At 42.5% G+C, this 72089-nt stretch overlaps 1 protein-coding gene and 2 pseudogenes across 1 annotated transcript; all 3 read right to left on the bottom strand.

Moving 5' to 3' along the window:
• Positions 1-2557: 2557 nt before the first annotated feature.
• On the bottom strand, positions 2558-19922 carry LOC116884943 (apoptosis inhibitor 5-like). The gene is given in 6 exon segments (XM_032886151.1): positions 2558-2599; positions 2967-3064; positions 3067-3151; positions 3710-4084; positions 18547-18843; positions 19818-19922. Coding segments are annotated over 6 exon segments (1002 nt in total).
• Positions 19923-29221: 9299 nt separating this feature from the next.
• Positions 29222-30414, bottom strand: LOC116884616 (annotated as a pseudogene).
• A 23603-nt stretch (positions 30415-54017) lies between these two features.
• On the bottom strand, positions 54018-55106 carry LOC116884944 (annotated as a pseudogene).
• Between the last annotated feature and the right edge of the window lie 16983 nt (positions 55107-72089).

Below are 72089 nucleotides of genomic sequence, written 5' to 3' on the forward strand. Positions count from 1 at the left end.
GGAGTCCCCAATGGAGGAGTTAGGGGAAGGACTGAAGGAGCTGAAGTGGTTTGCAACCCCATAGGAAGATCACCAATATCAACCAACCAGACCTCCCCCCCCAGGGCTCCCAGGGACTAAACCACCATCCCAAGAGAACACAGGGATGGACCTATGGCTCCATCTGCATATGTAGCAGAGCGTGGCCTTGTCTGGCATCAATGGGAGGAGAGGTCCTTAGTCCTGTCAAGGCTCGATGATCCAGTGTAGGGGAATGCCAGGGCAGGGAGGTGGGAGGGAATGGGTGGTGTGTGGGGGAGCACCCTCATAGAAGCAGGGGGAGTAGTGGGTTTCTGGAGGGGAAAGGAGGAAAGGGGATAACATTTGAAATGTAAATAAAAAATCTAATAAAAAACAAAACAAAACCAAACACAAAAACCACAGTGTCTCCTCCAGCCCAGACTAGCATCAAGCCCACTCTGTGACCTCTGCCGCCCAGTCCTAGGATTATAGGCTTATGTCATCACTTTGTAAAAAACACTAAAAAAGCCTTGAATTCTGCAGTGAACCTACTATACTATTGTTTAGTTCTAACAGAGAGAAGATGTGATTTGACCTTCACACGTAGAGGATCCTGTGCGTAAAATAGATTCTAGAGCAGTGGTTCTCAACCTTCCTAATGCCGAGACCCTTCAATACAGTTCTTCATGTTGTGGTGACCCCCAACCATGAAATTATTTTCATTGATACTTTTTATTTTTCAGAGCTGGGGACCGAACCCAGGGTCTTGTGCTTGTTAGGCAAGCTCTCTACCATTGAGCTAAATCCCCAATCCCTCATTGTTACTTTATAACTGCAATTTTGCTACTGTTGTTTTTTTAATCTTTATATTTAAGGTCTAACACGGTTTGCCATAAGAGAAGCAATCAATAAATGCTGACATCTAAGAATCAAGAATCCTAAGTTATAACACATTAAGACACAAAACAAAATTACAGAAGGAAATTTATTTCAAAAGCATAAGGGAACATTTACATTTAAATAAGGGGATACACAGGTGTCCTTGTGAAAGAAAAAGACTCATGGCATGAAGATTTTCTTTCCAATTTCTGACTAGGCAAGGGAAAGGAAGCAGAAGGATGAGGAGGGGATGAGTAGACATGAGGTCAAGTTACTTCTGCTGAGTTACAAATACCCTCAGACAAGAGAGGAAACATGATTGCGTTCAAACTTACATTGCTATAGTCCAGTTCAGTTTTGTTCTTGAAATGGCTTTAGGCCATGGCTGACCTATCTCTGAGGTCCATAACTAGATGGTCAGAGTATTCAACTGGCGATCCCATGTGACTGTGTTCAGATTCCAAGGGAGCCTAGGTTCAGCTCAGTCCCATGGAACGCTCAGAGTTTATTGCCAGCACTCCTTAGTCAAGCTGACCAACTTCCTGTGTTCACGTGCATCATTCTAGACTTTCAGAAATATTTTCACTATAAATACGTGCAGTGATTCTCAGAAAGGAGATTGGTTTTTCCCCCAGGGTAGAACTGATGCTAGTGAAGACAACTATGTAGGAATCGAAACCTTAAAAAACAAAACAAAACAAAACAAAACGAAAAAACCCAACAAAACAACAAACCACCAGAAATGTCATCTGAATTTCTGATTTTAATAGTAAACTTGGAGAAGGAAGATTAACTGTGGAACAAAAACGTATGAAACATTTAAATGAATAACAGAAGGGTTGGGGATTTAGCTCAGTGGTAGAGCGCTTGCCTAGGAAGCGCAAGGCCCTGGGTTCGGTCCCCAGCTCCGGAAAAAAAAAAAAAAAAGAATAACAGAGCCCGGGCTACTAAAAATGCCCAACACAAGACACTCAGCAAACCTCCCTCATCTGTTGTCTTAATCTAAAGACTATTGTTTAACATATTAATAATATTATTATATTAATATTAATTTCTGATTAATAACCTGAGAAGTTAAATTTTGAAACTGGCAAAAGCCAGCTGAGTGAGCAACTCTTTCCTGGGTAGCCCTGGTTATTAAGTCTCCAAATCCTATTCTATCCTGTGGGAACCTGTATTTACACCAGATCTGGCTGTATTTCACCAACAGACTTGTCTCTGCAAAAACAGCTTTTGTTTTTAGTTTTAAACAATAATAACCATGTGAGTTCAACTGACTGAAACTCCTCCCTACTGGAGTAAAAACCTAGATACCAAGTCAGTAATGGATTCAGCCTCAAAGGGATAATCACTATGTCAGATGACCCATCCTGAGAATTTAAAGTATTGATTTGTCGTACACTCAGGTTCTATAGCATGCATATACACACACAACATATGCTTATGTCTGTATGTATATTATGCACATGTACTCCTATTCAAATAATAAGACCCTGCATTCAAAGCTGTATCCCAAATTATGGAGAAGAGCGAACGGAGCAATGCAAAGCAGCTTCGTTCTAAAAGGCCCTTGACACTTGTACATTGTGAGAAGCTGGTGTTTAATTTCTATGACCCTTGGCAGGAATGTTACAAAACTGCCTAGCAACTTCATATAGAAAACAATGAAAGCAAAAGGTTAAGACTGATTATTACTCTTCTCCATGTACTGGGCAAAAAACTGTAACAGAATGGGGAGGAAAATAAGTAACATTTCAAAAAGTGATGATCTTTACCAGATCACAAGCTAGACTGAGTTTCCCACTCGAGTCAGTTCTTTGTAACAAATCATCAAGATGTGCAAAAGCAAGATTCACAAGATGAAGTGTGGATAATGAGGGTATTGAGAAAACAGGTCCAGGCTGCAGACAAAGCATCCAAAAATATTGTTCTCGTTTTACCTCAGACACAGCCATGGTCTTTCACAAAAGTAGATCATACTATAAAGGTAGAAAGAACATTACATTTTCAGCTGAAGGCAGCAGTCCTTTTAGGGACATTCCCAGCAACCCAATGAGTAGCAGTAGATTTAAGTGTAACAATCTCACAACAATGCTGGAAGTTTCCAGCCCAGCTTGATGAAAACTGTACAGTAAGCTCTCCACGCAAGTGAACTGCAGCTTGGCCTCTGCATTCCCAGCTTCACTCCATCTCCTGCTGCTTCGGGAGGGAGAGGCATATACTCCAGTAACGTAACGAACTGTTTCCTTAAATTTGTTTCTAGCTTTTCCATGTCACCACAAAATGAGCTCCTCTCTGCCAACGACTTTAATACTTCCAACTGTATATCGAGACCCTCCACTGGGGTCGTCGGGGTACTGAGATCAGGGAGATCCTGCTCGAGAGAAGTGTGTCACAAATTTTGTGGGATAGAGAGTTTTAGAGACGAGGGGCACAGCCTGCCGGGTGCACTGCAGTACCCTGTCCACGCAGTTAGGGTGTGAGGTGCTGACGGTCTGTTCCAGGTCAGCCTGTCCTGCCTACCGAACCCAGGGCCTTGCGCTTCCTAGGTAAGCGCTCTACCACTGAGCTAAATCCCCAGCCCCGACTTCAAGCTTTTTAACCCAGCCAGTGTCTTCAGGAACAAAACAAAGTCTTCACCAGTCACGTGTTCTAGGTCCTTCCTGGATTCAATCGGGGAGGGGTGGGGAGGGGGCAGGTACTCCTCTACTTCCTCTGGGAGTGTCTTGAGTTTGGTGGACAGGAATTTAATTGCTCGTTCTCTAACAACAATGTCTTCTCCTTGAAGAATCTGGCTAAACAAACCACCTAATGTTCCTTTTACAGTCATCTTAAATATACTTAACAGAGCACTGTTCACCAAATTAAATTCTACAGAGTCATGTCTCCGCAGAAGCTGGGTCAGTATATCTGCTACTCTCGGAAGGTTTTCTCCTGTGGCAAACTGAGGCAGCTCTTTAATTGTTTGGTGTCGTATCTGGGCTGACACATCTTCATCCTCACAGAGGTCTAACTGGGTATTGAAAGCAGAATGAGCCAGCTCTGGAAAATTCTTAAAGAATTTTGGTATAAACTGAGCTCGTAATCGCTTTGCCTCGGTGCTGCCTTTCACACCATTCGGTATCACTTGGTGGGCACCTTTATGCTGGCCCACTTGCTCCATGGCATCGGAGAGATGAGCTAGTTCTGGGCCGCTCCCACTACCCTACACATCTTCAGTGTCAGTGTCACTACCAGCTCCACGGGACTTATCCAAGCTGTCGACCACACTATTACGCCCCTGGTTACTGTTATGAATTGTAATGTAAATATCTGATATGCAGGATACCTGATATATGACCCCCAAAGTGGGCATGACACACAGGTTGAGAACTGCTGTGGTAGAGCGTAGAAAGAGTATCAGACGCAGGAGCTGTGAGGCTAGTAAAGTGATTCAGGAGAGCCATCTCAGTTGGGACAGTATTGGAGCCATGCGGGGGCGGGAGTCAACTGTGCAGAATGGCTACCGGAAGTGGGGCCGGGAGGATATGGGCGTGGGAAGAAAGGAGCATCTATAACACTGCCCCTGTTTGTCTGAGCACCTGGAGAGATGGAGTTATAAATAAAGATTATCTCAACAGTGAACAGCTATTGATACCGTAGTTTGATGTCAAATGAGTGCATATGTAAAGAATTCAGTTGAAAATGTTAAGCCTGATATTCTGATGAAGTTTCTAAGAGAAGATGTTTAGTTAGAGTTTGAATAAATCTATATGAGTTCAGAAAAGAAGACTGGGCTGGATATAAAACGCCAGTAGTCGCCGTTGTCTACATAATTTTTCAGACCGTGAGAGGAGAAAGTCAATAGGGTGGAGGGAGAAAGATGAGCAACAGTGCTGGATCTGGGGAGTGAAACACACAAACAAAAAACCCTGAGCCTTTAGGAAGGGGACTCAGAGCTGGCCAGTGAGTGTAGGGATGGGTGAGCAGGGAGGCAGAACAGGAAGTGTGCACGCGGGGCCTCAACGCTTTCTACACTGAGTGCAATCACATTATACTGAGCACACGACATTGACTATTAGTTGGTTCCAATTTCTGAGAAACTGAGGCATGGGAAAGCAGGAGGGAGGGGTCTAGGGAAGAGAGGAGTGAATGCAGAGAACTAATTCATCCAGCAGCTTTGCCTAAACAGAGAGATAACGGAGAGAGAGGCCGAGGGTGTAGCTCGGCCAGAGCAAGGCTGAACACAGCATGAACACAGCCCTGTGCTCCATCCTTAGCAACAGCATAAACCGTGGTGTGTACTCATGCTCTCTGAACTGGGGGGCGGGAGGGTGGAGGCAGGAGATTAGGAGTTCAAGGTTACCCTCAGTTACATGGCTGAGCTTGAGGCCAGCCTGGGCTACACACACATGCAGCCCTGTGCCCGCCACTACTAAAACAAAGCCAAGCAAAGGAAGATAATAAATAAATAAAAACAAAAGAAATTGAGCTAAAATAAACATTCTCCAAGGCATGAAAATAAACAAGTTTGGATTTGGGAAAGGAACATTGTATGTTCAGGAGAATTATTCAATCCAGGGAATATGTTTTTTTAAAAAAAATTTTTTTAAATTTTTTTTATAGGTATAAGTGTTTGCCTTCATGTTTATATGTACCATGTGTATGAAGTGGCCTTGGAGGCCAGAAGATGGCATTAGATCCCCTGGAACTGGAACGAGCCACCATATAGATGCCGGGAACTGAACTCCAGTCTTCTGCAAATGCTCTTAACCACCTCTCCAGCCGTGTGTATAGTCGTCTCGTAAGACTAAGTCTGTGACAAAGCCTCTCCATCACATAGAGGGAGATTCAAGATAAATATTAGAAACGGCCTCCTGGCCATCTGGCAGTGAGACCAGGATATAACATCACAGGAAATTACCTGAAGTTATCCACCAACATTCGAGAGATAAGATCATAACACAACAGATGGCTTCGAATGCTTCCAGTGCCGAATGAGCTCCCGGAAGCACAACGGTCAGATGCACTCGCTCTTTTGTTTGCAGACTTTCTTCAGAGTGGGTTGGCTGAGAGTCTGGACCCCAGGCTGGCTGGTGTGTCAGCTGTCTCTGTTATAGTGGTTACGAGCCATGTGGCCTACAGCAGGCTACCTCAACTTTCTCTTTCCAAGTTTACACATTTGCAGAAAGATAATAAAGTAAGACTTTCCCCTGTCAGCTCTGAGAACTAAATAGAACGACACAGCTTAACAGTGAGTGCTAGACCTTTGTGAACAGTGACGACTCTTGTCTTATATATGCTCATTTAATTCAGGTAAGCCAAGAGCACCGAGGGAGGGCTGCTTATTTACTTAGTACTTCAAACATTTTTATTACATGTAGTTATTCTCTGTGTGTGTATTATGTGTATATATGTGTGCATGCCCTGATGGGCATATGAAGGTCAGACTTTTAAGAATTGGGTAGTAAGGGTGGGTGGATGGGGAGGGGAACATCCTTATACAAGGGGAGGGGGAGGGGTTAGAGAACTGGTGGACAGGAAATGGGGAAAGGGAATAACATTTGAAATGTAAATAAGAAATACTCAATTTTTTAAAAAATGGGGGAAAAAAAAAGAATTGGCTCTCTGCACTGTGTGGGTCCCAGGGATCAAAGTCAGGTCATCAGGCTTGGCTACAAGGGCCTTTACTCATTCAGTCATCTCAGAGGCCCAAGAACTGTTTATTTTATATTAGAATTATCAGGAATTGCAGGGTGCTTGTCACAGAAGCTGTATTTAAAGGGACCCATAGAAAGCTTCTGCCTTGGCCAGATGAAGCTGGATTGAGACTCTGTAAGGGCTTTGAAATTACACCATGGTGACCTTCCAACCAGGGAGCTGGAGTTGTCTGGACTGTGAATTGGTGGCTGGAGACAGTCCTGCTTTGGAGTTCACACTTTCTCTTTCTACACAGAGCTGTCCCTGAGTTCAAACTCAGACCAGAAAGCTGTAAAACCTGAGGGAGGCCTCACAGCTACCATCACAGCAGGAAGCTGACTCTGTCCCTCACTTCAGTGAGGCCCTCCGTTCTAACTCTATTTTCTCTAGTCTCTTGGTCACGCCTGTCAATCGTCCTCAGACTCTCACTTTCCACAGGGCTTCTTACCTTTGTCACTCCTGGCTTTACCTCAGGGCCAGCTTGAGCCAAGTTCGGAAACCATCCTTCATTTTGATGGGCAGACGGCAGGCACAGCGTTCGCAGATCCTTAAGTGAAGAGCACTTCTCCAGCTTCCTTTGTTTTTTAACATACAAAGCAAAGAACCCCCACGACACCAGGAACGCTTGCGAAATGTCTTATTTCGAAATTCCCCACAATTACTGGAACACACCATCCTGTCACACATGCTGGAAATGATAAGTAGTGACAGTTTTTAGTTATTCAGAAAATAAGCCACCAACCCTGGTGTGGTGCCATATGCCTATGGTCCCAGCACTCGAGAAGTGGAGGCAGGGAGAACGGAAGTTCATGATTATGGATTGGAATGAGCGCCACTTCCAGCTCCCTCCCCAAAGGGGAACATTAAAAAGTTACACATCTGTTAAGGCTCAGGCTGATTGATTAAAATGTCAATAATCACAGAGGGGTAGAACATTTGGGGCCCAGGGTTATTTATCTTGCCTTACTTATCTTTAGCTTACAAAATAGATATTTATTAACCACCTTTGTGTTTGACCTAATGTCCTTGTGAATTAAAGCTGAAAATCCCCTTTTCTGGAATGCATAAACAGAGCCCATCACTTCCAGCAATACAAAGGCAAGAATGTTGTTGTGTAACATCTGAGGCTGTAACAGAAAACTTTCTGCTCTGCCTTCTCCCTGCTACCCAGTCTTACCAGCACTGTACTTTAACTCTACTAATGCCTTGACTTATAACTGTCTTTGTTCTCTTACTATGAAAACCTTTGAAATTGTTTATTGCATTGGAACATGGCATTTGGAGCAACCTGAACCTATCTACGTTCCTGGGCCGTTGCCACTTGTATCTGTCTCCAGGATAAATGTCTCACTGGACACGGAAGCTGTGTTTTTGCATCAGCAAAGGCCTGCCAGGCTGTTGTTGACCCTGTTTCATTAAACTCATTAAAGAAAGGAAAAAGAAAAGTGGTCAGAAAGTCAGGGGAATCATACTGAAAAAAAAAATCTGTAAATGGGTCTCAGAACTCACCAAATTGTCAGTTCTTGTGAGGTGATCATATGCTTTCTAGATTCATCATTAGCAAGTTTTACTTCCATTCATTTTTTTATTGTATTTACTGATTAAATAGATTTTCACATGAAAATGAAGCCTCAGACTGAGACCCAGACACCATCATCCCAAGGTCTGAACTAAATGGTTTACTTCCACAAGAGAGTGGTCATTGAGAGGCTGAGTTCTTACCTAGAGACTCAATGATCTTACCTGAGACTGTGTGCATCTTACAAAGTGCAAGTTTCCACCTGACCATGGGGTGTGAGCACCAGAGTCAACCCTAGGAGACATCTAGTTCCTTCCATATAAAGACAGACAAGAGGCTGGACGTTTCCCTCACGGACAGTGGGCCCCATCCCGAACCCGAAGCTCAGCTCTCAGCTTCTACAGAGAGTGAGTCCTCTGCTCTGCCCATTACAGTGCCGCCAGGACTAACCCATGGGGAAGAGACGTTGCTTCCTTCGACATACCTCTTGGATATGTTCTTATAATCTTACAAACCATCTCCTCATTCCGACTTGAGTGGCAGTTGGTTATTGATGTCCATGGCCCTGCCTATTATGATCTGTTGCACACTCTACACACACACCTGACCCATCACTCCATACACACCCATTCTTACACTTGTACATGCCACACACCCTACACACTCACTCATACCCCACATTCACCCATACACTCACTCGTATCACACACCTACAGGTCCACACTCACTGATACCACACAACCCCTTGATACCCCACACGTGCACCCGCACCCCACACTCACATGCCTACACACCACCATTCCACACTCATACCCACCCATCAACCCACCCACACACCACACACTCAGTATACCCTCCTAGAAGGAAGAGGACACATCCTTTCTAGCTGTTACAGAAACTTCCCCACTATATTTACTCATCAAAGGAGGAAGAAACCCATTTGGGAGAGTAAATAAATGGAAAGTGCTATGTAGATGCTTCTTGACCATTTCTACATACGGAAGAGTTCTATTTAAAAAAGAAAGAAAGAAAATTGAAGTGAAAGAAGGGAAGAAGCCCGGAGGAATTAGGATACATTGTTTACTTGTATTGTAAGCTGCAATTAAGTGGCACCATTTCTAAAGCCTTTAATTGAGGTGTGAGTGAAGAATGCTTGTATGTCTCCGTTTAATAAAGCATTTACCTCAAGAAGGGCACAGAACAAAGGAAGACAGGGGAACGCGGTTAGCGAGTCTGTTCTGTGGTTTGACTGCCACAGCTGAGGTGCCTCCATAAACAGGGTGTGCAAGCGGGATACCTGGCAGGACACAAGCTCCGACTTGCTGAACTCTGTGAGAAATAAAATGTGGTTGAGATCTGGAGAAGTGCTACAGAGACCTAGCTTCTTTTTTACTATAACATTTTTATTGATTCTTTAGAATTTTATTCATATTTTGATCATGTTCTTCCCTGACTCCCCCCATATCCACGTTACCCCTCCCAATATGTCTTCTTTCTCTTATAACCCAAGGTGTACGTTTTGTGCACTGTGGGCCACCCAGTAGGGGTTGTTCAATCTACCAAGGGCCACACCCTTAAGGAAAAGCAACTATTCCGTCTTCCAGCCATCTACAGTCCGGGGCTCCTCAGTTAGGGATAGAAGCTGGTGAGCCCCTCCCTCCTTCAAGCTGCGGTGTTGACTCTCTTGATCTTATGCAGGAAGCCGCAGCTGTTGCTAGCATGTGAATAGCGCATTCCTGTCCTGCGCAGAAGACACTATTTAACCCTGTCCTCTTTAACTTCTTACAGTCTTCTCTGGACCTTCTCCCATCACAGGGCTGGGGTCTTGGTGGGACAAGAGTGTGATAAATGAGATGTGGACATCCCACTGGTGGCCAGCAGTCCACTGACATCTACCTGTCCTCCCTATTTGACCAATTGTAACATTCTGTATTAACTGCCTTCCATGGAACAACAAAACTTCCCTGATGAGGTCTGAGGTCTGCAAACAGCTGGCAGGTTTTTAACTGACCTTTCATAAAAGGTGGGGGATCCTCCGAAAATGGGGGCCGGGAGTTCCTTATTTTTCTGATCTAGACGTTGGCTGGTAGGTGCGAGCAGGCACTTAGGCAGCAGCATTGTGTGCATCCTCCGAGGGGATGTAAACAGCTCGCTCTGTGTCTTACGTTTTAGCTTACGTTTTAGCTTACGTCAGGTTTGCCGCCACGTCACAGGAAGTACCTACGGCCATTCCCTTTGAACTCTTACAGCCTTGCGGAAGACAGGGATGTTTTCAGACTCCCGCCTCTGATTAATTCCCTAAAGCCGTTTTCTTGGGATTGTTTGTTGAGGTTCTGCCTCTAAGCACTGGCTTGCTGGTCACTGGCAGGACACCCAGCACTTCCTTTGGTCCTCAGTACTGAACAAAGTAGACAGAATCCTGTGGCGGAGGAGCCGGAGAGATGGCTCAGTGCTTAAGAGCACTGGATGCTTTCCCAGAGGACCTGGGTTTAATTCCCAGCACCCACTTGGTGGCTCACAACCATCTGTAACTCCAGTCCCAAGGAATCTGACTTCTTGTGGCCATCTTAGGTACTGCATGCATGTGGTACACATACATGAATGCAGGCAGAACACCCATATGTATAAAATAAGGGGGAAAATGCAGTTAAAACCCTTCTTGCACAAGCCACATGACGAAATCTCTAGCCTCAGCAGTGACTATGGATCTTCGATGGGGTGTTCCTCAATTAGCCCTGTTGAGATCTCCCCTGAGATGAGTGGCATCCTGACTCACCACCAACAGCAGCATGGGGCTTCCTGGTGTTTATGATATGGGCGCTGTATGAAAAGCTCCCCATCTTACTCTACAGTATTGGCTTGCTTGTGAAAACATTCCATTTTCTTGTCATGAGGACCCAACCTATCCCATTCTTCTGAATCGAACAGATCTCCCACACAGAAGCTTCCTCCAGGCATTCGGGGAAGTTCAAGCCATCTTCCAGGCCAAAGACAATACCCAGTTCTAGGTCCAGAATGGCAATAAACTATGCAAGAAGTTTTATGCCGTGACATGAGAATTCTTTCTAAACTGTAGTATGAATATTTATCTACAAAAGAAAGAGCTAACACAAAGACCTGTGATGAAGAACAGTAAGAGTCTATAGGAAAAAATATATATTCATTTTGCAAGGGTAGGGATAAAAGAGACAGAAACAGGGAAAAAAAGAACTTCATGTAGGAAATAACACAAATTGGGATTTTAAAGCTTGCTAATGAGGGTCATAAATTCCAGTAAAGATGCTATCTGTGCAGACTAAAAAGCACAACGGCATCTGATATTTTACTGGGTGAAAACTGTGTTGACTTTAGTCAACAAACAGCTCTTCATCTAAAAACACACACTAAGCAAAAAGTCCTATTTGGTGATGCTGATCACCGAAAGAATTATTCTTTGACTCTGTGCTCAGTAGGGTGTGGAAGGACAATTTTCTCTGATGGCTGCATGTTTGGCCAAGAGCCACAGTGAACACCCATGAGCGCTCAAAACAATTAGAAAGGACTCATTCTGAATCAGCAGGTGTCCATGAATAGGGGGATTTATTAATTTGCCCTGATTGAAAAAATGCTTAAAACACAGGGTTGGAACTGGAAAAGCCAGTGAGCAAGAGAGAACACAACTATGTCAATTAAATGTCCAAGGACTCCAGAACATGTAGATATTCACAGGAAGTGTAGTTGATTAATACTGTGTGGACTTTTTAAAAGCCACTTTAAAAGTTTGATAAATTTTTACTTTATATTTAACTATTATTTTTTATAATTTTTCATGTACAACTTTTAAATCTCAAGTGAAGTCTTAAAATTTTAAGTAAAAATCTTTAAATTATAAGTAAAATCTAATTACATTTTTCCACTTCTCTTTCCTTCCTCCAGTCCCACCCATGTTTCCTCTGACTCCCTGTCAAATTGATGGCCTCCTTTTTCTTTGATTATAATTGCTCTATGTATCTTTATCTCTCTCTATGTAAGCACACATAAATTCAGCGTGGTGACTCCATTTGGAGTTGCTCGTTTGAATATGACTTCAGGACTGACCACATTGTATTGGAGATTCCGTTAGAGTGTTTATTCTAATAACCTAATTCTTTCTCTCTGCAGTCCTTAGTTGTCTGGAGTTCTTCGTCTGGAATTGAGAGCCCTGAGGTTTCCCCTCTGCTTGGTGTATCCATTGGTGTTGTCTTGGTTCAGGCAGCCATACCGTTGAGATATATTTTATCACACAAACTGGGCTTTGTAAAAGCATAGAAATACACAACTCAGAAATATTGGACCTGTTTGGTATTCATTCAGGATGCCTTTTCCTTGAGAGACTTTTATTTTTAAAGTTTTCAATTTGGACTAAAACACCACATGAATACCCAGAAAAGATGGCCTATTTTAAAATAAATAAATCTTGAGGGCTGGACTGATGGCTCAGCAGGTAAGAGCAGTGTAAGCTGCTCTTCAGTGGACCAGGGCTTGGTTTCCAGCACCCACATGGGAGTTCATAGTCATCTGTAATTCCAGTGTCAGGGGATCCAGTCATTAAACATGCACATGGTACATGTACAGGGGAACTCATACACATAAAATAAAATCATTGAAAAATTCAAAAGATATAGCTTTCTTACATAATTTTTATTAAGTTAAAAATTTCCATGGAAACACTGGAGTACATACTGACTGTCTTTTATACACTAGTACTCCCAAGTTGTGGTACTGCATGTAGCCATGTGACATAGATACGGGCCATTCATTCATTTTCAGAATTGTGATCAAGGGGTCAGGCCCTCTGCATCTCTTTGTGGGGAATAGTTACACATTGCTTTGAGGGAGAGGGAGGCGCAACCCAGGTGTTGCTATTTATTTCACAAGTGCGATTAGCAACAAGTGTTTCCACCCGCATCCATAGAGCCTCGGCCTATTGTTTCAACTAATAATCGTTTGGCCAATACTGGAAGCTGATGAGGTTACAGTGAATGGCTGAAAGCTATGTTTCTTGTAGTGACTTTGAGTTCCTTGATTTCGACAACATTTTAGGGGCAAATTTTGGAAATGAAAAACCTAGATTTTCTTTCTTTAAAAAAGTTTTACCGTCACTAATTTATTTCCAGAATTTGCCCTCTTTCCACGATGTAAAAGTATGTCTCGAAGTCGCTGAATGACATTATCGTGCTAGACACTAATGTCTGGAGGAAAAGTGTGTCGCATATCCAAAGTCTGGCAGACAAAGAGAAAGTTACTTGAAAAAGTTTGATTAGAGCTGTGGAGCACGCTGGAAATCATTGTTGACTGGACCATCTGCCCTTGTTTCCTGCAAACACACACACACACACACACACACACATCATTTAAATAATCACATATCTATTTTTCTCACCTAGAAAATAGGAGAAAGCCAGCAACCAACATCCACTCATTAGACAGGGATACTGTGCTTATAACGATCAGGAGGGAATTCTCTGACTACTCACTATGCATGTTAAACTTGTCTTCGGAGTCTGCAGTTAGATTTTACTTCAGGATTTAGGCATAATAAGTACAGTTTTGTCATTTGGAAATTTTCCTGAAATGTATGCTGCACATCTATTTATCTTTTTCCGACTCAGTTCACTTCTTACCCACCAGGCTCTCTGAGCGGTCACGTGATCCCAAGACCACGCCCCGACTTCCCACAATCACTCAGCAGCAGCTAGGTCTGGCCCTTCTCTCTCCTTTTCTACTCGTACAGACATCAAAAGCATACTTCCTCCCCCAGACTGAGGGCTTGTGTCATTCCTTCACTGACGTCCATTTCTTTTCCTCCTTTCTTCTTGAAAACTCTGCCTTACTGTAAAGCGTCTCTGTATACCATTTCTCTGAGGCCCCAGCTCCACATTCCAAGTCCATCACCAACTCATTTCCTACAAAAAACTGTCTTCTCCTGCTTTATTTTGTTATAATTGTGTGTTTGTGTATGAACAAACATGTGTATGAGGGTGACTGTGTATGTTTGTGTGTGCGCATGTGTGTGTATGTGTGTAGACCAGAGGTAAACCTCAAGTGTACTTATCAGTTACCATCAGCTAATTCTCACTCTCTCTCTCTCTCTCCCTCCCCCTTTCTGTCTGTCTCTTTCTTGCTCTGTTTTTCTGTCTTTGTCTTTCCCTCTCTCTCTTGTCCAGTGCTGAGGGAGAGACAGGTAGATTCCTAGGGCTGGTTAGCCAGCCTGGCTTGCCTACTTGCTAAATGAGGAGACCATGTCTCAAAAATGAAATAAAAAAATTAGAATCATACTAGAAGTTGACTTACAGGCACATTCATGTGCAGGTGTGCCTACATAGACAAAGCCACCAAACACATATATACACATGCACACACATGAATGGACATACAAACTTAGGGACAGACCTCACATAATTTGCTTTTATAAAGAATGTTTGGGGCCATCTTAGAACTGCTCAGAGAGTGGGCCAGCAAACATATTTTAGGGCTAATAAGCTCAAGACTGTGCCTACGAGTACCTGCGGGCCTCCTCTCTCTCCTGAAGAGTAATTCTAAGCATGGCTTCCTAGAGTGTGAAGAACACAGTCACGTTTGGTAGCCAGAAGTCACCGGAGAACCTGGTCGTAAGCACGTGCTTCCTGTCTCTGGCTGCTGGACTGACTGTGGGAGTGGAATTTCTTTGACAGCACAGGCTGACTCACCCAGGTCAAGTGTGGTGACATGCTTAAGACAACAGACCATTACCTACAAATGGTGGGAACTAAGTTTCCATTGTCCTCTTGCCCCACTTGTCCTGGAAGTGCACAGAGCTGAGTCATTCTAATGGGGAGCTTGAGACTGGGTAATGGAGGGGTGATACCTTTGGTGATCCCAGCTTGATAAACCTCTGGTCAACGAATAAGGAAAGCACGCTTGGGGCAGCTCTGCCTCTCCTCTCTCTCTTTTTCCATTGGAAAAGAACTGCGTGGATTCCTTTTGTTTCAAAGGAGGGGTCAGGACACACAGAAACCCAGCTTCAGTGCAAGCTTGAACATTTCCATGTGGCTGAACACACAATTCTGTGCTGTCAGGGGACGGCTGCTCAGTTCTGTGTTTGAGCACCGGGGACTCCTTTGCTGCTGGGCACGGGTCACTGATGATCATACCCTGCAAGACTGCGATGAGCTAAAAGAAGTGATGTTTGGAGATGAGCGCATCTCCGCGTCAGTGATGATTGAGTTTTGTGTTGTCCTTTCAGGCACACTGTGAAATGCGTTTGCTAGGGCTCATTGTTTACTTGACCTGGTTTGTGTCAGCGCCCGGATCCTCTCAGCAATCTGGGACTTCCTGTCTGTGGACTCTAAGGCTTCTCCACTTGGCAGATGATCTCAGACCAACCCTCCTGTCCAGCTAAACATTCTGCTTCTTTCTCGAGGTTACAGCCTCAGCGAACATTTTCCCTCTAGTTTTTAGGTCCTTCTCTTACCTTAGGGTTGTTTTCAACATTATAAACCCAATTCTCTCTCCTCTGCTTTCTCCCATTTGCCCACGTCACTCAGTTTTTCTCTGGGGCAGTAATTGATTACATAGGTCCTTCCAGTGTTTCTCAAACCCGAGCTTCCGGTTCCGCCATTCTTTTTGACTTTCCCACACCGTACCAGTCAGGCCTGCTTCTGTTTACGCTACCGTGTCCCATGTCTTTCACATCGTCGTCTTTTCCTTAAGCCTTCCATTCTTCACAGTCATCCTGCAGACTAGAACCTAGCAGGCGGCTTCCTTCCTACACACCCTTGTCTAAACCTATAATCCGCTTCCGTGATTGTGCTGATTTGTTTATATAAAAGGGAGGACTTTTTTTTTTAAAGTTTTAAATTTATAAGCCTCAAGTGTGAAAAATAAAAAATCAGATATTAGATGAGTGACTTGGTTAATTTCCGTTTTTAATGGATAAATCAATCACGCAGAACTTGTCTCTGTGTTCTGTTGTCTGCGTAGTTATTTGGGTGAATCGTGACTTCAGTGCCACACAGTCACGGCTACAGATGTCCAGATATGGGGTCTGGGTTACTGACGCTTCTGTGACTTCTCATCCAGTTATGGCGGAGCAGTTATAGTTCGCACCCAGGCTTGGGAACTACACCGGGAGAATCTCCAATATCTGCTAAGCTGACAGAGCAGACATGGCGAAAGCTGGAAAAATGGAAAGGAAAGGAAAAAAAGGAGAAGAGAAGGAAAGGAAGCAGGAAGGAGGGGAAGGAGGGGAGGGGGGAGGGGGAGGGGGAGGGGAGGAGGGAGGAGGGGAGGGGAGGAGGGAGGAGGGAGGGGAGGAGGGAGGAGGGAGGGAGGTAATATTTAGAAAAGGGAAGCAAAGAAATGGGATGAATGAAATGCAGTGGAGAAAAGAAAAATCCTTCCAGGGAAAAGCTTTAAAATATAATTCCAGAACGCTGCATGTGCTGCCTGCATCATGGAGCCTTTCTCTGAGCTGAGACGCATGGGCATTTGAGGGTTGGTTTTCTGGCTTCCAAGATGTGTGTGTATGAAGTGCCCTGTCTCTGAAGCTGTGTCACAAGCAGCTACAATGTCCTCCCAGGAAATGGAAGTCATATTTGTTACATACATGATGACAACTGGGTGTTAAAATTTAGTTTGGAGGTCATCAAAAAATTCCAGAATTTGGCTCTGTGCACTTTGGTTGTGGGATATGTGGTGAGGACCCATGAGCTGTGGGGCCACACACGTCAGCTCAGGGACAGCTGCTCAGCTGTGGACAACCTGGAAAAGGGGGCAGTGAGGCCCTGACGTCTGGGGTCTCAGAGAGCTGTGAGTGCAGGGATATTTAGACGGTTTGTTTGGACAACATGAAGTACCTGTTTCACTTGTCCCAGACATTCTGAATACACTTCCTTAAGAGGAATTTGATTTCAGGTAAGGTCTTGAATCAGGGATGACAATGATCGCTGTCACAGTAGTGAGTACACACTGTAGTCACCATCACAGTAGTGAGTACACTGTGGTCACCATCACAGTAGTGAGTACACACTGTGGTCACTGTAGTCACCATCACAGTAGTGAGTACACTGTGATCACCATCACAGTAGTGAGTACACTGTGGTCACCATCACAGTAGTGAGTACACACTGTGGTCACTGTAGTCACCATCACAGTAGTGAGTACACTGTGGTCACCATCACAGTAGTGAGTACACACTGTGGTCACTGTAGTCACCATCACAGTAGTGAGTACACTGTGGTCACCATCACAGTAGTGAGAACACACTGTGGTCACTGTAGTCACCATCACAGTAGTAAGTACACTGTGGTCACCATCACAGTAGTGAGTACACACTGTGGTCACCATCACAGTAGTGAGTACACTGTGGTCACCATTACAGTAGTGAGTACACTGTGGTCACTGTGGTCACCATCACAGTAGTGAGTACACTGTGGTCACCATCACAGTAGTGAGTACACACTGTGGTCACCATCACAGTAGTGAGTACACACTGTGGTCACCATCACAGTAGTGAGTACACACTGTGGTCACCATCACAGTAGTGAGTACACACTGTGGTCACCATCACAGTAGTGAGTACACACTGTGGTCACCATCACAGTAGTGAGTACACTGTGGTCACCATCATAGTAGTGAGTACACTGTGGTGACGATCACAGTAGTGAGTACACTGTGGTCACTGTGGTCACCATCACAGAAGTGAGTACACTGTGGTCACCATCACAGTAGTGAGTACACTGTGGTCACCATCATAGTAGTGAGTACACTGTGGTCACCATCACAGTACTGAGTACATACTGTGGTCACCATCACAGAAGTGAGTACACACACTGTGGTCACCATCACAGTAGTGAGTACACTGTGGTCACCATCATAGTAGTGAGTACACTGTGGTCACCATCACAGTACTGAGTACATACTGTGGTCACCATCACAGTAGTGAGTACACACACTGTGGTCACCATCACAGTAGTGAGTACACCATGATTAGGTCATTTCCCTTTGAGGTCAGTAATAGCAGCCACAACATGGGCTAGTGCATTGCGGTTTTAAAGGACATGAACATGCAGGACTTGATTGGCAGACTAGAAGACACCATGGCTTTATGGAAGCCATATTGTGAAGAGAACCAAATGCAGAAGAAGTGGGTGAGGGAAGAATGGAAGGATCGCTATTTAAATTTATTTAAATGTATTCAAGTTACAATTTGTTTCCTGATTCACAGGGCCACTCTTAGTTTTGGTGATCATGATCCTAGTATTTAGTACTAACTTTTAATCAGTATTGTGAAAAATTTATAGAAATAATTGACATTTAAATTATTTTCCTCTCATTAAATGTTTCTAAGAGGAAGTAGGGGTGGTGGGATGGACACCAGGCACATTATGACTTAACGTTTGCGTTTAGGAAAATGAGGGAGCCCACGGAAGTCCTCACAGGCATCAGGGGCCTAGACAAGAGTATCGTACTGAACTGCACATGTCTGTAAATATCTGCCGCAGCTTAGGAACCCCAGAAATTCTGCCATTGGGTGAGGCGCTGGGACACTTGACACTCAGTCGGTGGCGCTTGTCTTGTTGACAGTCGCTCTCGCCTGCTGTGAAATCAGACTTCATAAATGAGAGAAGCTGTCTGCAGAGACCGAGAACACCAGCTTGCAATGTGCTGCTGCCTTTAGGAGATTTCTGTGTGATTGTGTCTGTGATGCTGGGGACACACGTCTGCATAAAGGACTCTGAGGAAATACGGATCTGTTCTTTGCCTGCCTGTCAGAGCCGAATGTGCTGTGAATAATTACAGTTCTGTACTGGAGAAGCCCGTGAAAAGGGCTGTTATGCCATTAAGAAAAATGTTAATAAAACTGTGATGTGGATAGAATGTACTTTTAAACATCCTATCTGATACTGCTGATTACAAGTTCAGAAAAATTAACCGATTTATCTGCTCGGAAGGGATTAGATGATAAAAATCACTTACAATTTCTCGTATATCGCATAGCTGGTGTTATGTTGTGCTTTACTCCATAAAATGTGAAAACTTTGGTTTTATTTTGAAAAAAATCATTTTTCTTTAGCATTTGGTGGAAATATTGCTGATGATGCTGAGGCTGATTCAAGATCATGGCGATTACCAAGGTAAGTCTACCTAAAAGTAAAAATCAATGATTGATAATAGAATCCTCAAATTTCCTCAATTCCTACGACTTGAATACAACTTTAATAGTCATGTAATGATTAAAAAGCAGTTTCTCTGCAAAGATATGGCCATGTTTCCGCAGAAGCAGTATCCCTCTAAAATGCACACAGACTATATCAGCATTCTTCTAAAATGCACACACACACATACACACACACACACGCGCGCGCGCGCGCGCGCGCACACACACACACACAAACACACTCACACACACACACTATACCAGCAGATTTTATATGGGACACTTTATAAACCACACAGTAATTCTTTCCATGGACCTCTGACACCTAGGTCCAGCCCATGCAGCTCAGTGTCTTTCAGAGGAATAGAGGGGAATGTGCCTGCACCCACAGATCCTTCATACCACGAACCAAGGACAAATCCCCTTTTCTTATTAATTTGAGGGCAAAGCATTCTTTCGTCTTGTGTTTCAAATGGGAATTTCTCTGATTTCAGTGAAGTGGAGGCCTCAGAGGTTTTATTGGTCATTCGGGCTTTTCTGTGAGTGCACGCCTGGCTCCCAGGCCTCCTTGCTTCTACTCACCAGCAGCTGTTGGGCATGTTTTTCCTTCTCGGCCTGTGTGTACTCTGTTAAGAAGCTAGGGTACTCTCCCATGGGCTGTTGGGGTGCTTCTGTGAAAGTTAACATTACTGGATGCCAAGAGTTGTTAAGTAGAAAAATCATTTATTGTTTGTGATACCTGATGTTTACTGCAGTCACTGTGTCTGCTTTTGATAGGACTAAGGCTCCTGTCACACTGCTCTGACATGGTCTGACTATGTGATTCACAGCACCAGAGACGCTCAGGAACCCTCGTCTACATATGATAATGCACCTCCACACTGGTGAGATGGTCAGGGGAGAAATGGAGAATCCTGTCTTGTATTTGTGAAAATGGCATCTATTTCAGTGTGTGTGGGGATGGTTGAGGCTAAATGACATGAGGAATATTCCCTCTTCAGCATTCTGCGTAGTTGGAGGCCAAGCCTTTTGCCCCTGTAGCAACACTGCCATCTGCCAGGTTCCTGACTGAGAACCGTGCAGGAGAGCTCGAAGGACAACAGCACCTTCCTAATGTTTCAGTTTATGATTGTGTGTTTGGCTTCTTCATAGCTGTTCTTGGTCTCATGCAACCTGTGGGCCATGGGTTGGGCACACATGAGGTTCCATGGAAACACTCCAAAAATATGCTTAGAGTTGTTCGCATTCGTTTGTGCTATTGAGAAAAGCAAATGGTTTGGAAACCCTAACCTTTACCTGATTGCATTTGTTTAGGGCCTGCCTTTATTTCACGTGTGCAGTTATATGTGCTAATTCTTTCTAAAGACAGAGAACACGTGTGTGCCTGCACGCACATGCACACACACACCCTTCCCCTACGATGCAGCGCTAATTCATATCTATGACGCTGGCCTTCTATCTTATCTGTGCTATTAGTCATGGCTGTTGTTGAGGCGATCTAAGTGTTTTCATTTGATTCTTTACTCTTAAGACCAGCTCCTATTGAATGTAAGCATGCCCAATAAGTAAGTAGAAGAAGCATGAGCTACTGTAGTTAGACATTAAGAGTGCAAGGCACATAGCCCGATAAGGAGGAATGCAAGTCTGGCTTTCAGAGGGGTAATCGCTAAGGAGGTCTAGCTTGTTTTATGCGTAGCAAGTGGGATCAGTCCATGGACACAATGGCAGGCTCCGATGGCTTCTCAGAAGCTTCTATTTTTATTTTATTTACATTCAAATTTACATAATAAGAACCAGCTTTAAAGGAATAAATGGACAAACAGTCTTTTAAAGTGTAGTAGATAAATAAGGGTTTAAATATTCTCCAGAAACCGGATGTAGATCTCTCCTGAGAGACACAGCCAGAATACAGCAAATATATAGGTGAATGCCAGCAGCAAACCACTGAACTGAGAACGGGACCCTCGTTGAAGGAATCAGAGAAAGGACTGGAAGAGCTTGAAGGGGCTTGAGACCCCATATGAACAACAATGCCAACCAACCAGAGCTTCCAGGGACTAAGCCACTACCCAAAGACTATACATGGACTGACCCTGGGCTCCAACCTCATAGGTAGCAATGAATATCCTAGTAAGAGCACCAGTGGAAGGGGAAGCCCTTGGTCCTGCTAAGACTGAACCCCCAGTGAACGTGATTGTTGGGGGGAGGGCGGTAATGGGGGGAGGATGGGGAGGGGAACACCCATAAGGAAGGGGAGGGGGAGGGATTAGGGGGATGTTGGCCCAGAAACTGGGAAAGGGAATAACAATTGAAATGTAAATAAGAAATACTCAAGTTAATAAAGATGGAGGAAAAAAAATTCTCCAGAAAAGACCCTGAAGCTAACTGCATGGACTTGCTGCTAGACAACCCAAGTCACTTCCGCCGTTGCCCCCAGCCTGCTGGTTTCTGAGCATGAACAATTTTCCTTTTATTAGCCATGAGTGGGACAAAGCTCGTATGCTAAAACTTGACTCTTGGCTAGATCCAGAAGACCAAGAAGTCCACAGAAGACTTAGAAATTCCCAGTCTTACCTGAAGAATTTCCCAGGCGTATGCATCTATAGGACCTTCCTATTCCTGGCTCCCCACAGAGTTCATGTAACCCGAGCTTAACAGGGACAGGAGTCAGATCACGGATCTACTTCACTGCCCTTGGTTACAGCAGACAATATGGGGACCTTACAGAGGAGTCAGGAACTCGGCTTCTTAGTTCTGAAATCTTTCTGAAAACAATTCTGTGTTCCAAACATCTGCTGGAGGGAATATTAAAATCGACACTATCTGGAAACCATTCTGAGGCTTGAGGGGTATAGTGACAGGGACTCAGTAGACCTCCTCATCTGAATGGGTTTAAATCTAGATCTTCTGTGTTGGGAATATGGCCCATGGTTAAAATTCCATAAAGCCTCAGGTTTGTATCCTCACTGTCTATCTCAGAGTGAGGTAACTACCTTAGATCTGTGAGCTTCAGACTTGCCACAATTTAATTTGTCTAATATCCAAAGTCCATGCATAGTGAACATCTCTTCAAGATCTCTCTCTTTACATCTATCTATCTATCTATCTATCTATCTATCTATCTATCTATCTATCTATCTATCTATCTATCTATCTATCTCTCTATATATCTATATCTTCTTCCCCTATATCCATACCCAGGGACTTGTAGACTCTACCAAGGATCTACATCTCATTAGCTCATTCCTAAATACAAATGCCATAAACTTCACAGCAACTCTGAAAGGTATGAAAGGTAGAACACAGAAGAAGAATAATTTTAAATGCTCATGGTAAAATGACTGTGTACCCTGAGTTCTGCTCTTAAATAAACTTTCAATTCAGTATAAGGATGCCATGGTTAGATACTCGATGTCTTAACCATTTTTCCTGATGTCTTTTTTTAAGTTAGTAAAAGATTTCATTAAAATGAGAACTAACCTAAAAATGAGATGATATGGAGCTAGAAGTTAGGGAAGTCAGCATAAGAGAGGAACATGTGTGGGTTGCTGAGGAAAGGAAGACAGTCTACCCAGAGAGCCATGAAGATATCAGTACAGAGAAATATGGGAACTCCTCCCCAAGAAACATCTTAGGCTACTGATGCTTGAATTGTTTTCCCTTCTCCTTAAGACTTCAGGACGGCAAATCTATGAGTCCTGGCAGAGAAAAGTCTGAGCTATCAAACTCACTAGTATCTTAGTGTACCAAGAGTGTTCTGCTGACTGTGTGCTTTCTGTCTGATGGCACATAGCTTTAACTTGGAACACTGCAGCCTGGGGATGTACCTCATTGGCAGAGCCCTTGTATAGCATGTGTGAGGCCCTGGTACTAAATTAATATGTGTTTTCCAATATTATAGTTCAAAAATGTTTACATGAGCTGGACAGGATGGTGATATTTGAAGGGAAATAATTCAAGTCTATCTTCTGTCAACCATAATGTTGTATTCCTGATTTTTACCAACATGCTTGCCTCACTTTTTTAATCATTCAGGACTTTGCCTGAATATCATCAACACTTGGTTTAATCTGTAAAATATCAAAACAAAACCGTAAACCAAAACCCCAAACAAACAATAGACAAAAAACATGTCCACACTGATCACTTTATACTAACTTCCTTTCTTTATGACACATGAATTCCCAAAGTGACATGTACATGCTTTGTGGCTGGTTCTGCGCTTTGTCCAAGAACTTAGAGCATTCTCTGGTATGTGGGAGTATTCTATACGTACTATAGAAGGAAAGACCCAGCCAATGGTGAGTTTGGCTGGAGCAAAGCCCATCTCATACATCATTTCCCCTTCAGTCCTTCACCAATATCTGCAGGTCTAGCTATTCCAAAAGCACATGCTGGCTGAATAAATAGATAAATGAAATCTAGGACAAAAATCTCACAGGAAAAAATAAAATATAATTTTACAGTATTTGAGGACGTAACTAAAGAAGAGTGACTGACTCACTGAGGCTCAGGATGCATGGTTAGATGCATTTTTCTTCTCCATCAGGGAGTTTCAGAACCTGGGCTTCAGGTTCTGGAGACATGTGGTCCTTCCCTTGAGAGACTGGATAGAACCAGATGAGTGTAATTCTCTGACATGACTGAAAAGGTGAATGGACACACTCCATGGTCGAGGTCAACTCTGTCCCTGTGCAGTCCTATACAGCCTGGGTGCCCTGCTCCTTTTTTAAAAATAATTTATGAATACTCAAAAATAAAGGCAAATATATTTTCATCTTCTATACGAATAACACCTCCAAGATTCTATCAATTCTCCTTATAATAGTATAAAAAATGATGAGTATTCAGAAAAATGGGACCATCTGTGGCAAAAAAATTGTTAGGTATGGACAGGTCTTGGGAAGATAGACCTGGGAAGTTCAGCAATAGTGTGAAGTTGGGTAGAAGTTTTGACATTTTTACTTCTCTCTGCAGAAGTGTTGCACACTAATTACATATGTATGTATATGTTCCTATATAATTATATTTCTCCAGGGTGAGATTCTTGATCAAATCATACACATAAGATATCCATTAAAGAGGGAGAAAGAACCCAAATCAAGGTTTAAGAAAGCCCTGATGAAAATTAGATGTCAATGCTCATGCTAATGTTTTGAAGAGCCAAGGGTGTGCTCTGGGAGGTGTACTTTCAGTCAGCAGTCTTGGAAAAGCAAGGGATGTAGTTGCCCTTAGGCCGAGGGCAAGACCCAGCTCGCTGTTTATGTGAGCCTTAGTGTGGAGTCCCACTTGAATACTCAAATGAACTAGATGAGTAAAAACTTAAAATATGGTTCAGAATAGAAGTAAAATCCAAGTCTAGGATGGACACACACACACACACACACACACACACACACAGAGAGAGAGAGAGAGAGAGAGAGAGAGACAGACAGACAGACAGACAGACAGACAGACAGACAGACAGAAACACACACACACAAACACATACACAGAGAAAGAGAGAGACACACACACACATACACACACACAGAAAGGGAGAGACAGACAGATAGACAGACACACACACACAAATACACACACACACACAAAGAGAGAGAGACAGAGACAGAGGCAGAGAGACAGAGAGAGAGACAGAGAGAGACACACACACGATAGGGGATGCCAAGATAACGACAGGATAAAATGAGTATTTTATTTATATGAATACATTAGCTACTTTGGATTATTAATAAGCAATCACAAGTCTTTTTTGAAAACTTGACTGTTTTTATTCTAATTCTGGTATCTTGTTTGAAAAGGAACAAAGGATTACTCCTGGTCAACAGTAACTGCCCAATCTTAAATAATGGGCAGAAGATTTGGATAGATATTTCTTAAAAGAAGACATTTGAGCAGACAGTGATTATATGAAAAGGTCAAAACGGTCACCATCAGGACAGTGAGCATCACTGAGACGCCACCTCACATTTCTTAGAATGGCTATCATCAAAACACTAAATTAGTGTTGGTAAGACCACCTACATACTGTGAGTGGAAATATGGGTAGTTTTAGCCATACCGGAAGACAATGGAGGCCCTTACAGAATATAAAACAGACCTTGGTGATCTGGCTAAATGAATTCAGGCAGTTAGGACAAATTCTGATAGCTCAGGCAATATGCCTGGAACCCACATAGTAGAAAGAGAGAACCATCTCTCAAAAGTCGTCCTTTGTCCTCTCTATGTACACTTCCCCACCCAAATAAATAAACCTAATAAAATTTAAAAGATTAGAGCTCATGTGGTGGCATTTGGCTGGAATCCCAGCACTTGAGAGGCTGAGGTTGGAGGATTACCCAAGTTTAAAGCTAGACTGGGTTACCTAGTAAGATTTTGTCTGAAATAAACAAATGAATGAATGAAGAAATAAGTAGTAAAACTGCCAAGTGATCCAGCAGCGGTGTTGCTACTAAATATATATATGGATGAGACAGAATTGCAAAGAAATGTCTACACTTTCATGTTCGTTACTTTGTTATTTCTAACACGAGATATAGAAATGATATCTGCTAACAGATGAAAAGTAAATGAAGTGTGTGTGTGTGTCTGTGTGTGTCTATGTGTGTCTCTATGTGTGTGTGTCTGTGTGTCTGTGTCTGTGTGTGTGTGTGTGTGTGTGTGTGTGTGTGTGTGTGTGTGTATTCTTTAGCCGTTAAAAAAGAAGGGATTTTTTTTTCTACTTTTACAGCGTACATGAACCTGGGGGACACCTGGCTAAGTAAAATAAACCAGTCACAGGAAGGCAAACACTGCACAATGTCACTCACGTGTGAAACCTGAACTTTCAAAGTAGAGTAGTAGGTGTCATTTATTTGATCTCTGTTTTTCTTAATGGTTTTATTTCCTAGTTTTTATTTTTTTCTTATTTTAAATGAGTTATTTTAATTATAAATGTTTGTGGGCACACAATGTGGTAGTTTTTTTTTTCTAATGTAGTATACTGATCAGCCAGGGTGATTAATGTTTACATCTGCTCATTACTTTGTGTTCAAAATCTTAGAGCCTCTTCTAGTAATTTTTATGATTTTAGAGCAGGTTGTTATGAGCTGTGGCCAGCACACTGTGCTACAGAAAATGGTGACTCACACTTGAAATGTCGGTAAGTTGGAACTACTTTCTGTGATTTGTGTAATTATCTCTGAATCAAAGAATAAACACATTCTCCTACCATCATTTATAGGTAGGACTTGATTTTGGCCATTGGATACATGTTAAGAGGATTGTGGATACTAAAACCTTCAAGTGATTTAGCCTCAAAACAAATCAAACTTGACTTGCTTTTTATGTAAATGATCACTTTAAGGGAACAGAGGAAAATATGCTAACTTAATTAAGAGTCACCACATTAAGGAAAGCCATTGTATTTCCTACTCCAAATGGTAGTGACACAGATGTTAATTTAGCATTTTCTAAATCTATAAACAAAGTCTGTAAGACAATGACTCTGGATAAAAAACAAGGGTGATGTGTGATCTTGTCAGACATTATTCAACACCGAAAGGCTGCATATGGCCTATAGAGTCTAGAATTCCTTCACTATAGAGCATCATTTGGAGAATTTGATGTACCTTAATTAGATTAACACCAGAGAGTAATTACTTGGATGCAGATAATCTTTTACAAACCAGTAAGAACAAAGGTGAGGGTGCTTTTCTTGCACTTCTCTATTCCTTGCTTAGTGTCTAATAGAACAGCAAATCTAACTGCCGTTATCCTCATCTCGTCTTCAACCTCTGTTACGCCATTCCAAAGCCTTATCTCTTATGCCCCAGACCATTCTATGGAAGTCTTCTATAGTCTTCTTACTCCTACTACCAAGTCTCTGAGCAATTTTTAATATAGCAATTGGAGTGACCCTTCAAAATATTTAACCAGATTACATCTTCATAGTATTTAATGTATTGTTTTTTTTAATTTTAAAATTAACTTTATTTATTTATTTAGAATGGGAAGGAAAGTGAGCCACAATGCAGTTAGAGATCAGAGGTCAACTTCTGAGCGTTTGTTCTCTCCTTCTGCTGTGTGTGTTTTGAGTGATTGAACTCAGTCACCTGGCTTAATGGCAAGTTTTGTTATTCGTCTACTGAGGATGTCTACCAGCCCTCACAGTAGTAGTATGAAGCAGAAACATGTACAGGCACAAATAAATCCTTTTGTGAACCAGCTTCTGGCTACCAGTCTGACTTCATATCACTTTCCTGGACTTCGACTGTCTTCCAGCCACCCTTGAGATCATCATAGCCAGTTAGGCGTCACTTCCTTGAGGACCCTGGTCATACTATAACATTCCGTGTCCATTACTCACAGATCACTCGTTTCTAATGAGTATTACTCTTGCTCCACTTTACGCAGACAGAGCATATGCTACTCTGTACTTACTTAGTTTTGCGTTCTGATAGTCATGCTTTGTGCAAAGTCCTCCTTGGATATAGAAGGGATCTGTCAATTGTTCCTAACCAATGTCTGATAGCAATGGCGGTTGCCTATCACTTTCACAGATTACAGTAGTAAAGGCAGTAGGACGTCACTGGATTAGGACACGTTACCAAAAAAATTAACTAGGTCTTTACTTTTTGCTGGCTTTGAAATAACAATCTGTTAAGCTTTGAAAGTTCCCTCTGAAGAAGCTTGCATGGCAAGCAACTTTGGGTGGCTTCTGGTGGCTGAACAAAAATCCAAAAGTTCAACAATCGCAAAGAACTAATTAATTGGAAGAGGTACGCAAGGCAGTACGAATCTCAGGTAGTGACCCAAGCTTTATTCATAGTTGATGGCATCTATACAAGACCTAAGCAGAGTTTCATGTTCCATTCATGACCCACAGTAGCTGTGATAATAAATGTGTGTTGTTTGACTTGCAAAGGCAGTGGTAATTTATTAGAAAGTAGACAAGAACTATACAGTTTTATTGTCTCTCACTTGCTAAATTGTAGATTCCAGTGCATAGACTACTGGCCACATAGTCTTTAATGGTTATTTGTGAAAAGAATGGACTAGATTGTGAAATGGTTGAAATGACTACTGAAATGCAATAGTGAGTCAGTAGAAAGCACAGACAACATAAATGTCCAAAAGATAAGGCTGAAGCTTAAGTAAACCTTGATTTCAACACCAGGTTCTGCTGGATTGCCACATCAAGGAAATTGTTTTACCTCTTTTTTTTTTATTGTTGTTTTTACTTTATTGTTTTCCTTCCTTCCTGTCCTTTAGATTTATTTTTGGTTTTATTTATTTGTGTGTGTGTGTCTGTCTGTCTACCTGTCTGACTTCCTGTCTGTGTTGTGAGTGTACCCATGCATGCCTGCAAAACCCAGGAAAGGGCATGGGATTTCCTTGGACCTGGAGTTACAGAAAGTTGTGAGCCACTAGATTTGGGTACCAGGAAATTGGGTCCTCTTCAAAGTAGTGAGTGTTCTTAATTGATGAGCCATCTCTTTAAACACACTTACTTCTTAAATGATGATGATAATGTTTATTTCACGTAGAAAGTAGGTTATAGGGAGGGATGAAAAACACAGTTTTAATTAACGCCTAAAGCATCATGAGCAAATGAGAAGCAAAATAGGACAGAACTCAACTTTTTTATTTGTTTTCAATTTTCTTCCTCAAAAGGAAGTAGAATTTGTAAATATCATATACTAATGAAATTCTTAGTACTAGCTCACTGAGGGTGTTTGAATTTAAGAGAAAAGAAAGTTTGATATAAGGAGAAAAGACAGAGGCTATTTTGTAACTTCAAGCCATAATTTTAAAAAGCATCAACAAAAATCATAAACAGTAAAAAAAAATCAACTTTTAAGAAATAGTTGGGGAATTTAAAAGCTATTCTGAAAATATATAACTGAGTGTCAGGTATCCATCACTTCTTGGTATGAATATACACTTTTTTTACTGGAAACATTTTATTGATGAGACCCCACCAGCTGCACAAAGTACTCCTGACATCAAGCACCTTCCTCCTTGGCAATGCCATCTTTCTCGAGTGGTCCCATGAAAGCTTTCTTCTCCTCCATGGTCTGGAGGCGACCATGTCCGAATTTGGAGGTGTTGTCAATGAACTTCAGGTCAATCTTCTCCAGATCCCGATGTGTGGTCTGGACCAGCAAGGACTTCCGAAGAGCAAGCACTCTCTTCTTGGTTCCCACCACACAGCCTTTGAGCATGATGAAGTCATTGGTCACCTCACCAAAATGGACAAAGCCAACCAGTGGGTTGATGCTCTTGTCAGACAGGTCAGAGTCAGTAGATGCATTGTTCTTGATCAGTTTACCGTCCTTGATGAGGTAGCCTTAACCAATCTTGTAAATCTTCTTGTTAATCTCTGCTCGGTGATGACAGCTGAGCCACAGAGAAGGCTACACCGGCAGGGTGCCAAGCTCCAATACAGGAAACTGTGCAGATCTCGATGGGTCTTTCGGGCAGTTTCTTCGTATGCCAATGACTGGTCACCCCTTTGTAGCCTTTGCCTTTTGTCAAGCCGATGATGTCAATCATCTCATCCTGCCCAAACACCTGGTTCCCAGGAACCTGCGCTCCAGCCTCTCTCGGGCCCAGTCTCGCTTCTTAGCCACAGTGCCCCCAGTCACCTGGCTCTCCATCAAGTGTGCCTTCTTCTGGCGCAGAGGAAGCAAACGCATCTGAGTGTGAGCAATTATGCGGATGACCTGGCAGTACTTCTTCATGCTGTTGAAGTCCTTCTCCAGCTGCTTCTTGCCTGTGTCATCTTGCCATTTCTTACAGTATTTGGTAAAAACCTTCTTAGATTGGTGCCAGTTCTTATAGAAACGCCTTTTACACTCATCGCTAATGAGTTCAGCAAATACAGTCTTGAAGGTCCAGAGGCCTCATAGGATTTCTACATATCACACAATGCCCACAACCACCATGGGTGGGGTTCCACAATGGTCACGACCTCCACGACGTTTTTCTCGCTCACCTTAGATCCTAGTCGGTCAACTTCCCAGACAATGTGGGTCATGCCAGCCTTGTAACCTAGAAAGGCTGTGAGGTGAACAGGCTTGGAATGGTCATCCTTCATGGGAAAGCTCTTCACTTTCCCATGATGCCAGCTGCTGCGCTTCAGAGGTAAGAAGCCCAGGGACCCATGCCTAGGAGCTGAGAATTTCCTATGAGACATCTTGTTGCCACACGCCTCCGACAGAGCATGAATATACACCTTAACATATATTCATTTAATGTTCACTATAAGAGCACTGCATAATGGTGCTCATTTACAACTGAGAAAGATTCAAAGATATTAAGTCACTTGCTTTCGGTAAGATACGTGGTCTTCTTGGTTCTTAGCTATTCTGTCAAGTATAGAATATTATACCCTTTCATATTTCATTCAAGTAAAAGTGTGATCTTATATTTTAATTTGGTGGCCTCTTTCTTTGCATTCAATATAGAGACTAAATCCTCTATTGAGTTTTCAATTTTTATCATCTGTAAACAAATTTGGAATTGAGTATATATACCTCTGTTTGGCCTTGTCTAGCTTTGTGATTTCTTTCTTTACTAAGAGATTTTTCTTTTACCTCTGTATTAACTATATTCTTAAAATAATTTTCAGATTTCTCTTACATAGTCATTTGACCTACAATATTTATTTTTGATTGTTCATATCATTTATTAATGTTATCACAGTCACAGAAGCTTGCATGTTCTGACATTTTAATTTTTGAGCTCAAATGTTAGTCTACTCTCTCTCCCTTCTCCTTTCTCTCTCTCTTCACCTTCTTTCCTGAGTTTTGAGGTGACTGACAAAACCTCAGACAATCATTAGGTGAGTGTTCATAGCTTCATGGATTTAGGATCCTGTGCTGTTGCTGTCGACATACTGGTCTAGCTAAGAGTGGGGAAATGCAGAGTCAGCTCCTGACTGGAAAAGCCTGTTGGCTTTCTCCAGCTTCCCCAGTGACTTTGGCTTCACCTTTGAGAAGAGTTAGTTTGAGCTTAGGTGGAGTTTCCACTCTACTGCCCTCGCCTAAGCAACCAGCCAGGTTCCCTCCCATACTCAAGTGTCTAGAGGCACAACTCATATGTCTACATTTTAATATGTGTGTGTGTGTGTGTGTGTGTGTGTGTGTCCTTCTCCAAAATTGAATAAAGGCTTTACTCCACATAACCACTCATTCAGGAATCTATTTCTGAACACAGGCATGTTTATCTTTTCAACGCACATTGATACATTTTTCTTTTCATTAAAATGTGTTCTCTGTGTGGGAGTGATGTGGCAGTCATGGAGTGCATGCTACAGAGTATCCTTATATCACCTCTTACTATTTCTTTCCTTTATTATTGTAATTGAAACAAGTATAAAGACATTGACACAATTGTCCTGGTTTGCTCTAATGATGATTAAAGAATTTAGTCTCAACTGCACAGAAATTCACCTGTCCCTGACTGTCACAGAATTTTAACATTTCAAATGGGCACTAAGAGAAAAATTCACTTTTAGAATAGTGTTAATAAATAGTATATGCAAGGTTCTGGGTTTGATTCCTAGTGCTACAACAAATAAAAATAAATGCAGTTAAAACTAAAATAAATGTAAAGTAGTGTTAATACCGTGACATTATTAAGAAAAATGTTTAAAAGCTATTCAGTACTTATTCTTCTTTCAGGAACTGGTTGGGTTCATACACAAATATACCTGGACAATGTATCCTATCAAAACTCTCCAGGCCTCTTTTGAAATAATTTTCAGACCCTGTACTAAGATCTCTGTCGACCCTTATGATGTGTCTGTTAATGATGTATTTGTTGTTTAACAACAGACAGAAACCACTGAGGAACAAACCTCTGATCTGTTGTTTAAGGTCGGTGAGCTGTTTGACAAACATGACCGTATCAAAATTAGAGACCAGCGAATCTCTTTCTGTAACTTTTAAAATAGGTCTAAAAATAAGTTTCAAAACAAATATTTAGAAAAATTTCTATGGCCATAGAATGGCTCAGCAAGGAAAGGTTCCTGCTTCTAAGCCTGAGGACCAAAGTTCAATCCCTGGGATTCACCAGGAAGAAGAAAACAACTTTTTAAATTGTCAACTGAACCCCACATGTGTGCTAGTATGTAGGCACATGTGCCAACACACAGATACATAAATAAAAGACCCTCTTCTATGCCAGTGTGCCAGCTCTCTGGAGTGTGGACTCTTTGCCCCAAATGTTTGTTTAAACAGTAGATCCTGTTGTTTTTCTTGAGCAATATGCAAAATTATTCAATTATGTCTTTGGAAAAGAAAAAGAATCCACAATCAGGATGTTTGGATTCAAATCTCTGGATTTACAGGAGTGTAAATAACTCTGGCTCTTGAACAAATAGCTTCGAGTCACCTAGGTGTCTCATGCAGCCAAATGGCTGAGATGGACAACTGGGATGTGAACTGGGAAAAGATCCTAAAGTTGCCTTTAGAATGTAATTGGCTTTCACATCCTCTCATGTAACTTAAAGCCATTCCTCTGTGTGTGTATGTGTGTGTGTGTGTGTGTGTGTGTGTGTGTGTGTGTGTGTGTGAATTCTGACCTCAATTGAAAGAGATTGAAGAAATTGTTTTTAAGTAATTTTTCTCATTGAGCTGTTTTCATTTCATGCTCAAGTAGAAAATTCAACTTCAACTTTATCCCTAAAATAAACAGCATGATCTTTTCTTTTTTACTTTGTGCTTTCCTGGAACCACCATGCCAGTACCAACGTACTCATTTTACTCCAAAGCTTTGGACCATCAGCAGAAAACACACACACACACACACACACACACACACACACACACACACACACACACACACACACATACACACATACACATACACACATACACACATACACACATACACGCAAACACATACCACTACCACCACCCCAAAACAAAATTAATTCTTCAATCCCTACCAAAAATATGATCAATGAGAATGGAAACTAATTTCACCCCACCAGAAATGATGAAAGGTCACCTTTAAAAGTGTTGCTGTTATATTTGCACATGTCTAGAATCATTTTGTCATTTAATGGTTAAAGTATATTGTTATGTAAAGTGTTGTCATGTAAACGTTAAAGATTAATGAGGAATCAGCTTAAAGTTGATGATATCAGAGAGTTCGTCAACTTGACTGGGCTATGGAGTGCCCAGAGATTTGGTAAATATTATTTTGTGTGTATGAGAGGTAATTTTTTCTGGATGAACTTATCCTTGAATTGAAAGATCGAGTCCCCATAGGTGGAGAAACCTTATTTAATTGCAGGCAGGGATAGAGCAAGAGGTTGACCCTTGCCTCCTGCCTTTCAATTAGAACAGTGAGTGGGCTTTCCTTTTGCCCCTGGACTCAAACTCAAACAACAGTTTTTCCTAGGTCTTCAGTCTCCAAGCATTCCTAGTGATATTACACCATCAACGCATTCCAGAATTCTGAGTCTAATTATACCCTAGCTCCTTGGATCTCCAGTGTGGTGACTCATCCTTCAGATCCTAGGACATGACCACCTGCAGAAGGACCTGATTTGATCTTTTCATTACATCTCTTCTTAATGCAAATGGTTTAGTTTCAGATACTCATTTTTGGGAAACAGAACCTCATTTTTTTTGTTTTTTTTTTTTGTTTTGTTTTTTGTTTTTTGTTTTTCATCTTTATTAACTTGAGTATTTCTTATTTACATTTCGATTGTTATTCCCCTTCCGGTTTCCGGGCCAACACCCCCTAACCCCTCCCCCTTTCCTCCCTATTCCCTTCCTCACCATCCTCCCCAAATTACCACCCTCCCCCCAAAAATCACATTCACTGGGGGTTCAGCCTTGGCAGGACCAAAGGCTTCCCCTTCCACTGGTGCCCTTACTAGGCTATTCATTGCTACCTATGAGGTTGGAGCCCAAGGTCAGTCCATGTATAGTCTTTAGGTAGTGGCTTAGTCCCTGGAAGCTCTGGTTGCTTGGCATTGTTGTTCATCTGGGGTCTCAAGCCCCTTCAAGCTCTTTCAGTCCTTCCTAAGATTCCTTCAACAGGGGTCCCCTTCTCAGTTCAGTGGTTTAATGATGGCATTCCCCTATGTATTTGCTGTATTCTGGCTGTGTCTCTCAGGAGAGATCTACACCCGGTTCCTGTCAGCCTGCACTTTTTTGCTTCATCCATCTTATCTAGTTTGGCGGCTGTATATGTATGGGTCACATGTGGGGCAGGCTCTGAATGGGTGTTCCTTCTGCCTCTGTTCTAAACTTTGCCTCCCCATTCCCTCCCAAGGGTATTCTTGTTCCCCTTTTAAAGAAGGAGTGAAGCATTCGCATTTTGGTCATCCTTCTTGAGTTCCATGTCAGAAACTCATTTTTAACATCATAACATCCCTCTACACCACACCACACCACACACACACACACACACACACACACACACACACACACACACACAACCCCTAGATATATGAATAAATGAATAAGTGCTAGCCTCAGAGCCAAGAACTGTGTGGTGAGATAGCTCTATTTAAAATAAACAACAAACAAACAAATGAAATTTGCAAGTGATCTCTCCTAACATCAGAGAAAAAAAAAAAACCCTAAAGCTGAAACAGGATATTATACAAAAAATGCATTGGTATTTATTAGTGTAATTATTATTTTCCGTGTTAGTATAGTTCTTGTGTCTTAGGTGCTAGATCTTGAAAGAGAAATAATATAAACACAAACCATTTTTAAAAAATTACATATCTGGGGCTCAGTAGGAAAAGGTGCTTATCGTCAACCCTGGCATCCTGAGTGTGATCCCTGGATATTGCACTGTGGAAGGTGAGGACCTAGTCTTACATGATGTCCTCTGACCTCCATAGATGTTCTGTGACACATGCCTACATGTCCATAAACACTCACACTTGCATGTACAGTAAACTAGCTAGTGTATAAAAATTTACGTACCTTCAGATGTTTGACTCTTTCTTTGAAAATAAAAAGGAGAATTTTGTTTAGTATACTGAATGAACCAGTACACATGGTGGTTATGGAAGACCCATCTCCTTGGACAGTATTTAAGGAGAAGTTGTTCATTTGCCATACGTCCGCCATCTTGCCAAGGAATAGAGGGAGAGTCTGATCACCTGCCATTGAAGTATGTATGCTTTCCTCAGCAGGTGTCTGTCAAATGTCTCTGAGAGCTGAGTAGACCATGGTAATAGTTGTCAGGTGCCTCCTTCGCTCCTCATGCCATTGTGGAAAGATGTGTTTCATAAGATAAAGCAGAAGCAAGACCTACTGACACCTATCACCTTTATTACACGAGCTCTAGAAAAGGTCATAACATGTGTTGTGCCTTTGATTACAGTGGGTCTGCAGAGATGTTTGCTGTGTCTGCTTTTCATGATGAAAGAAAGAGCGAGAAGAGGGTGGACAATGCTGGGCTTCTTAGAGTACATCTGCAAGAGGCTGTCTCTGACATATGAGGTCATTTCTTACCTACACGGTGAAATTGCCTCCACACCCATGAAATCCCATTTTCTCTGCTGACACTGCAACTTAAATTGATGTTGGTTGTTGCAAACGCCTTTGAGAAGGTGGAGCCAAGCCATTAGAAGTTGATGAGGGAGGCACTTCTAACACTGCTGGGTAGCAGCTCTGACTTGGGGTCCTATTTTTCTATGAGGAAGTGTTTGCTTGCAGGACTAATTTCTTAGAGCAAACAAGAAAAACTGTAAGGTGTGTTCTTCAGTTGACTTGTCTTAATGGTGGGTAAATTATTTACAACTGGGTGAGCTAGCGCCCAAGAGAGGAATGTCTAAGTAGTTGTCAGAGCTGCCATGGTGTCTCTCTGGGAGTCCATGACGTCACCAGGGTCATGACTTTCATGGATCATTCCTTTTACTTTTTTTTTTTTTTTATTTATTTACTCTTTGAGGATTTCATAGAATATGTTTTGATCATATTCAGCTTTTTTCATCTCTGTAACCACTTAACTTTATGTTCTTTTTCTCCTTTAAACATCAACAACCCATTAAAAAAAAAATAGAAACTCTGATTTGTATTGGCCATCTACTCTGAGTGCCCTGCCCTAGAGTGTGGTTCAACACCCAGTGTCACTCCATTGAAAGAATCTGATTTCTCTCTCACAGCAGCTATCAACTATAAATAGCTTCTTGAGAATCTGTGCTCACTTCTCCTCTGACTACTTTTATAAATCTCAAATCTCTCTCTTTCACCCTCTCCCCTCCCCGTTCCACTCTTCCTTTCCCCTTTCTCCCCCTTTCTCTCCCCTTTTTCTTTTTCCCTTTCTTTTTGTTATGTTTCCAAACTTGTTGTCTACAGCGTGTACATCCACCTGGACAGAAGCCAGAGGTCAACCTGTGGTTTGTAACAACTTTGTAACTAACCTTGGTTTTAAGACAGTGCCTTACCCATAAACTAGGGTGCTGGCCAACGAGCCTCATTCACGTCTAGGTCTCCCAGGCAATGGGATTACATGTGTAAGCCACAATAATATCAGGATGTTTTATGTGATTTCTGGGGATCAAACTCAAGTTTTCAGACTCCCTAGCTCTTTATTCTCATTTTTCCCTAGTCCTTTATTTGTAAAGGATCAAGCAGGTGTGTTTTTCTTTTTTCACTAAGAAATATTGGTATCTCACTGGATAGCAAATTCTAATTATTGTTAACAAATGAAAAGATTTGTAGTTTCTGTGGGATTTAACCTATTCTTTTCACACAAATGTTCAGGTTTTCTGCTTGTTTTCCATTTCTTTCTGAGGTTGCCAGGCAAGGCTTATTCCTAAAAGCAGTCCTCTAGCTTTCTTGTAATGTGTGGACCTTTGAAGAGAAGTGTTCACAGCTAAACTCCTAATCTAATAAGCACCTCCCCTCTAATTCCTCTAGGATTGCCTCTGGCTTTTACCGTCAGGATCTCTTACTTCCTGTTTTGCGAAGGATAGCAGATGCAGACAAAGGAATGCTGCTGTGAGGGGAGCCATGAGGCACATTTCCCCCATCTGAATCATCTTCTCTGTGAGGAATACTATCTTCCCTTCCCTTTCTGTTTTTTTTTCTCCTACATAGACTCTCTTGTAGCAAAGCTCTGCCTTTTCTTTTGCTCATTCAATTCTCTAAGCTCCATACATAGTGGACTTGGTACCCATGCTCCATGGTACCAAGGCATCTGTGGCTAAAATACCAATGCACTGTTTCCTGTCAGTGTTCAGTCACGGGGAACTGGGCCACAAGATACTCTATAAGGAAGACTGAAGGTACAAAGTGTCAGGCAGGTCCAAAGGGTATCCCAGTCTCTACAAAAGGGTAGGCCCACTGACTCATCCAAAACTGAGTCTAGGCCCAGCTCAAATTTGACTATAGGAATATCTTTGGCAATTAGATAAAAGCCATCACTCCTAAGGAATTTGTGATGCCTGTTCCCATCTCCCAAAAGTAGTCTTTTTCATTTCCTCTGGCAAAAGGATCATATGGCTGTCCAATTAACATATACCTGTGGCACCTACCAGTATATCAAGAACTGGGCTAGGCTGCAGGCTCCCTCAGTCTTACTCACAAGTACTTGCAAGCTTCCCTTCTCCCAGATCCTTATAACCTGGAGATGTCTGCTTTTCTGAGAGAGAGCCTTGGCAGTTTGAAACTTTCTTTTTCCATCCACGGTGCAGCCATTTTGAATTCTCTACTGCAACTCCTCAAATACACAGAGCAAGGTGGAAGATGTTCTCTGCATCATCAGCAGCTGAGAAATCCTCATTTTGAGACTAAAGTTTTGAATTCCAAGTATGTTTGGAAGTAGAATATCTAAGGTAAAATATTTAAGTAGGATATTTAAGTCACCCAACCTAACAGCTGAACTACAAGTTAAAACAGAGTAAAGAAATGATAGGATTGTCAAAAAAATTAAAAATGGAAATAAAAATAATTTTCAATATAACATGGACTTTAAGACATTCGGACAAAAATTACGTAGCAGTGGAAGCTGAATACACTCAAGGAACAAAGAAGCCACACCCATGGGAAGCACTAGCCTTGTGGGGTGTTTAGGTGTGACCACCTGAGAAAGCTACTTTGAACAGTGCGAACAAGGACCCTAACCCTCAAACTTCTTTGATTCTCATGTTCTCTCCAACCATTTTAATCTCTTTCTTTCTCATTCTTTCTCCCTCTTCTTCCACCTTCTCTTCCTCCTTTTCCACTTCTCCTCTTCCTCCTCCTTCTTCTTCTTTTCCTTCTCCTTCTCTTCCTCCTCATCCTTCTTCTTCATGAGGGTCTCTTTATTATGTCTTGGAATTTACTATGTAGACCAGGTTGGCGTCAAACTCACAGAGCTCCACCCTCTTTCTGCATCCAGAGTTCTGGAACTAAAGGCATATGCTACCACACCCAATTCTTTTTAATGTTTTCATTCCTTTTTTTTTTTTTTCCCGGAGCTGAGGACCGAACCCAGGGCCTTGTGCTTGCTAGGCAAGCACTCTACCACTGAGCTAAACCCCAACCCCTTTTTAATGTTTTCAAGTACATAAGACATTATGATTTTATCAATCTGTCATACATAAAGCCTGAAGTTTACTGAGGAGAGAAAGTTCATATAATTGAACTAAAAAATTTAAACTTATGATTCCTCTGTGCTAAGTTGACTAACATGTCCATCTAATAACTATAAAAATAATTCTTGCATCCTGTGCATGTACCAGACAAGCTAAGGAAAAGTCAGTTCATGTTAGACTAAGAAAATGCCTCTTCCAAGCGAGTGTACTGTGAGTCATGGTTCACATTTGAGTGTGGCAATTAAATGCCGCTTGATTCCCTTCTCTGACTTCCTATGTTTCTATTTTTTCTCTTACAACAATTACTTTTTCTATTAAGGTCAGAATAAAATTTTGCTTCTTGTTCAAGCACTTTCTGGTCACCTTTTAAGAAAATACATTTATTAAGATAAGGAGTCACTTTCTGGGTGTAGATTAACACATCTTTTAAAAAAACCCTTGCTACAGGTAAGTTCTTACATTTGTCCAAGTCTTTCTGATTGGCCTATGGTTCATCTCACTCTAAGAATTTCTTTTCTGTTTGCAGCTGAAACATTCCTGGACACATTCTAAAACCTGTAGAAAGCGCCGGGCTTGATCAGGCAAGAAGGACTTTTGAAAGGGAGTGTGTGCGCTCATGTTGGCAGCAAAGACTGATATTGCCTGTCGAGCCACTGGGCAATCTGAGGCTCAGAAATTTCCTTTCCGTTGAAAAAGTTCTCAAAGAAGAAATTAAATCATGCCAGACAAGAGATGCTTGTCTAAGAAATCAAAAGCATAGCAGACACAGGTCGACTCCCTCTCCTTCACTTTTAAGTCTCTCTTTCGAAATGGCTGCTACTTAAATGTCTACTTCCTGCCAACACTTTCATTTAGGGGCTGCTGCATCCTGACTCCTGCCCTCAGAGTTGCTGTGCTAGACAAACTGTGTAAGGTGCTGTTCTGCACCATTCCAAAGTCTGTCAATCAGCACCTGTGCCTCAGCCACATTCAACCAAGACCAGCAAGACCAAAAGACACAGAGCATTCTTGTCTCTCTCTACTGGGATCACATTTCCAGGAAGTTTGGTCTGATCACCTCCTTGGCAGTTCTCTGTGCAGTGGCTATCTCAGAAAGCCAGGTACTGCCCTCACATGAAGCTATTATTAGGCCAGTGCTGTGCCAAGTACAACATACAGAGAGAGGCCAGGAGCAGTTGAGGTCTCGGCTGCACAGGTCCTTGCATCCTGGGGAGTATTTTCATTTCCTAACCATTTCCTCTTGGATACTTAACAAGAATTCCATACGTCAGTCACAGCACCCCTTGTTGGCATTTAGTGTAGGCTCTGCCCTACAGTTACCTAGCAACAACCAGGTGTGCCTGCCTCACTATAAAAGGGGCTGCTCGCCCCCTCCTCTCTCTCTTTTTGCTCTCCTGCCCCTGCTCCCTTACCCTCTTCCCTTCTTTCCCCTTTCCTCTCCCTCCTCTCTCTCCACACACTCATGGTTGACCTCTACTACTCTATTCCTCTCCCCTCTCCCCCCTCTCCCCTCTCCCCTCTCTCCTCTCTCTTCTCTCCCCTCTCTCCTCTCTCTTCTCTCCCCTCTCTCCTCTCTCTCCTCTCTCTTCTCTCCCCTCTCTCCTCTCTCCCCTCTCTCCTCCCTCCCCTCTCTCCCCTCTCCCCCCCCTCCCCCCTCTCTCTTCTCTCCTCTCCTCTCTCCCCTCCTCTCTCTCCCCTCTCCTCTCCCCTCTCTCCTCTCTCCTCTCCCCTGTCTCCTCTCTCTCTCTCTCCTCTCTCCCCTCCTCTCCCCTCTCCCCTCTCTCCTCCCTCCCTCTCCTCTCCTCTCCTCTCCTCTCCTCTCCCCTCTCCCTCCCCTCCCCTCCCCTCCCCTCCCCTCCCCTCCCCCCCTGCCCTTCCCTTCCCTCTACCTCCTCTCTCCTCTCCTCTCCTCTCCTCTCTCTCTCCTCTCCTCTCTCCTCCTCTCCCCCCTCCCCTCCCCTCTCCCTCTCCCCGCTCCCCTCTTCTCTCCTCCCTCTGTGCATTTCTTTCAACTCCCCCCAATACCCTGAGGGAAGGGATGCCTCAGTATTTATAAAACACTACTCTGACTCCATCCTCATTCTATCCCACTGCTATTACAGGGACAAATTGAACTAACAAGGTTTCAGGAGTGGCAAATCTCAAGCCTGCATCTCAGACTGCTTGCATTCTTTTCCACACACAGAGACCAGTTTTACTTTGCTTTCTTTACGATCCCTTAAGCCTCTCAAAGTACAGTCTCCTCCTCAAAAGCTAAGAAAAATAGAGAGGAAGAGATATATGCCAAGGGAAGGTACTGAAGATGAATTTGAATTAGAGATAAATTGGCTGCTCCTTTTAGAATCACTCTGTGAGTGTTTTCTTCCATGAGAAAATCACTTGCCTGATAGGACCAATCCTCTGGAGCAAAACACCTAAGATTATGCCAAGGACGCTACTGCTATTCCTGACCACTGAGCTGGCACTCTTACTTCAGCTGCTTCTGCCCTTGGTTGGATGACCACAGCTCTGTCCCTCCTGTGAAAGCTGGCTCTGTTCTCTGTGGTTTCTCCTCCCCTTCCCAGGCTTGTGTTTGGTACTAAGGAAAACAAATGACCCCATCTCCAGTTCATGACACATTCTTTGTGTCAGGTTTAAATAGGAAGTCTTAACTTGTGTCTTGTCTGGGCACCGGTAACAATCTGTCTGCGGTATCTACACCCCTTTGAAACCGCAGACCAAACCTAGTTCCAGTTTCAAATGGAAAGCTCGTTACTGGACTTAGAACCCCGGGCTTGTGGATGAATTCCAGTGTGTATCAGCAAGTATTCCAGAAGTCATGTGTGTCAATGGCCTTATTGGCTGAATAATTAGAAAATGTGGAAACCCTGGAGCAGCATTTGAAAGAGATTGATTACAGAGTCTCACACTTAGAAATAAAATTTAAATTATGTGTATGTGTGGTTCTCTATATTGGCCCTGAGCAGGTGGCAGCGTTTCCCCAGAAACCGTTCTGAAAACAGAGCTTGCGGGGCTGTGTTTATTTACGGCTGTTTGAGCCACCCTGCCGTGGGATGTTTAGGACTTGAAGTGTGCCATGGTCGGTTCTGATAAGCACACTCCCGTTTCAAGGAGGCCGGTTGCATTCTATTTGAGACAAAGGAGAAATCAGAAGCACATAAAGACGTCGGAAGAGAGGAGTTAGCTTTGGCCTTTACCCCTGCTGCCCTCTCTCTGTAAAGATTCCCACAGCCTGAAGTCAACATATTTTTTACTTACTTAAATCACTGTATTTTCACTTGTCCCACCTCCCATACATTCACCTCCTGAGAGCAGAAATACCATTTTACGTGGAAGATACGAGTGATGACCACAATTACCTTCCCACAGTGCCTTGAGTCACTTCACTACATGTAAAGGCCCACTAGGCTAGCAGACTAATCGACTAGAACGTGGGTGTCCCTGAGACTCCAATTCCAGGGCTGCTTATTACCAAATGATCCTCTACTTAAGTCCACTCATTCGGAGCTTATCGATTGACCGTCAGGATGTCGGGCACCTCATTACGTGTGGTAATTAATAAAAAATGCAGTTCTACTCTTCTTGCCTCAAGGAATTTATTACCTAGGAAAAATCAGACAACAGCGCATCACACAGGAACTACTCCCCTAAATGGGTTCCTCCTCCATTGTGAAGACAGTCACTAAATTCTTGGCCGTATTTAACGGTGACACGGAAGTCTGCTCACATGCTTGGGTAGAGTGAAGCATGTTGCACAGTGCATCAGTACCCTTTCAATCCGTCCACCTTTGACTCTTCCCAAAGATGTCATTGCAGCCACTCCGAGCGCCCAGTTAGAAAGCCAGCAGCTCTTTAGGTGGTATCATTGGGTGTGTCTTCCAAGTCACCACACTTTTTTTTACATCTTTTGTCGCAGAATTTACTGACCTCCTAAGGGCCACCATAAAGAAGGCGTGAGAGGGGGACTGGAACACATAAGGAGTTAGGTTCTTAAACAGGGCCTAGAATCTTTGGCAAACCTGGGTTACAGTCGTTAATACCGGGTAGGCAAAAATCCCATGTTGTCAGCAAAACTTTGATGGTATCAAAATACATGTGAGTCACCTAATTTCAGCCTTTTGGAGGTGGGGCTTGGGAAACTGGAAAAGAAGCTTTGCTCACCCGCCAGAATGAGACACCACCAGGCTGTGGGACAGAGGGCTCCTTAATGGCTCTCTCTGAATTCTCAGGCGCAGAGCTCAGCATGAGTCTGCGAAGTCCTGCGGAGGATTTCCTTTTGCTTCTCTGTCTCCTGAAACTGTGGGAAACAGGCTCCTGTGAATCCTGCAGTCTCAGGCAGATCAAAGATGAGCAGAGGTGGAGGTGCTGGACGGTTTCACCGCTCCAGGCTGATTATTCAGTCACAGGAGATTCCGCCCAGGGAAGTTGCTGAGCCTGTTTGCCCGCTGCTGGGTAGAGCCTTTTAAAGGGTCATCGCCCCGTTCCTGTACAGAATTTTATGAAAATGATGCTTGGAAATGAAGTGCATGAGATGACTTCTAATTGCCATCATCCTTAAAGACTGTTTAAAAAGGAAAGGATGAACCAGACTTTGTTTTTCATCAAACAGTCCGTTCCAGGGGCGGATCCCAACGTGCGTTTTAAACCTGTGAGTGGATGGGGACAAGTTGGAAATGTGCCGTGTATTACTGTGGGAAAATGACGATAAAGCATAACTCGGTGAATCCCAGTTTGGAGACTACACATATGAGCACACACACACACACACACACACACACACACACACACACACACACACACACACACACACACACACACATGCGCATGCATGGACCTTTGCACGATGCACGACGCACGCACGCACGCACGCACGCATACCATGAACAACTGTGCTTCCAAAGCCCAAAGGACGACGTGTTCTTGACTCCTAGCTTATTTTTATTCTTCCCTGAGTGAAATTTGCCTGGACAAAAAAAGAATTAAGAAAGGAACTCTTACACAACCAACGTTGGTTTTCTGGGATCTTTGACAGAAATTCGGTGTCTTCCATGCAACTTCTTCCTGGGTCTTAACAGGAGAGTTGAAAATGTTCTTTTAAAGATTATAAAATTAGGGCCTGGTTCAGAGGTGCGCTTACCTGTAGTCCCAACTACATAGGAGGAGGCGGGAGGATCACTTGAGACCAGGAATTAGAAAACAAACTGCTCAAACAGTGAGACCTCCATCTTAACAAACAAACAAACAAACAAACTTGTTAATAATTAATTGTTTGATCTAATTTAAAGACACTTGGTTTAGGCAGTGATAAGCAGAATAATATGGGAAGCTTTCTCGATGGGTCTTCAAATGCATTCTCTCTCTCTCTCTCTCTCTCTCTCTCTCTCTCTCTCTCTCTCTCTCTGCCTGTAAGGGCTTATGTACGTGTTCATACATGTGGAGAGCAGAGTTCACTGTTTTACTTTGTTGTTTTTTTTTTTTTTTTTTTTTTTTTTGACAGCATTTCTCACTAAATCGTCTCTCAATTCAGCTGGACTGACAGGCTAGCACGGCTTTTTATACATATCCTAGAAATCAAACTCATGTTCTCATACTTGTGCACTAAATACTTTATTGGCAGCTATCCCTCAAGTTCTAAGAGCTCATGTATTTTCTTTTAGTATTTCATCTTTAGCAAGAGATCATCATCATCATCATCAATGATCATCATCATTATCATCACCACCACCATCATCATCATCAATCATCATCCTTGAGAAAGCATGTTTCCAGCCAGCTGTTTAATACATTATTGATTACATAAAAGAAACCAAAACTGAACCCAACCCAAATCAAACCAAAAGCCCAACTTTCTTTTTGCAATGAAATGGATCTGAAGTTGGATTTGGTGTGTGAATACTTTGCTTTTCTGTTGATGGCACGGGCTTTATAAATGTCTATTCTTTCTGATGCATAAAGTCTATAGTGGAATGTTTTTTTGTGGTCTAATGAAGATTTCAGCATCTCCTATTAAAATATTACTAATTTTGGGTTAAGGGGTAGAAGAATGTCTTTACTGTTTTTGTATGTCATCAGATTCAGGTAGAATGATGGATAACATCTGATATCAAATCTTCTATGTTAAGGCACTGCATCTCATAAAAATATCATCCTATGGAGTCACAGGAAACTGGAGCTGTAGTTCTGCCCATGTCATGTAGATGAAGAGACTACAAAGCAGAAAAACTTCCAGTTAACAATAGGTGGGACGATCATAAACACATTCAAACCTTGTCTCTGACAGTGCCCTTTGTGTACATCTTTTAACATTTCCACTATACTTACCCACATCCTTGTAATTAAGAGTTATTTCTTGCTAATTATAGCAGACTAGGCTCCCCAAGAGAAGCTATTTTGAGGAAAAGGAAGGATTGTAAGTAAGAAGGGGAAGGGAGGAATCAGAGACGCCATGTCTGTGCTTTCTAAGTGGAGGAGAGAATGTCTAGTTACTTGGGGTAGTTGGTTTGGTATCACCATTACCTGGCTTGGACAACTTCAGAGAGAAAAGCTGTATTTTGGGGTGCAATTTCAGATTTGGAGTAGAGTGGCTTTGGCCACGGGAGCACAAGGTCGAGGCTGTTCACATAAAGGGCCAGGAAGGGGTTGGGGATTTAGCTCAGTGGTAGAGCGGTTGCCTAGCACGCGCAAGGCCCTGGGTTCGGTCCCCGGCTCCGAAAAAACAAACAAACAAACAAATAAAGGGCCAGGAAGCAGAGGGCTAGAGGCTGAGTAGAATATATAAAAGCCTGTATCTGGGTGCCTGTTTCTTCAAGCTAGTTCCTACCTGTTAAGGCCTTTAGAGTGTCCCAAGTGGTATTATCTGCATGGAGAAAACATTGAGAACACAAGCTTGTGTTTAATACATTTCAGAGTCAAACCTTAACCTTCTACCACTGACCTCAAAGTTTAATCTTAAGAGCTCCCTCCCACATCTACACAGTTCCAAAGTTCAATCTGAAACCTAAGACAAACTCTCCACTATGAGTCCCGTGATATCACAAAGAAAGTTACATACTTCAAATATAACACAGATTAAGTGTTCCAGCTCCAAAGGGGAGAGAACCATAGAATCACAAGGGATGGATGAAGTCTAATGTCAAAGAAGAGCTAAAGTCATTAGAACAAACAGTAAGTGCTATTTAGCATCCAGGGCACGTAGTGTGGTTAGACAGACTCCAGTGGGCTTGAGCAATCACACCCCTGTGGCTCTGCTGCCACACATGTCCTCTCAGTGAGGTTAGCAACAAGCATTTCCTAAAGATTTCCTCAGCTTATGCCTTGTGTTCCTGGCATCTCCAGTTCAGTGTCTCCATGGTAACTTAGCCTTCATTCCTACAAATTCAGACTTCAGATTGTTAGGCACTCCCTGCAGGAAATGTGCGGTGAGATACACACCTGTTCTCACAAGCACTCCTTAGCCATTTGGGCAGAAACATCCATCGCTCTGTAATGCTTGAATTCTGCAAGCTTGAAAAACTCGCACCTTCTAGATGATGTCAGGTTCTGCTACTAGCTTGAGAAGTAGCTTGGAAGGCTTGGAACATAGATGCAGAAGCTTTCTGAGTACCTTGTCAGCTGTACCTTTGGGGCCAACAAGGGACCAGGAGAGGGGCCTTTAATGGGTGGTCCTTGTTCAACAGAGTATTTCTGTCACAGTGTGTTTACAAATAGAAGTCTTTCAAATGTGTTTTTAATTCATCCTCTGGCATCTGTGATGGGGGAGGATCCTTGCTTCTGTGCCAGTTGAAAATGTATTTAATGATGCTTCTATTTAATATATTAACTTTTTAGCAGTTATAGATTCTTCACCTGCAGTTGCCTTGTCCACCATTTTCAATGTGTTGGCATTCTTTTCTTCATTAAACTCAATGTCCCCCACATATTTCTGTTCTACTTTCTGAAATAGATTCCTACTGTAAATCTGGCTAAACACAGGCAGCAGCAACCATGCCACAGCCTACATGTTATTTTATTAAAATTTACTCGTTAAATAAATTAGTTTGTTATTTTTTTAATTCAGCTGCACACATGTTTTCAGTACATGGGCGAGACACAGCCAGGTCCTTGGCCAGAATGTAACATGATTGGTCTTTAGCTGAAGTCTCCATAGAGTCTGTTCCCATCTGAGACTCCATGAGCACTGTTTTCCCTTCCTGAACTCTTATCAGAGCTGCCTGTTTACACTGCAATTCCAACCCCATCCACATTCTTCTCACAAAGCAAGCCCAAAGACCTAAGAATCTCATGACCAGATAATAGTTTCAGCAATGATCCCATCACTTACGGTACTAAGTTTCTATGACCACATGACTCCTAGCATTAATTTTTTGTTTGTAATTTTCATATTGCTGTGAGAAAGCTACTTGATACAGACGATTTAGAAGAAAAGATTTATTTTAGCTTGGAGTTTTAGACAGTTTTAATTCACTTTAGCAAGGAAGGCACAGTAGCTGCTCCATTCATGGAGGTAGACCAGGAGTTAGGAAAATATAAGGTGAAGGATCAGGAGGAGGAAATTCATCACATTCATAGGGCGTGTGTGTGTGTGTGTGTGTGTGTGTGTGTGTGTGTGTGTGTGTGTGTGTGTGTGTGTGAAGAGGAAGAGAAGACTATGCAGCAGGACTAGATGAGATATTCAAAATCTTTGCTTTCAGTGAATGTGTTTCAGCTTGGCTCTATCTCCTGAAATAGTGCTACCAGTGTGGGAATGAACACTCAGATCATATGTGGGGCATCTTATAATTAACTTGTAACTGTATTTATGTTTGTGTTTATGTTCAGTTAAGGAGGACCCCTGGGGAGGTGGAAAAAGGAAACGAGGGATCAGGGAAAAGGGGATAACACTTGAAATATAAATGCATAAAATATCCAAGAAAAATAAAATTAAAAAGGCAGATTCCAAGAATTTGAGGTTAATTGATTTTAATAATGTGAAGTGGAGTGACACATCTTTAAACAGTAAAGTTATGCTCAAAGAAATGGCTTAAATGAGAAATGTTCTCCCTAAACATGTGTGTTTGAACTCTTGGACACCAGTAGGTGACACTTTTGGGAAGGTTGCGAGCCCTCCTGAGGAGGAGCCTTGCTGGAGGAGGTATGTCTCTAAGAGCAGGCTTTGGCTGTTTATTGCCTCACTCCATTTCCAGTTCACCCTCTCTACTTTCTGCTTGAGCCTCCTCCTGCCATTCCCCAGCCCCCAATCTGGATGCTCACTCTGGAAAGGTGAGCAAAAAATAAACTCTTTCTTCCTTTACTTGTTTTTGGTCATGGTGTTTATCATAGAAACAATAAGCAACCAATACAACACAACACAACATAACACAACACAACACAATACAATACTACACAATACAGGAGTCATTTCTAGCTTATGCTGATTAATTTAAAAGAACCTCTGTATCTACACATTCTATTTCATTGACATTTTCATGCTTATAAGATGAATGTAGTTACAATGAGAATGACAATTAATAAGAATATGATTGAAAAGACTATTCGGTTTGGGGGAAAGGATAGGAATTTTTACTATATGGAATCAAAAAGTATGCAGGCCCACCTCCTGCAAAGTAGTTTGAGTGTTGAAAGTGAGAAAGCTGACACACACTTTTGTTCATCAAGTGCAACACAGAGTCTGAGCTTCCTCAGCATATGTGTTCGTAAAAAAAGGAGCCATAAACACCTCTCGTTTCCCTGAACAAATAATAATGTATGCACCTGAAGATTTATACCAAATGTTAACTGACTAGATTCCTTTTCTTAGACTACCTGGCTTAATCTTTACTTCAGTAAACCACAAGTCAAAAATGGATGCAGTTGAAGGCAGAACTTTTCTGAATTCAAATGATATTTTATCATCTACTCATCAAGTGACTTCAAGTATCTTACTAATGTAGCCAGGTGTCTGATATTACACCTGTTTCATCAAATTCATGTGGTCCCTGTGAAGACTGAAGAGGTGAATGCTACGGTATGATCAGTTTAGTGCTTTGCATCCGAGATCTTCATCCATTTTCCCCCACAGTGGACTCCAACAGTCTAACTAGTTTTCAGTCCACGCTATAGTTAAGGTTCCAGATAAGAGTACTTTAGGATCCCTACTTCCATTAAATCCCTGCATTCATTAGACAACGTTTTTCATCACTAATCAAATGTCTGACAAACTTCGGGGGTGAAGGATCTCTTTGACCCCCTATTTCAGGTGGAGCTGTAGCTGTGCGTGTGTGTGTGTGTGTGTGTGTGTGTGTGTGTGTGTGTGTGTGTGTGTGAGCTGCCTTTTAAGATGTCACTGAAATGCTATATCACTGAACGCAGTGATGGGATAGAATAGAAAGTGGGAAAGGCGATGGAGCCCAGCACCTGCCCTCTAGGATCCACCTCTTCCAGGGAGGCCCAGGATGAAGTCTGCTCTCTGGGATCCATCCGCCCCAGTAAGACCCCACAATTTCTACAGTAGCTCTCACTGGAGTTCAGCTCTTCTGACCCATGAGCCCATGGGGCACATTTTACATACACATTTTGGCAATCAGAGATTAATTTGAAACCTATGCATTCCTAATTCCTAGACTTGATGGCAAAGCATGAATCTTTAGTAAGTCTTCTAAATTGGAATCACTTTTCCATCCGTATATGCTTCTTCTCCACACAGTGACTGTTTAGTCTCCTGATCTATAAGTCCTTAAGTGACGAGCAATTTATATGAGGTCTGGAGAGATGGTTCAGCAGTTAGGAGCACTTGCTGCTCTTGCAGAAGACCTGGGCTCTGTTCCCCAACACCCACATGGTGGCTCACAACCACTTGTAATTTTAGTTCTAGGGGATCTGATGCTGTCTTCTGATCTCCATATCCTTCTGCATGTAACACACACACACACACACACACACACACACACACACACACACTATAGATAGATAATAAAATGAGCACTATTACAAGTATTTCTCGGGAATTAAACTGAAATGTAATCCACCCCAAGTGATTAGAGAGTAGAAAATTCTAATATGGGAAATGTTTGCTTTTAGAAAATTAATATAGAGAGTTAATATTGACTTAACTTAAGCTCCCATTATTGAAATAGTATTTTTTGAACAGATAGAAAAGGAAAAGCATAATTTTCATATATATTCTTCTAAAATATTCCATAAAGGCTCCCAGGTGGGAGGCATCTACAGATGGAGTCCTCATGAAAGAAGCCGTAAGAAGAGGGAGGCGTGGGAACACTGTACACAGCTGAGGATTTCCCAACCTCCATTGCGTCTGTAGGCATCAGCACCAGGAACACTAATGAAGCTGACCTCTGACTGCTTATCCCTTCACATGGCATTTGGAATAGTTGCTAGAATGTAATGCAATGGAATAATTTTATTGCACAGTGCCAAATATATTTTCTTAAGTGTCCTTGCCAGTCTGGAATGTGGTGTGCTGTTTCTTTTGTGGTCTCTCTGACAGATGCTTCATGGCTTAGGCACTCAGGCCATGGTCACCTTCCTGCTATCTATGCTAACACGCCGCTGAACTAACAGGGGTAATAAAAGAATTACAAACCCAAGAGTCGTTATGAGATGACAGTGAGTCACAGAGCAGTTGTAGAGTTCACTCCTAAACACTATTGGTGAAGTGTTAAGATAATAAATAAAATATGCAATAAATATTAAAATAAAGATTTAATTTAAAATTACAGTGTTAAAATACCTTATATTCTATGCTAAAGTATTGGGAAAAGAAGACTGGGAGTTTTAGGGTGTTCGGAGAGATATGGTATATGTCTGGAGTCTAAACACCAGAACAGCAAGTATTTGGTGATAATAAGGCTCAAATTCAGGTTTTTGCTACACAGCTAGACTCTTTAAAGAAAAACAAAATCAAACAAAACTAAAATGCAAATATTTACTCTACTATTCCTTTCTATCTTTTCATATCTTATCACTAATTAAGGTTCCATTAGATGATGGAATCTTTCTTTTAAATTATTCATCAACTATGGAATACATTTTCCAGAGTAAAAGAGAAAAAAACTACTTACTTTAAAAATGTCATTAATTTCTACTTATTTCAAAGTTAATTTATTTTACAGTAGCTAGAGTATTCAAAGTATAAAACAAATCTAGGTCATAAAATAATAGGAAAGAGGGCTGTGTGAGACGGCTCAGCAGGAAAGGACATCTGTACCAGGCCTGACGGTGTGAGTTCAGTACTACATGATGCACGATTCAAGAAGAATCTCACAGGTTACCCTCTGACCTCCATTTGTGTGCTATGGCATACCTGCCTATTCTCTCTTTCTCTCTCTCTCCCTATCTCCCTTCCTTTCCCCCCTTCTCTTTTTCTCTCTCTCCCTATCTTTCCCTCTCTTTCTCTCTCTTAACACACACACACACACACACACACACACACACACACACACACACACAAAATCCAAAAAAATCAAAATAGTATGAAAACTTAAAATGTTGATTAAATTAAAGGAAAAAAAAGACCATAAATTATTTGGGAGTTGGGAATAAACAGGAGCAGTTGGAAGGAGAGATCACACAGTATAGAAATTATGTTAATGTAGTACATATGGTAGGAAATTCTCCAAAACAAAATTTAATCTACAACACCACCACTATATACTATGGACCAAGGAAAGAAGGGGGCAGATAATGTACAACCCAAAGGGCTGTGTCTTGATAAGTTTCACTATGAAGCAAACATTGTTGAAGGCTGTGCAGGAGGACAGCATAAACAAAGTGTTTTAGAATTCATAGACTCTGGCCACCAGTCAGCACATGGATGGATGGATGGATGGATGGATGGATGGATGGATGGATGGATGGATGTGCTTTATATTTTTATGATTACTTTTTAAGATAAATAATAAAATAATTGATTTTTTTTGTAACTGAAATTGTACTCTGCAAGTAAGAGAAATTGCTGAGAAAACTACCTTGCTTGTTCATACTTTATTAATCTATAACAAGTCGTTTAGTTACAAATGTATATGAGTTCTTGGCAACAATTTTTTAACCAATAATTTTCTTCATGTAGAGGTTTTGGAGAACATACTGTTTTTCATAATCATTCAGTAGAAGAAAAATAGAGTGTAATCACAGTGTAACTGCTTGAAAAGATTTGCTGGGATATATACGGTATAAGAACAGAAAGAAGTTATTGGAGCCTGCTCCACCAAATATGTATGCATGTATGTATATGTAAAGTCGATTGGAGCTTTGCTCCATCTACCCAATGTGCGAATATGTGTGTGTGTGCATGTAAGTGTGTTTATATGTATGCATGTATGTATGCATATGTGTGAAATTGTTGGAGCTTGTCTTGCTCCATCCATCCATCCATCCATCCATCCATCCATCCATCCATCCATCCATCCAGTGTGTGTGTGTGTGTGTGTGTGTGTGAGAGAGAGAGAGAGAGAGAGAGAGAGAGAGAGAGAGAGAGAGAGAGAGAGAGACTCTTTTTTTCCTTTTTCTTTTCAATGGCCTTTTGCAGGCCCCAAAGGATTTTTTCAGGGAACAGCCTCATAGTCCCCAGCCAATTGTCAACTCTACTCCCACCTCAGTTTACCCTGGATGTCAAAGCTGGTCTTTGACAAAACAAGGCCAAGAAATAAAAGTGGAGCAAGACCTATTTCATGAAGCAGACAGGCTGGAACCATTTCTAAGATTCTCCGTAAGTGGGTGAAGCAGAGGGTGTTTGCTAGGAGAGGCCGTGTCTATTTACACAGGTGAGCCATGTAAGGGCAGCATATTCCTGGGTGTACTTAATCTAAGGTTGTAGTTCAAGATGAAAAGGATGGTGGACGTATTTGGACATGCTTAAGTCAGGACATGGAGGACACTGGAAAGGATAAATGGCAGACAAGAACACCTCTGAGTGTGCTCACCTTCCACAGTAAACTTGGCCATTTTCAAGGTTTGCTCTGATTGAAGTTTTCACCTTGAGGGGACCTACTTGCTTAGTTGCTAACAAATGGAGACTGCAAAGGCATAGTCACATGAAATTCTCTACAGAATCACCAGAGGCAGGACAATCATGAAACTTATTCTAAAACCAACTCTTTTTCTTATTTTAATAGCAAGAAGATGCTGAACACGTTTCCACAACAATTGACTGTAATTCTTAATATATTGAATATCAGCAGCGTGTGACCTTGGAAATAATGACTGTCATATAAAAGCACCACCCAGGCCCAGATCCACCCCAAAATCTACCTCATCTATGAACTGTTGGAGCCTTTGAAAGGGCTGGTCCTGCTGATCCAAAGCTGCAGGATCTCCATGACATAGGACAACAACAGGATATCTGAGAAGATCACAGTGAGGATCCAGTATGGACAGTGTAGTAGAAACAGAAGCCTCAAACCAGACTAATGACTCGTTATAATGAACATTTGCCATCAAAGAAGTGTGGACAAAAGGGTATTCTGTGAGACACACTGTGACATACTACAGCTTCCACTGCAAGATGTTTTCTATGCTCATTTTTTTTTAAAAAAATTCTTTTGTGGGGGAGATTTCTAGGGCAGAGGGAAGATAGAGCAGATGAGATGTGTGGAATTGAGGTGCATGATGTGAAACTCACAAAGAGTCAATAAAAATTTGAAAAAATAAACATGTATTGCGTTAGTTAAAGGGTCATAAGTGGCACACTATGCCATCACTGCACTAACATATTTATTTGCTTGTAGAAGGTAATTCTGCAGAATTTAACTTTATTACTAAGGGAAGGTGTTATAAAGGATAGACTTTGGAACTGTGCTGAATGTTTTTGCATATGATTTGTTTTAAATTCTATTTTCATCGAGCATCAGCCTTGTGGTTTGTTTTGGCTTCATCAGTTAATTCAGTATTTTATAAAAGTGGTTAAAACACACACATACACACATACACGCACGCACGCACGCACGCACGCACACGCACACGCACACACACAATCTGGGGGCTGGGATGTACCTCAATTGGCGAGAGCTTTCCTCCTAAGAGCTGGGATCAAAGTTGTGCACCACCATGCCTGGCTTCCTTTGTACATTTTTAGGGACTTAGATTTTCCCCTGTCTTATAAAAATAATAAATACGGCTTGAAAATGCATACTATTACAAGATGTTTTAATAGTTTAAAGGACCTATATTAACTCATATATATATGATTTGGATTTCCATGATTCAAGCATACTAAAATATTCCAAAAATTAAGATTAAGAAAAGAACTAAGAACTGTCTTTGCTGAAGCGAAGTAAGAACTCAGAGTCCTTGTGGGTCTCCCACTCATTCCCTTCCCCAGATCGGGAACCTCATCTTTGTTGGTTATCACACCTGCTATGTCTAAATGCGCCCACTTCGTATGAGTCACCAACTCTCGCAGGAATGCAGCAGCTGTACATGCACCCGCAGATCTTTATCTTCCAAGATCGTTCGCATCAGCTTGCTGGCAATCTATGACTTGTCTGGTATGATGCTCAAAGAGGGGCATCCTCCAGACTCGGCCCCCAGTTTCTACACTGGCCTCAAAAAGTTCGTTCCACAGCCAGGATCAATTGGTAAAGACTCCAGTGGCCCCTGATCCCAGGGCTATGTCCATGGCACCTGTTAAAGTGGCAGCATTGATGATGACCTTGGGATTGAAGGTGTGTGCATAACGGAGTGCATCGGCCAGGATGAGCCTGCCCTTGGCATCAGTGTTGTCCACCTGGATAGTCTTCCCATTCCTGCCTCTGACAACATCCCCGGGTTTGTTGGCCTTTCCGCTAGGCATATTTTCACAAAGAGGCGCCAAACCTATGGCAAATGGAGCTTTGCTGCAGACACGATGGCCGAGCATATTGTTGCCGCTCCTCCCATATCAGCCCTCATGAGGTCCGTATTTGCAGAAGCCTTGATGGAGAGACTTCCACTGTCAAAGATAATGCCCTTTCCCACAAACACCATGGGCGCTTCAGTTGCCTTGGGGCTGCCTGTGTAGTGGATTTCCAAGAACACTGGTGGCTCTTCAGACCCCTTGGCTACCCTTAGGAATGAACTCATCTCTTGTTCCTCTATCCAGGATTTGGGTCTGATATGAACCTCTGTTTTACTACTGGCACTTTGGAGGTTGTTTTTTTTTTTTCTTCCCAATAATTTCAGCAAATCTGGTTGGTGTCATCTCATTGGCTGGAGACTCCATCAGCTGGCGGGCCAAGTTCTGCCCGGAAGTAAAGAGGACTCCTTTCTCCCAGCCTCGGGATCATCACTTCCTGGAACTTCGCCGACACAGTCACCTTCTTTTCCTGCTTTAGGTCATCATACTTGTAGAGACCATTTTAAATATTATCACACAAGGTGTGCTTCATAGATTCAGAAAAAATGGCAAGATCCCTTTTAAACTATTCTTTTAAAAAGGTGTGATGTATATCATTTAAAATAATTCTTCCAATTTACTAATTCCATATTTAGGTCCTGAAACCAACAATTATTGATACCAAGGAATTTTATGTAATTGTTAGATTTTTGAGTGAAAAAGTTGATTTATTTTAAAAATATAAGCCCCAAACTTATTGCCTTGCCTAAAATTACACTTATAAATGTATTTACTGTTGTGTGCAATTTTAAATGCATACTTGCTATTTCTCTAACACTTTTTCCCCGCTCCCAGCTAGGCTCTGTGATCAGCAGCCGCTCATCTCCCTCAGCTCCACCAAGTGCCAGCGGACGCTTTTCCCATGAACCTCAGAGCTGCAGTTGTTCTCCACTGGTCAACCACCCCGAGACCAGCTCCGCCAAGCCTCTAACAACCGCCGGGGCTGTGCCCTTTCTCTTGCCCACCTGAGTCGCCAAGGATGAAAAACACCAGACAACCTTAATATTTTAAAACTAGCCAGATAACTCAATGGCTGGGAGAAGAATTTTGTATCCTAAACTTAACAGTAGCCTTTCCCATCCTCCTTAGCCTCATCTGGTGGCAGAGACTATAGGTGCCTTATATGACCTACATGTCCGCTCCACAGCCTGGCCCAAATCCACAACCCTCCCCGCGTCCCCTTCTCTCCCTCCTGGGACCTGGAAATCCCACCTTTTTTCCTACTCCCAAAGATTAGCTTCTGCTGTTTTTATTGACATAATCAAGAAACAATTAGGAACCAGAATTTTTTTTTTTTTTTTTTTTTTTTTTTTTTCGAGCTGGGGACCAACCCAGGGCCTTGCGCTTCCCTAGGCAAGTGCTCTACCACTGAGCTAAATCCCCAACCCCAGGGAACCAGATTTTAATATCAGCCCCTCCCCCTAAAATTTACTACAAGTGTTTTTGGCTTCTTAGTATCCAGACTCTTTTTGTGCCTTTCTTTTTTCCCCCTCAAAGATCTGGTTTTATTCACTGATTTATGCGATCTTTGAAGCCTACACAAACATTTGGCTTCATAAGATACGGTGTTTATAGCATAGCTGGACTCAACAATGGTTCTGGGGTGTGTATACATGCACGTGTGCGTGTGCGTGTGCATGTGCGTGCGTGCGTGCGTGCGTGCGTGTGTGTGTGTGTGTGTGTGTGTGTGTGTGTGCGTTGAGTCAGTGTCTCATGTATCCCAGAATGCCCTTAACTCGTTCTATATCTGATGCTTGCTTCTAACTACCAGTCTTCCTGCTCCTGTCTACCACAAGCTGGGACTGCTGGTCACACCAGCCAAGTCTAGCAAACGTACCTTCTGTACAAGTTTCACTAAAGAAAATGCAGGAGTGTAAGTTCTTAGAAAACCCGAAGAAAGGGATATTTTAATTTCACAATAAAGCTCACAGACTATATCCTCAGGGATTTTAATGACCAAACTTTTATCGAGAATTCATTAAAAGTTGTAAACGATTATTGAATAATATTTGGTAATGCATAATAATGTGAAAATGGGGAGTAAAGCATTAGTTCCAACGTACAAGTCTATACCAAGTCCATGTTGATAAATCACACGGTAGTGCTCCCTTCAGAAGCAACGCGTCCTTTTAAAAAGTCCCGGTGGAATTGGAGCGCAGTTGAAAACCACGTGAAACCTTTCATGGTAAAGGTGACATTGCCTGGGTCTCTGCCCTCTGCCTCACCTTTCCTTTCCTTGTGCAACCACTGCTCAAGCTGGTGGCATCAGTTCTTCCTTTGTGCTAAGGATGGCACACTCCATATCCTGTCCTGTCATCTTGCTGTTACTCTTGTGTGTCCATCTTTCTACGGACACGCCATCCTGACACAGGGTCCAAATGCAAGGTCAGCCACACACAGGAGAGAAAATTGTGTGCCTGTCTTGTCTGGGAACAAGAAATCACAAGTCACATTCAGAAAAACATACATACATACATGCATGCATACATACATACATGCATGCATACATACATGCATGCATACATACATGCATACATGCATACATACATACATACATACATACATACATACATACATCTGTTTGGGACTCAGTGATCTCACTTCTCTTCCATCTGTATGCACAAATGATCCTAAACTATGTTGGTCCCTCTTTCTCTTTAGCGTGTCCATATCTTATTGCGTACTTACCTCACATTAGTCTCTCTTCATCTCCCTGTTCTAAATGCCTGTCAGTGAATCCAAGCCTCAAGCCTCAGGACTCCCTACTGGTCAGTTATGAGCCCACTTTGTCGCAAGGCCTCTTGGGAAATGCCAGGGGCTGATCAGCACGTCTCGCTCTTGCCACATGCAAACTAAGCAGCTAAGTGTAGGCACTTGGAGCAGAGTCGGGCACAGAAAGTGAGGCAGTTCTTTCTAGGTATTACGATGTCAGGGCAGTCTTGGTGTCTGTGACCTATTTTGAGTGAGGTGTATACACACCAGTTTGCAGGTAGATTCCTTTCTCACTGGCTCCCGGGGCCAGATCCACAGAACAGAATAGGACAGAACATCTGAGCAGAAAGCTGAGATGTAGCCATTGGGGAGGAACTTAGGTCTAGAGGTGTCAAAGAGAAAAGATTATTATTTTCACTTAAAGAAGTGTAGTTTTTGAGATAAACTGAAGCCATTTTCTATGGAAGAGGCATTTTCCATGTTGACTTGCATTCACTCCTTGGCTATAAATTCAACTCAATCTTGCCTCTTTAGAAGGAGGCTCAGGTCTTCTCTAGCTGCTGGTTTTGGTTTCTTTTCTAGGATGCTGCAGGTGCCAGAGAAGCTTTCTTTTTTAACTACTCAGAGATAAGCATGGGGTGACAAAATACCGCTAGCTGGCATTCTGCAGCCCACATGGGTGCTTGCTGGACTCTTAAGAAGAGCTTTAGCGGCCCAGTGTGTCCTCTGTGCAGCATCCTGGTGCACGCATGGCTCTAGAGCGCTAGGCCAGGCTCAGGAGGTCTACTCCGCTCAATGCCATGGTGAACATGCGTCTTCTGTGCTCATGGTCCACTTCCCATGAGCAATCAAGTCAGAGGCTCGGCATGGTGCAAAAGTATGTCTGACAACAACTCCAGATCATCATAGCCCTAAGCTGTGTGGGTTTCTTGTCTCTGTCTGTCTCTCTGTCTCTGTCTCCCTCTACCCCTGCCTTCCTTCCCTTGGTCCTTCCCTTATAATTTGGTTTAAGGGTTTGAGGATGGAGGGGTCAACTGCTCAAAACTAGGCTTTTTATTTTCTTTAATCTACAGTGTTTTGCTCTTTATTTTTAGCTACTGGATTGGGGATTAAATTGACGAATAGCACTTGGTGATTAAAACAATGCGAAAAACAACTGGCTAGATGGCAAAGTCCTGAAACTCACGGTTACATTCTTGGGTGAATAGATGTGCACACATACAATTTATATATACACATACACACCACACACACACACACACACACACACACACACACACACATATATATATATATATATATATATGCACACACTTTACAACAGTTTGGATTGTGTTATGGGCTAGGGGAGATAATCTCAACTGTCCATCCTTCCTCGAGTTGTTTATAGCCACTATTTTGCTATTATTTCCTTATTTGGTTTTTGAGGCAGGGTGTCTCACTTTCCTAGAACTCACTTGATAGACTAGGGGCTGGGTAGCTAGTAGTTTTCCTTTCCTGTGTGGTGGGATGACAGGTGCTTTTCTAAAGAACAAAACAAAATAAAACAAAACAACAACTGTGCTCTCCAGCTGGTCTCTCCAGCTTACACTGTTTTTATTTATTTTTACTGCATGAATATATCTTTTGATGTTTTTGTTATAATACCTTTTAAAAAAGATTTATTTATTTATATGTGTGAGTACACTGTCTCTGTCTTCTGACACACCAGAAGAGGGCATCAGAACCCATTACAGATGGTTGTGAGCCACCATGTGGTTGCTGGGAATTGAACTCAGGACCTCTGGAAGAGCAGTCAGTGCTCTTCACCACTGAGCTGTTTCTACAGCCCTTGTTATAATAACTAAAATACTAATTTCTAGATGAAAAATTGGCCTGACTAAACTGTGCTGTTCTGTGCACAGCGGTTTTCATTTATTTCTATATTTATCATTTATTTATTTATTTAGACATGCCTATGGAGATCTGAGAACAACTTTCAGGGGTTGGGTCTCTCCTTCCACCATGTGGGGGTCCTGGAGGATGAAACTCAGGTCTTCAGGCTTGGCAGCGAGCGCTGAGCCATCTCGCTGGAGGCTGTTGGGGAAGTTCTGGTTTCTTCTATGCTTTTGACAATTTGATTTTCTGAAGCAGATAACTATTTAGCACACTGTAAGTAAATAAGTGTACAAGTCAACACATTTCAGTCAGGCTAATTTTTCATATAGACATCAAAAACTAAGATTTTTTTAAAATATTATAATGAAAATCACAAAAAGGTGCATGCTATGCTCTGTCTGTTAGCATCAGGCTTTCTTGTGACTCTGATCATTGTCAGGGGTGACCATTGTCCTGATCATATGCACCATTTTACACCACATCTTTCCCATTCGGCTTTCTTTGTTCTTTTACAGTGTGGGGCGTCACACACACTATGTAAAAGTTCAGCCGCTGAACTATGTCCCTACGCCCCGTTTGGTTATTTCTAATCTGCACCACTGCATTCAAGAGGGAACTGGCAAGGGTTACTTAAAAGAGCTCACAGGAGAGGCAAATGACTTCTGAGGGAGACAGCAAAGGCAGTTTGAGAACGCGAGGTGTACACGCCTGAAGGCTGTCAGAACTATGGCACTTGTTCAGCAGCTCGGCCATTTTCTGCTTTGCTGTTGTCTTTGCCAATGCAAACTCAGTGACAATTCTGACAGAAGCACATAAATAACAGCAAAGGGAAACCTTTCTAAGTTGAGTCTCTAGACGCTATTTTCATTGAAGTCTGTTTTAAAAAGTGGGATTTTCCTTGAGTTTTAAAACAATCTCACTTTTTATCAGACATTTCATGAAAATTATGTTTGAATAGCTCTAGATGGAATATTCCATCACACTGGACTTACTAGGAAAAGGCCCGTGTGGACACATGTTAAGAAAATACTGCCTTAGACGCACTTTGTAGAAGTTATCTTCTATTAGCAGTTAAATCTTCCATCCAATCAGAAGCATATTTGCCTAACCCAGAGGCCGTTCTTTCCTTTTCACAGAGGGACGATTTGCTTGGAGCCCCTGGGACTTTTGGACATGGTTTTGGTTGGCGATGACTCATTGACTAGAAAAGCATTTTTTGCTGTTGGAGAGAGGAAGACTTGTTTGAACAGGGCACCGTTAATCCCTCTTAACCAGGAGGCCACCTGGGTGACAATCCAGCACTTTTCACGCTGTGCTTTCATGGGGGTGAGTCATGGTGAGACGTTACAGGATTCAGTCATTGTAAAACCAAACAAAAACAGAACAAAATGAAACGTTAGAATAAATTGGTGGGCTCATAACGACCGAAAGTAGATGATATTTTAAGCAGTGTATTATTATTATAAGACATTTTAAAAGGTCAAGACAGTGCTTCACGAAGTTGGGAACTCACTAACACGCAGAGTATGTCTCGGAGGAGCCGTAGGCTTACACCCTCTATTCACAGCACCTTGTTACCATTGCTAGTGTCAGGGGCGGTGGGGACTGAGTCCAGGCCCTGTGGGTGCTAAGTGCTCCTTCCTTTTCTCTTTTCTCTGTGTTTGGTGGAGAGACTCTGATACAGCCTCTGCTTGTTCAAGGGAAACCTTAAAGGGAACATGCTTTAAGCACATGACATGCTTATCAATTCTCACATGCAGACTGGTCAAAACCGGTGTGAACAAAGAAGAGACATTGGTGGGGGCATGGTTGTCAGTAGAAGGCTGACTTTGGGGTGATGCTGAGAGCACGCCTACATAAGACATCATCAGGGGCTCCCTGTACGTCAGGAAGAATTTTGCAAGATGTGTTTGTGTGCATGCTCAGAAAACACACAAATTTACTGACCCTGGAACATGTGCTGTTTGCAGAACTGCAGTCAGAAGTTAAGAAAGTGGTAGAAATTTCCATAGTTTTTAACAAGAGCAGAAGCCAAGTCTAAATCCTGAAGCCGCACCAGCTAGTCCTCATTTTAAGGCCAAGTACGGAGGATGGCGATTGACTCAGCTTTCTGAATTGTTTTCCCATCCATGTTTGAATGCCAATAGAATAAAAGGGGCAGGGGGCAGGGGGGGGAGGTAGGAGTGGGGCAGTAATGTATGGGAAGAAATAAAATGCCAGGAGGACATTACTAGAAAAAATTGCCTATAAAAGTAACTGTAAAAAGAAAAAAAAAGTGTTCACGTGAAATCATAATGGACAGTAAAGCTGTAAGTTAGGACTTGGAAAATATTAGAGACCAAGGAATAGATCCCAAGAATTATAATCCAGGAAAAAGGCAGAAGTGAGGAGAAGCTAATCAGGCTCCTATCAGATAGCTCCAGAAGATACAGCTTATGTGGTAGAGACATTTGAAGGTGAGAGATGTGGAGGTGAGGGGAGGAGGAAAGAGGGGACGAAGGAGGAGGGGAAAGAAGGACAGAGGGAGTAGATGTGAAGGGAGAGAAAAGGAAGGCATGGAGCAGTAGAACCAATAGGAAAAACCATTCTGAAACCTTTTTGGAAAGGCATGGAAGGGATACCTCTCAAAACTGTGGAAAGCGCACCAGCTGTGGCGGATGGCAGGAAATTATTACTGCTAATAAACGGAGCATGTTTTATGTTTCTATTAAAGGGCCCAGCCTTATTCTCTCTCTGGAGAAGTCTTTGCTCATTCTGGGACATATGCTACTGTCTTTACACCTCTCTCTCCTCTTGATGCTTGTATTTAAATCTATGTTAAAACTTCTTAGTTAGCTCCAATTTGCTTCATCAAAAATAAACAAACAAATCTTAAATGACACTAAGAAACTACTAGGGTCACCCACTCTCCTATATAACACCCCTGACAATACATCAGACTAGAGTTTAGAAATACATACATACCCGCCATGTAATTGGAGTGATAAATCAGATAGTGAAAGTAGGATTTGTTCACTTGTGCTGCCTGTGTGGCAGACATTAGGAATCGGTCCAGGTCTGAAACAGGTCTTATATTCCCATTAGAGTTTTTCTTCTTCTTTTTTTAACAAGATTAATTTTGTGATCAATGTTGTGAAAATGCCACATTTGTGAATGAATTGGGATGTAGAAGAAAAGAGTAATAAAAACATTCTAATGGTTTCTACTTAGTTTTGAACTGAGGTACATACTTTACCTAGTAAGGCAGACCTGGCCTCCAAGTTCTCCCAGCATCCCTCAGTCTTTACCCAGCATACTCTGCCCCCAACCTTGAACATTCCAACCCAAGAGCTGGCCTCCTCTTACCCCCAGAAGAGGCTCCTCCATATATAAACCAGACATTTTGCTTGCTCTCTCTCCCTCTTATTCTCCTCTCTTTGCATATGCCCTTTCTCTCTTTCTCTTCTGTCTGTCTGTCTGTATGTGTGCGTGCCTGCTGCCTAGAGAGGTCAGAAAAGGGCATGGAGTTTTCTGGAAACAGAGTTACAGATGGTTATGAGCCACCATGTGAACTCAGATCCTCTGGCAGAACAACCAGTGCTTGTAACCACTGAACACTGACAACTTCTTAATTATCTTATATGTTAGCCTTTTGTATAATATTAGAGAAATTGGTACGAGAAGTGGTACAAACATCACACACATAAAAAGAATTTATGAAATTTTAATCTGAAAGATCTACTAATAACAAGGACAAAATGTGGTGCACCGGAAAGATAACAACCTGTTCGCATGCAGAAAATGACCAACAAGAGTATCACATGTGATGCTGTGCAAGACACATAAATTGAACTAGGTGAAGTGGCTAGAAATTTCCAGAAAGAGTATGTGAAGAAGCATGCGTAAAGTTTAGAAGTTGGTAAATACATATGCTTAAGAGGGGCATTAAAGATAAATAAACACGCAGTAACATAGACCCAAAAAGCAAAAGTCTCAGAAACAAACAGTCCTAGAAAATTGTCTCCAATGCCTACATAGCAGGGATGACAAGCTCCCAGATGGCAAGATGAGGGACCAGCAGACTGGGAAAGAGGAAGGCACTTTTATCAGAAAATCGAGGAACCAGCCTCAACCCCCATCCAAGTTTCATGGACCTTTTCATTCCAATTCGTAGTTTTTGCTGGACTCTCCCTCTTCCTGTCTATTTGAGAGTTAAGGCAGAGGTAGGAAGGTCATTGATCTGATGAGGAAGCCCCATGATTCCACTAGGGATCCTTTACTTTGAAGGGGATAAAATAATGATCAGATTTTGGATTACCTCCCTTGGAAACCAAATAGTGCATTTTATTTGTGGAAAGAAATCTACATCGAAATGACTTTTAGCTAGAGTCAAACTCTGTCAAGACAGTGCCACTTTTCTACCTAACTCCTTTCTCCTGTGTTCTGTAGTGACACTGTTTGAGTCTGTTTCTCTTTACCTTTCCCAGGGTCCTTTGTGGATAGTAGGAATGTGGTTCCTCCTGCAAATGTAATGGGCGCAACATTGAAAGGTATAATTCCCGCTTTATCTTTCTAAAGATAAGTAAGAACTCAAAGCCTGAGGTTGAAAGATAAGTGGGACCAACTCCTGGAGTAACGAAGATGAGGAAGGTAGGTGCAGGACAGATCAGGTCATGTGCAAACTCAGACGTTATTCTGTCAAAACCACTCTGGGGTGGAGGTGGGAAAAACTTAGTGAATGAGAAGAGTGAAATAAGAAGTTTGGCATTTATCTAAAGGCAAGAGTTTTGGTTCAGTTAACTGTTGCCTGGGTACCCAGGTAAAGACAGAAAATTGGTGGCAAATCTGACTTCATTCCCTTAAAGATGAGAAATGGGATAACCTTACCATGTGTGTCTGTGTGTGGATAAGGAGCAGAAGAGAGTGGAGGGCTCTCTCCTGGGATCCACAAAATTCATGAGCTAGGACAGGGAAACACAATGAGCGATGTCACAAAAGAAGAAGTGCTCCTAAAGCCGAGAGAGCATTTTCCCATTCTATCCCACGGGTATGGCCTTCCGAGAGACAATGGCGGTTTGACTAAATGCTACCGTGTGTCTGAGGCCTTGCACATCATGTTGCTCTTTGATCATTCATCAGGAGAGAAAAGGAAAAACGGTGGCAGATGTGCCAAAGTTCATGTCAGCAACCCTGCCAAGGCTACGTTTTTTTTTTTGTTTGTTTGTTTTTTGGTTTTTTTTTTTTTTTTTAACTTGAGTATTTCTTATTTACATTTCGAAGTTTATTCCCTTTCCCGGTTTCCAGGCCAACATCCCCTAACCCCTCCCCTCCCTTCCTTATGGGTGTTCCCCTCCCATCCTCCCCATTGCCCCCCCCCCAACAATCATGTTCACTGGGGGTTCAGTCTTAGCAGGACCAAGGGCTTCCCCTTCCACTGGTGCTCTTACTAGGATATTCATTGCTACCTATGAGGTTGGAGTCCAGGGTCAGTCCTCTGGTTGCTTGGCATTGTTGTACATCTGTCTCTTATACACATCTAGATGTGTATAAGAGACAGGTTCAGTGGTTTGCTGCTGGCATTCACCTATGTATTTGCTGTATTCTGGCTGTGTCTCTCAGGAGAGATCTATATCTGGTTCCTGTCGGCCTGCACTTCTTTGCTTCATCCATCTTGTCTAATTGGGTGGCTGTATATGTATGGGCCATATGTGGGGCAGGCTCTGAATGGGTGTTCCTTCTGTGTCAGTTTTAATCTTTGCCTCTCTGTTCCCTGCCAAGGGTATTCTTACTCCCCTTTTAAAGAAGGAGTGAAGCATTCACATTTTGATCATCCGTCTTGAGTTTCATGTGTTTTATGCATCTAGGGTAATTCAAACATTTGGGCTAATAGCCACTTATCAATGAGTGCATACCATGTGTGTTTTTCTGTGATTGGGTTACCTCACTCAGGATGATATTTTCCAGTTCCAACCATTTGTCTATGAATTTCATAAAGGCATTGTTTTTGATAGCTGAGTAATATTCCATTGTGTAAATGTACCACATTTTCTGTATCCATTACTCTGTTGAAGGGCATCCGGGTTCTTTCCAGCTTCTGGCTATTATAAATAAGGCTGCTATGAACATAGTGGAGCAGGTGTCTTTTTTATATGTTGGGGCATCTTGTGGATATATGCCCAAGAGAGGTATAGCTGGATCCTCAGGTAGTTCAATGTCCAATTTTCTGAGGAACCTCCAGACTGATTTCCAGAATGGTTTACCAGTCTGCAATCCCACCAACAATGGAGGAGTGTTCCTCTTTCTCCACATCCTCGCCAGCATTTGCTGTCACCTGAGTTTTTGATCTTAGGGCTATGGTTTTTACAAGAGAGAATGTAATTCTACCGAATCCCCAGCTGTATTTAGTGAGGGTTAGATCCTGCTGAAGAACATTCGTTCTGCAGAGTACCTAAGGTAGCGTCTCCAGTTGTGCACAGCCCAGGAGGATGGAAATCCCCCCCACCTGCCCCATACACCAAACTGTACAACCAACGAAATCGTTTTAAAATATTTCAGGCCATAAAGCAACAGACTTTGCTCCTGGAGGAAGGCAGCTTTATTTGGAGTGGGGGTTGGGAAAACTTCACCCTGCAGCAAATAGGGAAAGGCAAAGGTTCTCTGAGAGTGGAGTTGCAGTCCACGTTGGGGCAAACAACCAGACTAACAAGCTATTTAACCATGAGCTAACAACCTAAACGAAGGACGTGGTCCACACTGTAAACATCCCTGACTGAGGGAGGGAGGAGGGAGGAGGAGGGGGAGAGAGAGAGAGAGAGAGAGAGAGAGAGAGAGAGAGAGAGAGAGAGAGAGAGAGACTGACTCTGGGTAGAAAACTGCCCATATCAAATGCATTTTTTTTTAAAGCAAATTCTTATCTAATCTAGAGCTCGGCTGCTGCTCACTCTCTGGTGACTGTGTTATAAAACCGTGTAGAAAATCAGGTTTAAAAAGAAATCAGACTGACCCTGGACTCTGACCTCATAGGTAGCAATGAATATCCTAGTAAGAGCACCAGTGGAAGGGGAAGCCCAGGGTCCTGCTAAGACTGAACCCACAGTGAACTAGACTGTCGGGGGAGGGCGGCAATGGGGGAGGATGGGAGGGAACACCCATAAAGAAGGGAGGGGGAGGGTTAGGGGATGTTGGCCCAGAAACCGGGAAAGGGAATAACACTCGAAATGTAAATAAGAAGTACTCAAGTTAATAAAAAAAAAAATAATAAAGCTAGTCAATGATTAAAAAAAAAAAAAAAGCGCTGTGCACCGTAGGGGGTCAGCGATCCCCAGACCACTCTCAGGTATGCTTCTTACTCAAACAGGACTAATAGCAAAATGGGAAATTCAGAGAAACAGAGAAGAAGGAAAAAAATAATCTAGACTTGTTATGGTATCCAGATTTTCTGGTTTCTATGAAAATGTAGAACAGGCAAAAATAAACAAATAGTAAAAAGCTATTTCTGTGTCAACTGTTCCTGGCTGGCATGGCATTTAGTAAATGAATATCAGATCAGATGCTTCATATGTGTTTAAAGAATCCAAGAAATTGGGGTACGTGTGTGTGTGTGTGTGTGTGGGTGTGGGTGTGTGTGTGGGTGGGTGGGTGTGTAAGGAACTGCAGGAAATGCAAGGAGAGCCCCTGGAATGGGGAATGCCAGTAACACAGCAGAATCCCCCTGAAAGAGTCTAAAACTAACAAGTATGCAAACAAATGTTGACAGGATCCATGAAGCTGGAAGAAACTTAACTCTCTCATCAATTTGTGATGGGAAAAAGCACCCTGTGGTGTGCCCATTATTGATGTTGTGCAGTGGTTAAAAATAAGACTTGAGCCACCTGACTGTACAGATGAGACACAAAATGTTATGCTGTGCTCCTCGGCTAAGTTCTTCTCACTCAACTAACCTCCTTCCCATGATCTTCATGGGAGTCCTCCCCAGTAACTAGGAAGGGTTGTATAGATCATTTACCTTAGTCTTTCTAACCAAAACACAGGAAAAATGGAAAGGAAAAACATGAAAATACAGCTCAAGGTCAGACTGGCTTTTTTTTAAAAAATTTCTTTTATTTTTACAGTCCAGATTTTATTCCCTTCCCAGTCTACCCTCCAACTGTTCCACATCCCATACCTCCTCCCATCCCCCATTCCCCCCACCTCGTTTCCACAAGGATTTCCCCCTACACCTGCACCAGACCTCTAAACTTCCTGGGGCCTCCAGTCTCTTGAGGGTTAGGTGCATCTTCTCTGACTGAACCCAGACCCAGGAGTCCTCCACTGTATATGTGTTGGAGGCCTCATCTCAGCTGGTGTTTGCTGCCTGGTTGGTGATCCGGTGTCTCAGGGATCTCCGTGGTCCAGATTAATTGAGACTGCTGGTCTCCCTACAGGGTTGCCCTCCTCCTCAGCTTCCTTGGGCTTTTCCCTAATTCAACAGAGGGGTCAGCAGCTTCTGTTCATTGGTTGGGTGCACATATCTGTATCTCAAAGTCAGACTGTTAAGTAAGAAATTTAATAAAGTAATTCACATACCTATAAACTACATATGACCAGTGAGACAATTTAAGTCATTTTTTCTCAAACCTGTGGACAGTAGATGTAATGAAGGGCCAGTGTGGAACACGAAATATAAGTGATGTATTAGATAAACATTAAACCTTTCCTTTTATATCCTGGGTTTATATGCCAAGAATTAGAAAGAACATAACTCTTCATTCTTAGAAGTTCATCATGGGGGACCTGGGGGTAGCCACCAGCAAGTCCCAGATGCCAGGAGAGCAAGAGGCTAGGACTCAACAGGGATGGATTAACTGAAAGGCCCAACAAGGGGGAGGGAGAACCTGTAGAGACCACATCCAGAGGTTAGGCAAGGCTCCTGGTTGAGGAATGGGGCCACCCACTCATCTCCAAATTTTTAACTCAGAATCGCTCCTGCCTAAAGGAAATATGGAGACAAAGTGTGGAGCAGAGACTGAAGGAAAGGCCATACAGAGACTGCCCCACCTCGGGATCCATCCCATATACAGATAACAAATCCAGAAACTATGTGAATGCCAAGAAGTGCTTGCTGACAAGAGCCTGATATAGCTGTCTCCTGAGAGGCTCTACCAGAGCCTGGCAAATACAGAGGCAGATGCTCCCAGCCAACCATTGAACTGAGAACGGGACCCCCATTGGAGGAGTTAGAGAAAGGACTGAAGGAGTTGAAGGGGTTCGCAACCGCATAGGAAGAACAACAATATCAACCAACCAGACCCCCCCCCCAAGAGCTCCCAGGGACTAAACCACTAACCAAAAAAATACACATAGAGGGATCCATGGCTTCAGCCGCATATGTAACAGAGGATGGCCTTTTCTGACATCAAAGGGAGGAGAGGCCCTTGGTCCTGTGAGGCTTATATGCCCCGGTGTAGGAGAATGCTAGGGCAGAGAGGTGGGAGGGAGTGGGTGGCTAGGTGGGTGGGGGAGCACTCTTATAGAAGCAGGGGAAGTGGGGGAGTGAGATAGTGGGTTTCCAGAGGGGAAGCCAGAAAAGGAGATAACATTTGAAATGTAAATATATAAAATATACAATTAGAACAAAAGCTCATCGTGAATAGCCAAACTGCAAATTAACCATTTTTTCCAGAATCTACCAGAAAGCTGAAGACACACACAGCAGCTATACTGGGATGTTAAGAGAGAAGTATTTGCTTAAGGGAGTAGGGATGCTGCCAGGTGCCAGTCCTAAAGATGGGAAGAGAAGTAGGGAGTGGGGATACTGAGAAAGATCCAAATCATCATGGCCAAATTAATTAAAGCAAACATTTTTATTGTGTTAAATGGGCGCTCTCCCTCCCTCTCTCCCTCTCCCTCTTCTCCTCTCTCTCTCTCTCTCTCTCTCTCTCTCTCTCTCTCTCTCTCTCTCTCACACACACACACACACACACACACACACACACACGGACACACACAAAGTGGTATTCAAGAGATTAGCATTGGATATGAGGAAGACAAGGATTTGATAGCTTAGGAGTAGGGGCATTTCCAAATAGGGGGTTTGGTGGGCAAAACAGTCTGGGTTATAGGAGCTGAACAAATTAGTCATAATGACCTTCTGAAACAAAGACATAATTGCAAGGTGGTCATAGCAAGGTAGTCATAACAACCTTTTGAAACAGAAGTAGGGTCAAAAGATGGTCATAACAACTTTTTTGAAACAAAGCCGTGGTTGCTGTTTCCTGTAACAGGCAGTACAGAACCATTTGTAGTTAAGGTTACAGGTGAGGCATAGCCCAATCCTTGAGAAACAGATTTAATGATCAATAGGAATGAGCCTACTTTGTTTTTATTATAAAATGGATTTTAAGCCCAAGACTGAGGAGGCCTGGTTCATCACAGTAAGAACTGGTTAAAAAATTCAGTTAAGAAATTGGCAGAAGTTGAATGTGGTCTACTGAGAGGGTAGAGGCCCTGGGGCAGTAGATACAAGAGATGTTTATATATTTTCCTTCAAGGATTTTACTGAAATAGATTGATGAGATCCCTGACAGAGCATTCTTTGTGGGGTGTACCCCAGGAATGGGTAGGTCCTGCGGGATGGGCCAGAAGCTCTTAGCAATCTTCTCTCTCATTTTCATCCTTCAAGAGTCTTAAACCACAGACCAAGGTGCACAGCTGTACCCAGGCACCTGGCTGGGGCTGGTTTGCGGAACGCTAATGTTTCCTGTGCAAAGGAAAAGCTTCCTGGTCTTGGAAGAGGGGCAGGGATATGCATGGGCTGCAGAATTATAGCTGATTGGTGGGAGATTTAAATGCTCTGGTCCACTGAGTGAAACCACAGCTACCAAAGATCACAAACAGCTCAACTCATCCTACAGATTCAATCCTTGATAAAGAAGGTGCATGCTAAGATACACCTCACGCCCACTCCCCCGAGACAGTGGTCACAGTGTGTGCAGGGGATCAAAGCTCAGCCAGAATCCTCATGAGAGAGGGAAGACAACATACAGAGGGAGAGGCAGACTAAGAGGGTCAGTCCTCTGTGAGGCAGGGTATCACAGTGTGAGTAACACTGTAACCATAGCAACTGGAAACTCAATGCAAACCCCCTCCTCACAGACAACACTAAATCACAACTTGAATGACCATCTTATTCTGTTGAACCCAGTATGTGGATACTGACTTTCACTGAAAATAAATCATTCATTTCCCAATGACTTAACATTTTGTTTAAGTTAATCTTTTTCTTCTTCTTCTTCACAAATAACTATTGCCCACTTTTCTTTCCTGTCTTAGGAAGTATCAGGTTGTTCATTCTCCAAAGAATCCTTGTGGGTATCCTAAAGCTCAAGCAGTATCTACCGGGCACACACGCACTGTCTTTACCTAAGCACAGTCCTAGTGACTGTCTCTCTGTGGGGTAATTTTCATCATTTCATAGCTTAGCTGTCCCGTTTGCATTACCTGGCTCTCTAAGGAATAATGACAGCAATTTATAATTATGATCAGCGTGATTGGGAGAGTCCTTTGACATACTTCCTTAGTTATTTGAATAATGCACACACACAATTAGAATGGACACAACCGAATTCTCGGGTGCTGGGGAGCCATCATTAACACATATTCTTTTAGGCTACTGTGGTCATGAATGGACTTTCCCTGTGTTTATTTAATAGCCTAACTTAGGCTCACCAACCTGGAAGACAAGTGCATAATTTTAATTTGAAGAGGAGGTTAGGGCAAGGTCTAGAGCAGGCATGCTGCCTCCTGCCAGTTAACCACTGATGTCGCCTGTAGGGGACGGAGGTGCCAGAAAGGGAGCCCTGGGAACCAAGTACAAAAGGGATTTCTGCTGGCAGCAGGGCACCATTCTCTTTTCATAAACAAGCTGGGATTTGACGCTTACAATTAAAATACATGCTTTCTAAAAATATGAGACAATTCTTGGATTCTTAAAATTAAAGTGAAAGCACTTGCTAACTTAACTGTGCACCAGGTCACCTTGGGAAACCAAAGCCCATTGTAGCATGGACTGTGGAGGGCTTGGTAGCACACGTCTGTAATGATGGTACGCAGGATGCAGAGAACTGCAAGTCCAAGGCCAGCGTGCACCACATAGAGAGACCCTGCCTCAAAACTGAAACGAAACCAATCATGAACAAAAGGAAGCAAAAAGTGAGAAATTGGGTTTGAGCTATAGATCCAAGATAGACATTCTTGTCTTCTCATTCTCTTTTTACACCTTGTCCTGTAGACACCGGTTCACTCAGAAACAAAGCCAAGGGCATCCCAGGGAAGACCTCTGCTTCCTTTGCCACACCTGTTTGCATTAGGTTCATCATTTCTAACTGCAGTGTCTCCTGGGAGAGCAGATTCTTCTGGGTCTTCCTTCCGGTACTGTGGTACTTGTCACCCTCAAAGGCTCTCTCCATTTATAAGGAGTCTTACTTGAAGCCCAGTGCATTGGCCTCTGCAATCGGTCTTCCTGAATATTTCAGTTTGAGTCTAAACGTACTATTATTGCTGTTTTGCTCTCCAACCTCTACTGTTCTCTAAACCTTACTCTATCTTAAGAGATTCCTATTTAAGTAATATGACAACATAGAAACCAGGTCTCACATTACGAAGGTTTTGAAATAACATTTATTATTTATTTGTTTTATGCTGTTGCGGTTTGGTCTGTTGTTAGGTATTGTAATGCTAAATTCTATGTCTGAAGGTCTAGGCCTAAGAGTGACTTCTCATGTTTACAAGGTTTTGTTGTGCAAACCTTGTTCCTCGGTTTAAAACTATTGGTTAAACAAAATTGGCAATAGTCAGTTACTGGAAGGATTAGAAGTAGGTGAGTTTGGAGTGACCTGGT

This window comes from Rattus rattus, chromosome 15 (assembly GCF_011064425.1).
Source record: "Rattus rattus isolate New Zealand chromosome 15, Rrattus_CSIRO_v1, whole genome shotgun sequence".
NCBI classification, from domain to species: domain Eukaryota; kingdom Metazoa; phylum Chordata; class Mammalia; order Rodentia; family Muridae; genus Rattus; species Rattus rattus.